Raw genomic sequence first — 72,089 nt, 5'->3', positions numbered from 1 at the left:
CTGGAGGCCTCCATAGGGTCGTGATGGGTCGGACACGACTTCGCAACTAACAACAACAACAGAACATTTCATCTTGACTGGATGAAAAATAGTATGGTTATAAATAATGTAAAACTACTTAGCTCTCTTACACAAAAAGAAGACATGAGAAAAATGAAATTTAAGGGAGGGTTCACATTCATAATCTTCTATAGAATTTAGTAATTAATTAATTGGTGGTTTAATGAAAATCAATGAATCCATGAATATTGCAAGGACCTCGGTACAACTGCTAAGGTTTTCCTTTGTAATGCAGTTCTTACAATATAATTGAACACAACTGTTCAATTATATTGTAAGAACTGCATTACAAAGGAAAACCTTAGCAGTTGTACCAAGGTCCTTGCAATATTTCTGACTTTTTCATTAAGAATTTATTTCACCTTATCAGAGAGGCATAAAAATATTATAAGGCAAGAGGTGAGCAAGTTACAGCTAAGTTCTTACATGTGTCTCATATCCTAATTTCAAAAGCCTAACCTCATTTTCTAATCATTTATTTTATATTAAAGACATTGGATATATTATATATTATTATAGATATATAATATATTAAGGGCATTAGAAATTTTCAAAAGTTTGAAAAGCCACCTGGTGAGTTTATCTTCATTCTTGAGCAAAAGAAAAATGAATGATAAGCTTAAGAATTAAAAACAAATGCAAAAGGCTAAATAAGAATTTAGTTTAGCAAATATATAAATGGACTTGGGAGGGGGAGAGAAAAATTTTGAGCCTTAGGATTTTTGCTAAAAGATTTGGGGGGAAAAATAAAATTAGTACCTAATACCTTCATGAGAATATCATTTTGTTTAGTCTATCAAACTAATAACAAAGATTTGAGCCTTTATGGTTTCAAAAATTAGATACTAGTTTTAGAATTGGAGGGTAAACATTGGATTATAAAGAATGATAGATATTGCTGTGAAATCTGAGTCATTTCAAGACACTTCTGAGGAATGAAGACAGACTTGTAGCTGCAATGGCAGTAATAATGTTTACTTATACAAATATATTATTTACAAAACAAAAAGGAAATTTGTTAAAGAAAATGCTTTGAAAGACTTACAGGATGAAGTGGTGAAACAACCTTATTCAGCTTAAAAAGAAATTGTGGATTACCAAATAAAGACAGCAGTAAAGAGGAAATACAAGCCAAGAGTAACAATTTAAAGGTAAAGATTTTCCCTGTCCAGTCATGTCCAACTCTGGGTGGGGAGGTGCTCATCTCTGTTTCTTAGCCGAGGAAGCCAGCATTTTCCACAAGATGCCATTTAATCCTCTCAATAATTGTATCAGTTACATTAAGCAGAGAGAAAACAAATGGGTTTATTAATACATGGGGAACTGACCCAGCTGAAATTATCCATGTATCTTGTCGAGATATGCCACATGTAAGGAGTAAATTCTGACTTAGCCATGTCACCTGGGGGCGGGGGGGGTAGGGAAACAGTGTAAAAAGATAATTCATCTAGTGCTATTTGCTGTTATTATTCATCCAGAGACCCAGAATGCATAGAGAAATATATGAAGCAGTACAAGTTTTATTGATCACCTACTGAACTGAAAACACTAAATCTTTCCTTTACTTATTCTCTCTCTCTCTCACACACACACACACACACACACACACGTCTATGCATCATCCAATTCAAGGCCTAGCTAGCCAGACTAGGTTTGAAATCCAGACTCATTAATGGAGAAACTCATTATGCATGGTTCCTTGCTCTACATGGTGGCTGCAAATTAATACTATTCTTATTCACTTTATAACTTCCTTCAAGGCTCAGTCAGTCCCAGCTTGGTACTTTTCTATTACTTCTAAGCATTTTTCCACTTGAGTTTCATTGTTATATCCAATTTCCTTAGAAGTATATCTTGTTTTGTTTTCTTGCAGGTCTTTTCATATGGTATTCTTCCAAATGATGGAGAATGAAAATCTTTCAGAACAAAGCATTCTTCTTCTATGATCTCTTTGATTGTGCCTCATGAACTCCATCTTCCATCCTTACCTGGTCATGTTTCATCTGTGTCCATATATTTTTCTATCTTTGCCCAATTCATATAGGAATAAGAGGCAGGCAGGCCGATAGACAGACAGACAGACACAGATATGTATCAGACATCTACAAAACTATATGTGATAATTGCATAATAACACTGGTACAAAAATGATGACATTCACAACCATTCAATGAATTTCAAGACCACAAACCATAATACATTATCTTACTCTCTATCCCATTCACTGGTTTTAATGACGAATAACATAAAACAGAAATGAGCCTGATTGGTTTGTTTTAGGCTTAGTAAAATATTTTAATTTAACCATTATAGATTACTGTCATGTATGAACTAGGCATTACTTATTTCCATTGGTGTTACCAATGCAGCTGAGGTAAGGTAAAGTTCTTTTTTGGCAGAAAAGAGAAAATTAATCTGATTTAGGACAATGGCAAACTTTGCCATATGGGAAATGTTTACCATATTAGTGTTCACAATTGCTGCCTGATTTTTCCTCAGGAATACATTGCCTCAAAGTCAGTCGTGGGATTCAAATATGTGAACAACTGGTTCTCTGTGTGGATGTCGCTTCCAGAAGTCCATTCTGGGCCTGGGCAACAAAAAATTAGCTACCAGTTCTGCCAAAGTGGTGCAAACCGGCTGAATCCCACTACTGCTCAAAGTACTTCATACTTGATCTAGCGATTAAGACATCAGGTTAGAAATGAGTTTGTGAGTTCTAGTCCCATCTTTGGGATAAAAGCCAGCTGGGTGACTTTGAGCCAGTCAATCTCTTTCAGCCCAAGTCACCTCACAGGGTTGTTGTTGTGGAGGAAATAGAAGAGAGGAGCATTAAGGTTGTTTGCCACTTTGAACTGTTTATAAAAATAATAAAGGTGGAATAAAAAAATCTAAACTTTATATCTTATATACTTTATACCTTATATATTAAAACAAACATAAAACAAAAGCAAGTAAACAAGTCCAGATATCCTTGCTGATATTATATTACATAATGGGTTATGTACAGCTACAATATCACTGCAGAAGATAGATAGATAGATAGATATACAAGGAGATGCTAGCTGACATTGTTTTATACACCATGGAAATTCTACAATTTCCACAGTAATCTATCCAATTTTTTATTTTGGTCCCAAACAATACCTATTGTCTATTATGAAAATCAAGTAAATGCTTGAATTGTTCCATTACAATAAGGGAAATCTAAAAATTTGATTGGATCAAGTTCACAATCACAAAATCAAATAACAAAATATTTGCACCAAATCATTTTTCATTCAATGGTTCGGTGATTCCTTCACCCTACCTATCTTAATTTTTTTTTTAAAAAAGGGGGGGGGCTTGCTAATAGAGCAACAACAGGGATGTAAAAGAAATCTGTCCAGTGGAGAAATGGCACACTAATTTGTGACATTAAATAAAAACTGCTACCTTAAAAGACACACTGCTGCATATGACACCATACAACTCCTTGAAATGAAGTTTGCTTTTGAGATGACCTAATAAGACTAAGTGCCTGGCAGCAAGAATAGCTATGGATGCTGAAAGGCCTCATCAGGGAGGCTGGACAGCAGAGAATTGCTGCAATCCATCTTTGTAATGAAAAACAAAATGCAGCACCTTTTCTTGACCAAGCTCTGCTAAACATACCATCTAGGAACTTATGACAGGCTGTAATGGTGAAAAAGCAGAGTTAATACAGGAAAGCCAGGGATGAAAGGGATGAAAGAAAAGCCTGCTGATTGAGACAACATGTTTTATGTCTTGGAGAGTGACAGCTTAATTTATAGGCAAACTGAACGACTAGTTCCCATATATCAGCAGGGCACAACACGCAAAGACATTCAAAGGATCATCTCAAACCATTCAAAGATTTAGTGTTTCTACAACATGGCACAAAATCTGTAAAATAGTAGTAGTAGTAGTAGTAGTAGTAGTCGTAGTAGTAGTAGTAAAGTAGTAAAGTTGGAAGGTACCTTGGAGGTCATCTAGTCCAACCCACTGCTCAGGCAGGAAACCCTATACCATTTCAGACAAATGGCTGTCCAGTCTCTTCTTAAAAACTTCCAGTGCTGGAGCATTCACAGCTTCTGGAGGCAGCTTCTGATTAATTGTTCTAACTGTCAGGAAGTTTCTCCTTAGTTCTAGGTTGCTTCTCTCCTTGGTTAGTTTCCATCCGTTGCTTCTTGTCCTGCCTTCAGGTTCTTTGGAGAATAGCTTGACTCCCTCTTCTTTGTGGCAGGCCCTGTGATATTGGAACATTGCTATCATGTCACCCCTCGTCCTTCTCTTCATTAGACTAGGCACACCCAATTCCAGCAACCGTTCTTTATATGTTTTAACCTCCAGCCCCCTGATCATCTTTGTTTTTTTATTGTTTTATTTATTATTTTATTTTGAAAAACATTTTAATGCATTACTGATCAATTATCTGATTTTGTCTATTATAATATATGGCTGCAAGGAATGATATTTTTTTCAAAGCAACTTCTAATATAGCTTGAACATATGTCAGTCTGACCACTTAGATAATGCAAGCTACAGAGATGACATGATGTCTGCACTGCTTGCCAATTGCTTTATCAGGCACAAATTAAGGTTTTTGACATTGACCTTCAAAGTCCTAAATGCTTTGGTTCATCTGTCTCATTATGAACCTGCTTGCAACAGAGATCCTTCTAAAATGCCCCCATAGCCTGTCTTCTGGCACTTAGCGGAAAGCCTTCCCCTGTGATATACCCTTAAGAGCGGCGTTTCACTTCCATTTCCTCGGTATTTAGAAAATCTGTAGACATAGTGCTTTCAGCAGACTGTTTCTTACATCCTTGTAGTTTTCATGGCAACTGTATCAAAGAGGTTTATTATTACCCTTTTCCAATATGGCTTCTCCACTTATGAATGTTGAAACGGTTTTCCTGCACAGTTGGAGGATTGGACTAAATGATCCTAGAGGTTCCTTTAATTCCACTTATAATATCTGGGAAGAGAGATTACAAGCATACTGTAGATATGATCTTCCCTACTGGTGTTGACTGACCATACATTTGAAGCCTTAACAAGATGGCTAAAGAGTGGAATGTAATGAATCATCCTAGCTGCATGAATACTTTTACTTCTCACCATCCATGCTCTTCTCCAATTCTATTGCTTCAGTGCATTTCAGCCAAAAGTAAAAGATTCATAGGAATGAAAAGGAATTTATTTTGTTTGACAGTAGGTAGTTATGCACAATTCTCTAACGTAATACAGCGTAAGAAAAAAAAATCCAAATCTCCATGAATATCTATTTGAAGCAGAACATTAGAAAGTTATTCTGAGATTTATTCTTTCCTGCCCTTCTTATTTTTGGCAAGCCAAAACATTGCAATATAATGTTGCTTAACATTTCAGTATGTGCAATGAAATCCACTTCCAGCATCACTGAATCATCATGTTATTCAGTTAATATTCAGTTATAACTCTTTGAAAAATTAAAGCATCAGCACTATATTTCTTTCCATAAGAAAACTTTCCATGTTGAGTTCAATATTTATAGAAGTTGCAGCTGCAGACACCAATATTGGCTGTAACTTATATTTATATCTTGCCATTTTAAGAAGTTCAAAATAGTATATGAGAATGAATGAGTATGACTAATTAGTAGGATTAATTCCTATTTATTAAGTTGACTAATAAAAAAAAATGGGGTGGGAAACAAGGGGAAGAATTTTCTTGGTGGAGAATATCTAAGCTCAGGTCATCCAGGCCAATTCACAGCTCTTCTGACTGCATTTCCTTCTTCTATATACTTAGAAGAAATACTGGAAGAATAGAAAAGGTGCACTATAGCTATTTCCTTATAATTTAAGTTTTCAAAAAGCTTTTAAAGTACAGTCCCTTCATATCCAGCCCAATGAGGCCAAGAGGTATAGAAAATCTCATTTGTTGAGGTCAATATTCTGACAATAAAGGCAGAGATCAAATATGGCTTGGCTATGGAAGAGGTAACTCAAGCTATTTCCTCACAATTGATTTATAACACTATCCACCCTTCCTTGAGTCAGCAGAAAACAATGCCCTCATAAAACCAGCTGTCTGCATCATCAGTTCTCATTCTCTCTCTGGTGCATCTACTATAATTCCCTTCCAAATTCTTTTGGCCAAATTTTCAAGTACACTATTTATAAGAATATGTCTCTCTCTCTCTCTCTCTCTCTCTCTCTCTCTCTCTCTCTCTCTCTCTCTCTCTCTCTCTCTCTCTCTCTCTCTCTCTCTCTCTCTCTCTCTCTCTCTCTCTCTCTCTCTCTCTCTCTCCTGTCCACTTTCAGCATGTTGACAGAGAGAGAAAATCATACAACAGCTAGGCACTGCAGCATGAATGGACTCAGCATTGCAGAATTCTACAATTTGAAAACTCAATGCAAACCCCTTGAAGATAATTCATCTATTTTTCCTTCATCTGGGCATCTTGTGAGTTACAAATAATGCTAATGTCAGGGTTCCAACTAATGAAACCCAATAAATCAGAACTCCAAGGATTGAGGTTTCCTCAAAGAACATGTTTATTAGATCTACAATATCAGCACAGTCAAAAGTGAAACCAACTCTAAAACTCTCCTTAGGGATTCAATATAACTAAATGTAATATTTCCCTCTCCTCTGCTATGCCAGGGCTTTTCAGCCTGTGGTGCGTGTACCACCAGTGGTACTTTGGCATGTGGCAGGTGGTATGCGACTGTCCTAGAGAAGTGTAGTGGGGGAGGGAAATGAACTGAAGCAACCCAAGCATGAGGGAGAGGCAGCTATAGCTGCAGGACTGTTGGGACTCAGCAGAAGCCCCAGGAGCACTGGCAGGGCTCCAGCTCATTGGCACTTCCGGAAGCAGTGCAGAGCTGGAGGTGAACTGGACAAAAAAAGGTGGGGAGAGGATATAAAAGGAGGTGGGTTTGGCAGGAAAGTGGGAAAAACAACAGGGAAAGAGAAGGGGATGGAGAAGAAGCTGTGGAAGGAGAGCTCAGCAGGCAGGGAAGAAAAGGAGACAGGGAAGAAGAAGCAACTGTTGCCAGGAGAATGCAATCAGCGCTAATGAAATGAAAAGCTGGGAGACAAGCATGTCGGAAAAGAGGTTGGTTTATTTCAGAAGCCAGTGGGTTCCTGGTCAACTGGCAGCTTGATTGGGTTACCATAAGGATTTTTGTACAATTTTTACAGCGTTTTGTAATTCAGATGCTTCTTTGTGTGCTTTGGTTATTGGAATATTTTAGTCTGTTTCACAAAGGCTAGCAATGAGTCCAAAGTGTTGGTTTCCATAGGTTTAATCCCTTTAAACAAATGAAATTAGTTTTACCCCCTTATCTTGAGTCTGTCTATGGCTTTTAGCAAAGTTTTCTTTGTAGGTAAACAGGCTTAATTTAAGATTATCACTTTTCACAATTGCCAGAACCTGGTTGCTACATTGTTTAAACTGAGACACGCCTGAGGCAGCTTAAAGGGAAAAAATGTAGTCAGTGTTTCTTTATTCTGGGAGGGTTTTGTGAGCCTTTCTTGCTTTGCACTTGATTCCTATGTCTTTAGGGGTACAGTGAAGGGACTGGGGGGGTACATTCTTACTACACTGTGGAATGATTGCTCAGAAGGCAGGGACAAAGAAGAGGACAGGGAGAGAGGAAGAAGGGCTGACCTGCCAGCTGGTAGTGGTGCATATTAATAAATATGGATAAATTCATTATACATTTTTCAGTGCAAAGAGAAAGTGATTCAGCAAAGGAACTGCCATCAAAGAAATTAAAACCAATATTTATTTATTTGTTCTATAGTTTGTAACATTTTATTAGATTGTAGAATAAAATACAAAAGCAAATAGTAGGACACAGTGGGGAGGAAAGGTGGGGGAGTGAGGGGGAGAAGGGAAAAAGAATAGACTTCCTCTGTTGCAGTAGAAGGAAGCTGTTACCATTGCATTCACTTGTTCAGCAGCTCCATTCCTACTCAGATGAAAAGCCAAGCTAAGACTCTGGGTGGATCCAATCAGCTTCATGAAGTCCCTCCAGAATTTTGTTGTGAACTAAACTCCTCAGTGTGATTTGATTCTTTTTGGTGCTCCATGGAGCCAGTAGATATGCTTTAAAAACAGTTTTGCCAGTTTCTGAATGGAAGGAAGACCAGGACAGGCTACAAAGTGAGCCTGCTTTGAGACAAGGTCAATAACAGTCCAAATTATGGTATTTTCAGGGAGCTCTACAATGAAGTCAATTGCAATTTCCTCCCAGGGCTGGGATGGGTCTACTACCTGCTGTAACAGTCCAGGGAGCTTTCCTGGTCTTTTTTTCATGGTGGCACAAATTGCACAGCTGTTAACATAGCTTTCAATGTCTTTTTTCATTCCTGGCCACCAGAACTGCTGTCTTACTAAGTGTAAAGCTTTTAGAAAACCCAAGTGACTGGTTTGCTTGGCATCATGGCTTTACTGCACTGCTTGGACCCTGAGGGTACTTGGAAGGTACAGTTTGGAACCAGGCTAATTCATCTCTATATGTCAACACTTGTCTGCTGTCTTTGAACCAGGGGTCAGATTTCAGTTGAGTTCTAAGTTTTGAGGTTAAGCTTCTGTCAGGGTGGGTGGAATGTTTTTGAGCTTGATGTCTAGTGGTGATTTGAGAGACTTTTTGTGGTGAGGGGATGATAGCATTGACTACCTCCTCACAATGGTTCTTGTATTGTGGCATTCTAGACAAGGCATCAGTTAGGAAGTTCTTCCCTCCCAGAATGTACTTTAGAGAGAAGTTAAAGCAATTGAAATACTGTGTCCATCAAATCTGCTTAGAGGATAACTTCCAAGGGGATCTAAGTGCCTCAAAGTTCTTATAGTCAGTCCATACTTCAAATGGTATCTTACTCCCCTCTAGGAAATGGCGCCAGGTTAGCAATGCCCATCGCACAGCAAATGCTTCCTTCTCCCATACAGCCCATCACCACTCTGTATCAGTGAGTTTCCTGGAGGTGTAAGCACACAGTTGCAGGTCTCCCTTATAATTTTTCTGAAGAAGAACTATACCCATTGCAACATTGCTAGCATCTACTTGAATGATAAACTGCTCCTTGGGGTCAGCCTTTTGAGCTGTTCAAATGCTGCTTGGCATTCCAGCTCTTCACATATTAATGCAACTATCCAAACAAAACAGTTTGTTCTCACTTTATTTTTTTTTATTGAAAAGTTTTAAAATACATTTTATCTTTAACAATCCCCCCTCCCCCTCCCCTACCTATCCCTCCCTACCCCTCCCCCCCTTTCCCCCCTCCCCCCCCCGACTTCCCAGAGCTAAGTACAGGGTATAAAAACAAAGAACAATCATAAACATCCATATGCTACCAACAATAAATTCTTAAATCTATCACTCTCTAGCTCATATAAAATAACTACAAGCAATATTAATATTACATATAAAAAAAAGAAAAAAGAAAAAAGAAAGGAAGACTTATTCAAATGCTAAGTGAAACTTTTTAGTCCCGTATTTCTTCTGAATATATTCAATCCATTTTTCCCACTCCATAATATAACGTTCTTGCGAATGATCTTTCAAATAAGCCGAAATCTTTGCCATTTCTGCCAGGTCAGAAACCTTTAAAGTCCATTCTTCTATAGTCGGCAGTTCCTCCTTCTTCCAATACTGACCTATTAAAAGTCTTGCTGCTGTAACTAAATTTAACATCAACTTAGTGTCCACCACAGTAGCATCTGTAATTATACCCAACAAAAAGAATTGCGGACAAAACTTTATCTTTTGCTTGAAGATCTTCTGCATATTCCACCAAATTTTTATCCAAAAAGCCTTGACCTTTTTACAAGTCCACCATATGTGAAAATATGTTGCATCTTCACCACCACACCTCCAGCATTTTGGCTGATAGTTCGGATACATACTTGCAAGCTTTTTAGGATCTAAATACCATCTATAAAACATTTTATAAAAGTTCTCTCTTAAGTTTTGAGCTTGTGTAAATTTTACGTTCCTCACCCAGATCTTTTCCCACGTATCCATTGTAATAACTTCTTGGATGTTCTGGGCCCATTTTATCATACAGTCTTTAACCAGTTCTGTTTCTGAATCAATTTCTACCAATGCAAGATATATCCGTTTGATATGTGCTGGACCCTGATTTCTAATTTGCTTTATCAAATTTTCATCAGTCATTGCAAAACCAGTTTTCTGATCTTCTTTCCACCTGGCCCGTAATTGAGTATATTGAAACCAGGTTTGAACAATCTTCTCATCTCGCAAGAAATTATACGATTTTAAACACCATATATTCTTTCCAAGCTTAAAATCTCCTTATACGTAGTCACGTCATGTTTGAAACCAACATTTATATTTTCTATTGCGTGTTTTGGAATTGCCCATAATGGTATCTTACAGTCTAACTTGTATCTATACTTCTTCCAAACTCTCAACAATGCCTGTCTTAAAATATGCACTTTAAACACATTATCTACCTTCTTATCATACAACAAATACGCATGCCAGCCAAATAACAAGTCGTGGCCCTCAAGATTTAATAATCTCTCTTGCGTCAAATTAATCCAATCACTTATCCCTGCTAACGCAGCAGCTTCATAATATAATTTAAGATTGGGCATTTTAAGACCACCTCTTTCACGAGTATCCTGCATAATCTTAAGTTTAACTCGTGGCCTTTTCCCTGCCCAAACAAATTTATTGATACCCCGTTGCCATTCTTCCAAATTAGAATCTTTCTTAAGAACCGGTATCATTTGAAATAAGAATAAAAATTTAGGCAGGACATTCATTTTCACTGCTGCGATTCTTCCCAACAAAGACAATTGCAGTTTTTCCCAACTCTCCATTTCTTTTTGAATTTTACCCCATAGTTTTTCATAGTTATTTTTATATAACTTTGTATTAGAGGGTGACAAAAACACCCCCAAATATTTGACCCTTTTAGCAATCTCAAATCCAGTTAATCCTTCTAAAAGAGCCTTTTGCGATACTGTCATATTTTTGGCCAGAATTTTAGTTTTTTGTGCATTAACTTTAAATCCAGAAACCCTCCCATATTGCATTATTATCTCCATCAGGTCCACAACAGAGTTTTCTGGCTGGGTCACTGTAACAACCAGATCGTCTGCGAACGCCCTCAATCTATAATCCTGATCTCTAATTTGAATACCCTTAATTTTTTCCGAGTTCCGAATTTTTATCAATAATATCTCCAATGTTAAAACAAATAATAAAGGTGATAACGGACACCCTTGTCTTGTGCCCTTCTCAATATTACATGCTTCAGTCAAACTATTGTTAACTATTATTCGGGCAGTTTGTTTTTGATATAATGCCCTAATTGGTTGCAAAAATTTATCCCCAAAATTCATTTTATCTAAAACTTTCATCAAAAATTGCCAATTCAATTGATCAAAAGCTTTTTCAGCATCTAAGAAAATTAGCACCGCAGGGATCTGGTTGTTCCTTTCCAAAAACTCTAACACATCAACTATATGCCTCACATTATTTTTCATTTGCCTACCACTAATAAACCCAGTTTGATCCCCATGAATCACCTGTTGCAGAACCCTCATCAATCTGTTAGCCAACACCTTAGCAAATATTTTATAATCTGTATTTAGAAGTGATATCGGTCTATAATTTTTAACTTGAGTAGCATCTTGATCTTCCTTCGGAATCAAAGAGATAAAAGCAGTTCTCCAAGATGGAGGCACCTTTCCCCCTCTCTGAATTGTCTGAAACAGTTCCTTTAACGGCTTTATCAACTCCATTTGTAAATTTTTATAGTAAACCGCAGTCAAACCATCAGTACCTGGCGCTTTACCCAACTTCAATTCCTTAATTGCTATAAGAATTTCTTCTTCTGTTATCAACTGGTTAATCTCCTCTTTTTGTGCTTGCTTTATTATTAAGGAACTGAGAGTACCACTTTAGATTCTCATATGAAAGCTGACATAGGAAAAATCAGAGATGCAAGTAAGCCGGCATTGGTACCAGATGCTTCACTGGCATTAGATGTGGAGTCAAATAGCATCAGGGATGCTTTGAGGAAGAAGATTGGAAAGAAGATTGGAAATGGAGATGATAGCTGGCAGCTAAAATGGGCTTTGTCAACAATTGGTTATTGAAGATGGACTGATGATTTTTGCAAAACCTAATAAGGATAAATTTGCTTGTGGACCAACGTCAAAAAGAATGCCAAAAAAGTATTGTTTGGGCACTTCTACTTAACACAGAAAATAAGTGGTGAATCTGAATGTGGAAAATAGGATCAAAGATATACCTGTTAGATAACTAGTTGCCAGACTGATTGACGAAAAAAATGCTTGCTAGAATAATTTCAGGTGCTTTTTAAATTCTAGATAAAAATAGTTCTATTATTTAGCAATGCATAGAAAGTTGCATACATGCTTGGTATATGTATTTCCTAAGTTTATAGAACTTTCTAGATAATGCAATTTTAAAATAGCTTTGAGCTATACACTAAGAATCCAGACTGGAGGGAAAAAATGCTTGCTTGATATTTTTATGACCAGCTGTGACATGCTATCATTCAAGAATAAGTATATGACTACAACATTTAGTGAGGCTCAAAGGTAGAAAAGTAGCAATTGACTGTTCTGATAAAGCTTGGCTGAATTTGCTACTTACTCACTTTTTTAAAAAAGAAAAGGTGTGGGGAACACCAAAAAGCCTCTGTCTCTTAAGCTGAAATACCTTTGTCACACAGCATCTAATCAAATCTCTTTTTGGAGTTATGCAAGTACAATTATCCAAATCACAGTTCTTCATAGTGAGCTCTGCTCTTCATTCATACTTGTTTGGAAGTCTGGAGAGACACAGGTTTCAAAAATGGGGATGGCTGGGAGGTTACAGGTATAAAGGGAACTCGGAAAACCAAGATCTAATGGAAATAGCAAATGAAATAGCCATAATGGAAGCTGGCCAGCAATCAAAGGAGAGAAGATATGTTGGCACCTCCCAATCCACATTTGATGATATGGATAACAGGTCAGCTCACCTTGCCACCAAGATAAGGTGTGGCAAAAGCATTATATATGTATGTTTGGAGATGGTACCAGAATCAGGGATGAAAAACTGTGCCTTTTTTCTTTCAGGACATAAAGTAAGAATGTTAAAATTATGGGCTGAGGATGTGAGCAAAAAAAGAAACTTCATCCTGGCCAGGCATTTATAGTACTACTATAAACTGAAAAGGGAGGTAGGAACAAAGCTTACATCTTTTCCTCCATCTTTTTTCAGAGAGCTCAATAGTCGAAGTTTGAAGTGAAGCTAGATTATGGAAGGAAAGTCTTGCAGTGGCCAGCATAAACATTATCTTCCCTTTGTTTCCTCCCCTGGCACTTTAAAGGCAGCCTGAAAACTATACCTGGTTTCAAATTATAAAAGGAAAACACTGAGAACACGTGTGGGCATATCTGTGTGCTTTAAGAAAGATTTGTGTTGTGTGGGAGAACAGAAAGGAATAGAGTTATCAGCTTAGCTGGCAAGTGATAGTAAAGGAGGAGTAGGCGTGGTCTTCAACAAACCAGTGGCAGACAAACTGAAAGAGACAAAGCCCAGCAGCTTCAGTGCTTCAGCAACAATGCTGAGAAGTTACAGCCAGCCAGCAGCTGGTAAACCATCTTCCTCTTTTTTACTTCAGCACAAACTGAGAAACTGCCATGCTAGTGCAGAGCCAGCAGCAGAGAGCAACAAGCCAATCAGAAGGTGGCTGAATGGTGGCTAAAGACTTTGGTGAAAGCTCAAGCAACAAAGAATAGACTATTTAGGAAATAGGAAATGCAGGTAGATACAGACATACAGTAGATGGCTTAGGTAAGACAGAAAATAAGTTGTTTTAAAAAAAAACAACAACTAAAAGCCTCCCTGGAGAAAAAATGGAAAATGAAAACAGCCTGTTTGTTGCTGGTTTGTAAACATCTCCCAGAAAAGCCTCCTCACTGAGATGAAGATTTATGTGTGTATGCATGCATATATACAGCCACCCAACTCAAATATGTGATTCTGGGTACAAAAGATAGAAAAACTGTAAATTGCACAAAATAATGTAATACATTAAAACATGCTAAATAATGAAATGGTGAACAGGTAATTTTAAAAGCTAAAATTATGGCTCTGACTTAGAATCATGGAATCCTCATTCAGGCTGATCAAGGTCTTCTACAGGAATAAGAAACCCTGCATTTGTTACCATGAAAGAATCAGCCCCAATGGCTATTTACAATTACGTTTAAATATCTTGATTAAATCTCTTTCCTGCAACAAAAGCATTTTACTAATCCAGCTCTTCTTTGCATTCTGTTCCCAATTCCTCCTCTTCTTGCAGAAGATCTTAGAAAATAGCTTAAAATGGTAGCCCAATGTTAATTTAAAATATTTAGCCCAATATTGTCAATACTCTTGCACACTGCACTAAGCCATTCTTTAACCAGTTGATTGTTCATACATCCTATTAAGCCAAGCCAAACAAATAATGTGTAACCCAGCTATTGACAGGCATAAGTTTCAGACTGTGATTATTTCATCTACCAGAGATTTATCTTTGAACCTTCCGCTTGTAAAATAGATCATCTACCATTGAAATTTCTTTCCCAGTTTTATTTCTGAACCACGTTCTGCACTATGTAGTATAGTGAACTCTAAAAATTTAATCTGTAGTTATTTTGACTACTTTTACAGTATATCCCACCTTTCCTCCAGAACTTCAAGAAGGCATACACAGCATTCTCTCCTCCAATTTTTTCTCAACAAGAACTCTATAGCAGAGCTCCCCAACCTTTTGGGCACCAGGGACTGGTTCCGTGGAGAGAGGTTTTTCCACAGACTGGAGAGTGTGTGGTTTTGTGTGCTGCCTGCATCCCACAGATGGGGCCTTACTTGTTTGTGCGGATGAGTTGCTGGCATGCCACGGCCCAGTATTGGTCCGTGGACCGGAGGTTGGGTAACCCTGCTCTATAGGTTAGGTTCAGAGAATATAACTAACCCAGACAACACACACACAAACAAACCACAAATCAAAGATTTAAATATTTATTCTTTGTTTGAAACATTAGGAATTGCAATAATCAATCACATACATCAGACTACTGTCAAACATCAAAGCAGTTTCTTAAACAAGCCAATTTTATTACAAACATCTGTAATTCCATAAATTAACAAGAAACAGAATTCTTGATTTTACACTTAGTGAACCAGGCAAAACTAGAACCATTAACCTAGTGCAGAAATATTACAGTTTTTGTAATAAAGGCAGGTAGGCATGTATATCCCTGAATTAGTCTTTTCCAACTAGTGTTCAAACTGGTTGGACTGCATAACTTCCAGAATGAACTGGTTAGGGGTGGGGGATAACTATATGCAAAGGATATCATGTGTACCTAGTTATCTGTGGGCGCGCCAGACCTGTGGAACCGCTTGCCGGTTGAGCTCCGGATGGCCCCCGACCTTCGCTCCTTCTGGCGCAATCTGAAAACGTATTTATTTGAGCAATCCGACCTGGTTTGATGGGTTAGGGCAGGGTTTTAATATGTTTTTAATTATTGTTTTAAATTTGGGCATTATATTTAATTCATTTTTTAACTTTTGTATTCTGTTTTTTATATTTATTGCCCTGTACACCGCCCTGAGTCCTTCGGGAGAAGGGCGGTATAAAAATATAATAAATAAAATAAATAAATAATAATAAATCTTTCTGCAATCTTCAGAAAGGAAGATGGTAATCTTAAATTTGCAGCCTTATAATTTACATTAATCTAATAACTTTTAGGCATTCATTTCAATCTTAAATCTATCCTGAGATTGATTGTATTTGTCTGGGAGGTACTAAGGGACAAAAATTTAAGAAACCCATTTTGCTCTTTGTTTTATCATGCAGAAAAAACAAAAAAAAAAACCAAACATTTTGACCCTGTCTACTTTGATGATATGAGTTACTTCATCTGCAACTTTCCAGTCTGTTTGAAAAAAATGACAACAACAAAAAAAGATCCTGTGCATTCTGTCCTTTATATCCTCACGCTACAAGAGAAAAGATAGTAAACATCATCTCAACCTCCAGTTTTGAACACCTGGCCAATATAAGATATCAAAATTTCAATTAAACACAGATTTTGATATTTTAAAATCTTTTTTATTTAGTTGCTAAGCCATTAGTCTTTAATAATGAAAGTTACTTTTTTTGGCCCATAATTCAGAAGAAATGTTTTTTTTTCCTTTCAAACATATGTGCTTTATTTTGATAACCATCAATATCCAATTTACAAAACAGGACAAACGCTATAGTATTATTAGCTTATTAACTGCATGTAAGTATATTTACCATTAGCCAATCTGATCATCTTTTGTCTTAAGCTGAGATATGAACAAGCATTTCACTCACACAAGGAAAAATACTTTTCCTTTTGGTCTTTGCCTAACTGGTAATCAACATCTTACAAACAAGCTAGACTGTTAAAAGTTTGAGATTTAATTCAATATGCTGGCTAGGAAACAATTGTTTTGGTCTGAATAAGATAGAAAAAATATGAGGGCTTATGGTTTAATTATGTCTGGAATAGACAAACAGTCATAATTCTGTTCTGTAAACCAATACATTATCAACTGTAATATCTTGTCTCAGAAGTCTCTTTGAACTAGAAGAGACAGTTTTCTGTATGTCATCTAACAAAGATATTTTGTAACACGATCTAGAGTATAAACACAATTTTATCAGAATCAACTTTCAAAGGAGTATATCCAGTTAGTTTTTATTGAATACCATAAGTTAATGTTGCCTAGAATAAAAAAAAGACACAAAATTGAACTATTTGTTTTAAAAAAGAGGCAACAGTTTTAAGAAGTTACCTATTCTTTCTATAAAGCCAGCAATCCACAACTCTAGCAGAAACAGGAACATATTAGGGTTTCTTCAATGGTAGATAAAAAGGTGAGAAAATGTAAAGCAAGATTCAGGTCTATAATCTGCATAATTTGCAACAGCACTGCAAAAGTTTCTGATTATCAAGTCTTACAATAACAAAGAAAGCAAATCCACAACCACGACCCTTTCTGCCATAGCTTGTCTTAGACTCTTCATCTCTCAGCTTCATTTGTCAAAATATGAACACAAAGTGATGGACGTTGATCAGAATTTAATATACTTCTGTTGAGCAGTTTTAGAATTCTGTGTTAAGATTTTGCTCCAACTATAATAATTCAGTATACCTTTGCAATGGTATATTCAGGACAACTTAGTACATTCTCATAGAGAGCTATTTGCTCTGCCCTATATATTGCCAGTTTGTATTAAGTTTTTCCCCCCACTATTTTGTATTTGGCACCTACCCCGTACACTTCAAAATATTAAATAATAAAATAAACTGAAACTAGTTAACTAATAAAAGTTCAGTAAATAAGCAAATTATTTTAGCCTTCAAAATTAAATGTCACCAAAAAGCATAAAGGGACATTGGTATTTGTAAGTTAAAATATGTGAAATATTGTTTTTCTGCATACTTTTTTATTCATGAAAGCTAGGGCCTTGATATATACATCATCCACAGATACTGGCGTCTGTGCAACTCTTTGGATTATAACATTTCACAATTTTACTGCTCGTAACGTCCTTGTGCAAGAGTACCTTCGAGTGTATACTGACCTACAGACATGAGGTAAAACAAGGTCTCGTGACTTTTCATCACCTATAGGTAGTCCTCGACTTACAACATAAATGAGCCTGGAATTATGGTGGTAAGTCATGGCAGTTGTTACTCGGATCACCATGTGACAGTGCCCAATTTTATGGCCTTCTTTGTGGCAGTTGTTAAGAAAATGCCACGGTTATTAATCAAATCTTCTTTCAGCAGTGGGTGTTTTTTTGCCAGAAACCAGAAGTAAAAGTCGGAAACCGGCAAAAAATACCAAAAAAATTACAGTTACATGACCAACAAATGCTGAAAACCATAAATCCAAGCCAGTTGTCAAGTGCCCAAACTGTGATTAAGTAATACATTTTGGGGCTGGTACAGCCATCAGAACTGCGAAAATAAGTTGTAAGTAGCTCCGGGGAGGTCCATCATAATTTTGAACTTCACTAAGGACACTTTTTTCTCCTTCAATGTATCTAGTCAGGCACAAAGAAGAAAACTACAAAGTTATCTGGGTTACTAACCCAAGATTAATAATAGGCATTTTCAATATATTTGCTATACTGTTATCAATAAGAGGTAGTTTAAAAGAAGGAACTTCACAAATAAGCCAGCCAATCATAAGCTGGCTATTTTTTTCTTCATTAAAATTAGATAAGAGTATTAAGACATTAGAAAACTAGGAGTAAAATCTCATGTCCTAGTAGAAGACATATAAATCCACTGAAATCCTTATTCCCTCATTCCATGCTTCATAATAGATATGAGGCGTTCCATCTGATTGCAAAATGAATTTTACCCCTCCTCCCAAAAAATGGACTTCACACCACCCAGAAATAGTGAAAGCAGAAATTCTACCTAATTGTAACTGCTTAATTTCTATTAATTAAAGAGATAAGACTGGGTCACATTTCCATTTATAGCTTGTACAAAAAAATTTAACATAGATCTGATTTTAAGAAGGAAGAGGAACGATTTGTAGCCAGAAGAACATTGAATATATATTAATATTAGTAGGAAACAATCAAAATAGCATAATTTACTATTAAATTAAGGTTTGACCAGGCATACTTAGAATTGATTATGTATGATGGAAATGTCAGCTGGCCTCAACATGAAAATTGTCAAATTGTGTCAGTTCAAAAGAATGGGTCCCAATAGCTGCCCAACCATTCTCTGGACTTTGTGTGGTGATGTTCTCCCACAGAGGATAGCCATTCAACATGCCAGAGATATTGGATCCCTGTCAAAAAGAAGAAAAAAGTACAAATTTGTATTCAGGAGTCAATGTTATTTTCAGTATAATGATGAAGCACATCATAAGGCAGAAAATAAATCTTTCTAAACTATTTCTAAAATATTTTTGTTTTCCACAAGGCAAATGCTAGATCTTCCATTTTGAGGGAGATCTGCATTGCAAGCTTTCCAGTGAAAATAAATTCACAAAATATATACACTGAATTGAAACCAAAAAACAAAACATGCCCATATTCTATAACCAAAGGTCACCCCTCCCACTGACCTTTATTTGCACCATGCATACTTATCCACAAGTATGACCCTTTCTAAGACTTCTGGAAGTTAAAATGTTAGAACTGGGGAGTGGGAAGGGGACCATTGGAAAATATATCTTACTATTTCAGTTATTTCCAAGTGGATTAATTCCTGTCATTTCTATGTGACAGGAACAAGTTAAATTAAGTAGAGGAAATCCACGTTATTTCCTCTATTCACTTCATTCAGAGGAATAAAACAGAATGCCCCCACTACACACACACACACACACACACACACACGTCCAAAAAGCAACCTTGTTGAACAGTCCAGATTTTAGAAGTGATAGGAAAATACGTAACTACACTGCATCCCAAGGAATGCCTTATAGATTAAAAACTGAACTTAGGAAGAGCAATTCTCAAAAAAATATGTGGATAAACAGGTTTTAACCTGTTGGGATATTCTTGTACTAATCTCTAAGAGGCTATTCTTGAACAAAGGAACTCTCTCAGCATGATACTACTGAATTGCAGCTTGTGAGGTAGTTGAATTTTAATACCTGTGGCTTAATGAGATAGCAGGCTTTTATTCCTCTACAGGAGTTAATCAGCTTACCAGTATTTGGATAGCACTTCAATGCTTACCTTGAGAATCAAAGTGAGTGTATACCATCTGTTTGCTCGCACACCAGATAACCCTTTCATCAAGATTTCATCACCAGCTACAAAAGAATAACATTTTTAAATGCTTTCTCTATTTAGAAAGTGAACTGAAATGATGCGCCACACAAACTCTAAATCTGAACAAAATTAAATAAAACTAAAGGCATGAAAGAATACAGTACAATTAGTGTATTATATTCAAATTCAGTGATAAATCTAAAAATAAGCTAAGTATAAAAGATAGTTATCAATATTGTAATTTGCAGCCATCCAAGAGGGGCCAACATCTCTGCCCTGCCCCGACCCCCCCACCTGTTCGACTCCGGCGGCGTCTCCAAGCGACCAACGGAGGCGCCGCGGACCAGCTGGGTGGCGGAGGCAGTGGCATCGTCGGCAACGGCGGCGGCGAGAACCCCGGGGGGCCCTAGCCTGTCATCTCCCCACGGGCCTGAACACCGACGGGGGCAGTGGCGATGGGGCACCTCTAACCCGCCCCTGAGCCGCTGCAACTGCTGCAGCCATCCGGAGTGGGGACGGCGCTTCCACCCTCGGCTCCCTATTATACCTCCCTGGGCAACAGCGACACCTGGGATGATCAGGAAAGACCCCGCGGATCAATTGGATCAGCTAGGCGGCGGAAGAGGCAGCCGCAGCAACCGCCCTGAGCAGGACCGGAGTCGTTACCCTGCCTCGACCTCCTGGCCTGCTCCTGAACAACGGCGTCGTCTCCCTGGGATCAAGGAGATGCCGCAGACCGGCTATGCGGACCCGATCGACCACCACCGAGGGGCCTTTGACGGCGGCGCTAAGCTTCTCCAGGCCCCGGTCAACCAACTCACCGAAAACCCCTCGACGGCAGCACCACTAGATGCGGCGTGGCGTCCCCGGCCCGCACCCTAGGTGCCGACGGTATCTCCGTGCCGATCAACACCCTAAAGACGCCAGGATGCAGCTGACCATTGGAGATGACCGCGACTAGACCACCGAGGCCATCAGCATCTGGCCTCCACCAGCTCCGAACCCCCTGCCCTCCCTCGCCCCACAGGACATGATGGGCCTGGGTGTAAGCCACGGTGGCAGAGTGGCCTGTCCTACACCTGCAGCCCCATAGAGGTGAGAGCTCTATGGGGTATGCTTCACCCAGAGTGGGTCCTGGACCACCCCCAGAAGCAGAATCACAACCCATCGTGAGAGGATGGGGAGTGGCCTGCTTCTGGGGTTCACCCAACCAAGTGGCAGTGGTTGGATGACGGTCCAGATACCCACCTACCCGACTAGACCCTCCTTCCAATGCTCCACCCAGGGGACCGCCTTCCCAATGCTCCCCAATGCTCCCTATGCTTCTTCAATATTCTAGCATAGATCTACTCGCCCTCAGGAGTTCCCCCTTCTCCTGGGTTCGTCCTGCCTTCAATATATCAAACCTCGATGACGGGCCCGACCATTGGGCCTCTGAGAGATGGCCAGGCAGGGTCAGGGGCCTCCATCACAAGACCAACAAGAGGCCCCTGGTTAAGTTTCTTGTTAAGTTTTTTGTCGGGTTAGGGAGGGGGGCGGGAAAAGAGTATGGCTGCTCGGGGAAGGCAGGCCTTCCGGCTACCATAACGCAGGCCAGGCCTACGACCATCCGCGATGGTGAGAAACGAGGACCAGTCGCCGACAATACCCAATGGCGTACTGACGAACATCCTATTCCCAGGATGGTGGGGAACGGCAGAAGGTGCACAAACAGAGGGCCGTATCGTCACCGGGAGTGTCATCTCCGCTCTGTACAAGCGGTGAGACGCTCCGACCCTCTGTACTTCCCCGGAGGACCCGGGAGCGAAGGTGTGCAGCCTCCTATGCTAAGGCTGGTCTACCTGAATGCCAGGTCCGTAGCTAACAAGGCTCACCTTGTTCATGACCTAGTGGAGAGCGAGCACGCGGACCTGGCTTGCATCACGGAAACCTGGCTGGGCCCAGAGGGTGGTGTCCCTCTGGTTGACCTCTGCCCGCCAGGTTTCCAGGTGCTGCACCAGCCTCGGACCCATGGGAGGGGCGGGGGAGTGGCAGTTATCATCAGGGAATCCCTTAACCCGCGAGAGACCACCGTCCCTCAGATGGTCGGGTGTGAGTCTCTCCTACTGAGATACGGCCCGGGGGCGCAGTTGGGCCTGCTGCTGGCATACCTACCACCTAATCGTGCAGCGGCAGCCCTGCCCGAGCTACTCGATGTCCTCTCAGGGTTGGTGGTTGAATTCCCAAAACTCATGGTCTTGGGCGACTTTAACCTACTGTCCCTGGGAGGATCGTCTGATCTGGCTCGGGAGTTCATGGCTTCCATGGCGGCCATGGACCTGTCGCAAATAATTTCTGGACCGACTCATGAGAGAGGCCACACCCCAGACTTGGTGTTCTTGTCTGGACGGTGGTGCGATGATATCGGTGGGGGTGCCACGACTGTTACGCCCCTGTCATGGACCGATCATCACCTCCTGCGGCTAGACTTCCCCTTTGCCACCCCCCGCCGTGGGTGCGCGGTGCCAACCAGATGGTACCGCCCTAGGCGCCTAATGGACCCTGATAGGTTCCAGGCAGCGCTTGGGGACGCACATGCACTCCCTGCTCACAGCTCGGCGGATGCCTTAGTGGAAGCCTGGGAAAAGGCAGCCACGGAGGCTCTGGACCGAGTTGTACCCTTGCGGCCTCTGACCCGGCGCAGATCCCAGCGAGCCCCATGGTTCACCGTGGAGCTCCGGGAGATGAAGCGTCGGAGACGGGGCCTAGAGAGCCGTTGGAGATCCAGTCGATCCGAATCCGACCGATTGCGATTAAGAATCCTCACCAGGTCTTATCTCGCTGCGATAAGGGTGGCAAAATCCAACTACTTTTCCACCCTCATCGCGTCCGCAGATAATCGCCCGGCTGCCTTGTTCAGGGTGACTCGCTCCCTACTGAACCAAGAGGTGAGGGAGGAACCCTTGCAGGGTCGAGCCGAGGAATTCGGTCAATATCTGCTGGATAAAATTGCTCGGATTCGAACCGGCCTGGACTCCAACTGGGCTGAGCTGGAAGAACAAGGCATGGACAGTCTTGTCGACGTCATCTGGGAGGAATTTGATCCTGTGACTCCTAAGGAAGTGGACAGGATTATGAGGAGGTTGAGCTCCTCCACATGCTTACTGGACCCGTGCCCTTCCTGGCTGGCTTATGCAGCTCGAGAGGGGACACGAGGCTGGTTCCTGGCGGTCATCTCCGCTTCTCTGAGTGAGGGTCACTTCCCCACCGCCTTGAAGGAGGCGGTGGTGAGACCTCTCCTCAAGAAGCCCACCTTGGACCCATCCTCATTGAATAACTTTCGTCCAGTCTCCAATCTTCGCTTCCTTGCGAAGGTTGTTGAGAGCGTGGTGGCGCACCAACTTCCTCAGATCCTGGATGAAGCGGTTTATCTAGACCCGTACCAATCGGGCTTCAGGCCGGGCTACAGCACGGAGACGGCATTGGTCGCTCTGATAAATGATCTCTGGAGAGCCCGGGACAGGGGCCATTCCTCTGTCCTAGTCTTATTAGACCTCTCGGCGGCTTTCGATACCATCGACCATGGTATCTTGCTGTGGCGCCTCAGGGGACTGGGAGTGGGAGGCACGGTTCTGCGTTGGTTCTCCTCCTTTCTCCAGGGTCGCTCGCAGTCGGTGCTGGCAGGGGGACAGAGGTCGACCCCGAGGCCTCTCGCTTGCGGAGTCCCTCAGGGGTCGGTTCTCTCGCCTCTCCTGTTCAACATCTACATGAAACCGCTGGGCGAGATCATTCGCAGCTTTGGAGTAGGGTACCATCAGTATGCTGATGACACCCAGCTTTTCATCTCAACTCCAAACAACATCAGTGATGCCCTCGACGTGATGTCCCGCTGCCTGAAAGCGGTCCGGGAATGGATGGGGAGGAACAGGCTTCAACTGAACCCGGACAAGACTGAATGGCTGTACGTACCGGCAAGCCAGGATACTCAGAACATCCCATCCCTTAACATCGGGGACAAGTTACTACCCCCTGTTGATAGGGCCCGCAACCTGGGTGTCCTCCTAGACTCGCAGCTCTCCCTGGAAGATCACATAGGAGCTGTGACCAAGGGGGCCTTCTCCCGGGTTAGACTAGTTCGCCAATTACGGCCTTATCTGGACCTGGATGCCTTACGTACAGTCACCCATGCCCTTGTGACCTCTCGCCTAGACTACTGTAACGCTCTCTACATGGGGCTGCCCTTGAGATCCACTCGGAAGCTTCAACTGGTGCAAAGTGCAGCGGCACGGACACTCTTGGGAGCCTCCCGATACTCCCATATCACACCTCTCCTCCGTGCGCTGCACTGGCTTCCAGTTGCCTTCCGTGTGAAGTTCAAGGTGCTAACAATGACATACAAAGCCCTACATGGCATGGGTCCGGACTACCTACGGGAGCACCTTCTGCCAATGTCAGCACCCCACCGTCCTGTGCGCTCCCACAGAGAGGGCCTCCTCAGGGTGCCACCGCTCAAGGAATGTCGGCTGGTGGCCCCCAGGGGGAGGGCATTCTCAGTGGGTGCGCCAGCCCTCTGGAACAGCTTGCCAACCGAAATCCGGATGGCCCCCGACCTCCGCACCTTCCGGCGCGACTTAAAAACTCACCTGTTCCAGCAGTCCGGCCTGGCCTGATAGCTCTAATTGGGGTCCCAGTTTGTTTTTACTATTGTTTTTTTCACTATTGTTCAATCTGTATACCTACCTTATTCTGTACACCGCCCCGAGTCCCTCGGGAGAAGGGCGGTTTATAAAAACAAATAAATAAATAAATAAAATAAATAAATAAATTTATTTGGAGTTGTATAGCTAATGGCAAGGACTGTGAAGCTGTAAACCAGATAAGACTGCTCAACTAGACTGAATGTCACAGTAGCTATTTGGAATCCTATACATCACATTTTGAATTCATTTTCAGCTTTGAATATTGGGGGAGGGAGGGGGAAAATGCTCCAATTTTTACCTTTTTACCTGCTTCCTAACATCTGGAAATACTAGGTTGGGTAAGATTCTGAAATAGATAACACGAAAGATTTGCAGGGCACTTATCAAGTCTCTAAGAAGAGAGGGCAATTCACCTGTCCAACACCTTCCCCCAGCATGCTGCAAAAGTTAAAAAGTAAGAAAGAACTCACCAAGATCTCCTGTGACTCGGTATGTGCCATCAGGAAAAACCCAGAAGAAAATTCCTTTGGCTAATGTAACATATATGCCACCTTTGCTAATTCTTCCTGCAATGAATGCTCCTCCTTTATTTGATTCTATATAAATATCACAGGTTATTATGAAATTTACCCTGTAAGAATAAATGGAAGATGGTTAAATTTGGGGCTGATTTTTTTTTTAGGAATTGTCTTAATGTTTGAGTAGTTTTTTCTCTGGCCTATTTTGAAATCAGAATTTGTAACAACAGAAGGAGGAGAGAGAAAGTGATCCAGTTCATAATTATGTCAGGGGAGTGATATTTTCTTCCTGTTTCTCTCCTAAATCTCTAAGTGCTCAAGTTTATTCCATATAAGACTTCCCAAATAGGAACTGCTTCATCTTAGTGCCTATGGAGATTCTTAGTCATCCAGGTCACAGTTATCCCAAAGATGCTTTTTCACAAAGCAACTGGACTTTCTTGTTTTTCTTTGAAGACATTTCACTTCTCATCCAAGAAGCTTCTTCAGCTCTGACTGGCTAGCGGGGAATGGAAAGATCACCCTCCAGTCTTCAAAAAAAACAAGAAATCCAGTTGCCTCATGAAAAAGCATCTTTGGGATGCTTCATCTTAGATTAGTTTTAGCAAAGATAAAGTAGGACTCATTGTAAATAAGATTAACAATTTTTAAAAAGCCAGACAAAATCCACCTTCAAAACTGCCTGATACCTTATACGATTTAAAAATTATGTTCCCTACAAAGGCAACACTTCACAATACTTTAGGATTTTTTTTAAGTTTAATTTGGGACGCATTCAATACTATCTAGTACTATTGAACATGCTATCTGTATTATACAATTACAGAAATACCTAGAAACACCTCTGTAAATACCTCTAAGAGGGACAGAGATGTAATTATCATTCTCTTTAGGAGAACTGAACCTAAAAGGATAATCAACAATATTACACAATGTTCCATTTCTCTGGCTTCTATGCTTCTAGCTATATGGGCCTCCATTTTATTCCCAGATGCATTCTTTTCTAGTTTGGTATAAGTTAAGGAAAAAACAATATCAACGATGAGATCAAGGGAAAGAATAGGAAAGAGAATAAGCAATTATCAGAATGTTATTTATAAGTTTATTTATAAAGCATTTTGTAAATTCATTTTTAAAATTGAAGGGCACACAGTCTCTTAAAACTAAGTAAGTTTAGATATAAGATAAGATAAGATAAGATAAGATAAGATAAGATAAGATAAGATAAGATAAGATAAGATAAGATAAGATAAGATAAGATAAGATAAGATAAGATAAGATAATAATGTTTATTGTCATTTTTACAGAAATTTTGTTTCCAGTATTCAACAGATCAAATAATTAATACTCTGAAGAATAAGTCATATCCTTGTAACAAGTCTGCTTTCAAGAATACTACTAGGATAATTTTTGACATAGGAAATATGTTCAGTTCTCTTTTACCAATGGCTTCTATTCATCAACTTCTCATTACACAGAAGGAGGCACTAGGCAATCTTGGATTAAACATTATGTAGCACAAGGTTTACATAAACATGACAACACCTCAGATTCAACAGACATGGCATATGGGTCTCATCTACAAAGGAGTTCCATCTGATGGTACCCAGTAGGAGAGCCTTTTCTGATGTGACAGAATAGATTGGCTACAATCTTGTTGGCCTTTAAGAAGTCCCTGAAGACATTGCTATAATGTCAGGCCTTGATTAAGGTTGATAGTTAATTGGTAAAAAAAAGTTCTTTGTTTTAATTATTTTATTTCTATGAGTTTGCCTTTGCTATTTTAACTCGTGAGATGCCATAATCACATAAGTGAAATGGGAAGCTACCTAAAATGAATGAAATAAAATTAAAATAAAGAATAATCACAAGAAGTAAGTTTTCAACAAAAGATTCTCTGCAACTATAGGTTCACTGCTATATCCATGTTTCATTGTAAACTTTGGACTAAACTGAAAATACAGTACAATACCACATGCACTACATACCACTTATGGCTGCCTATAATGCTGATTGTGTTTTTTGCATCAATAACCCAGGTTATAGGTCTCTGAGTCACCACTTGTCGGAGTGTAAAGACATGTTCCCCTGGATCAGAAGCATTAATAAAATATTCAAACACTCCTGTTTGATCAGTAAAGTATGGTGCTTCACTGAAAGGTGGGTTGCCTATTTGAAGAACATAAATTTTATTATTTCAATCCCTCACAGTCATATTATACAACAGTAGCAATTTCATGGTCTCCCAAAACTCCACATTATAATTGTTTATCATCACATGTACTGAAAAACTCATTTTTACTGTCTTAACTGGTCATCTCTTCAATGTTATCGAGCTAAATGAAAAAAGGCCACCAAGAAGAGTCAACTAAAATCTGTATGTGGCTGGGAAGTCTAGTGGGCTCAGATCTCAGTATTCATGGTTTTTTGTGATTTACATCAAATTTCAAAATTAAAAGGCTGCAGAAAAAAGTTCAATGAACAAGTACATGGACTGCCCAATCTGCAGCTATAATCACCAAGCAGAGCTAAACCTATCATGGATGATTTAATTTGGATTTTTGTTCAAACAGGGGATTAGACTTAAGGATATCAATAGATTCTCCCAATTGATTTCTATGTTTACTATAATAGGTTCCTGTTCATCTATTATTGGGAATACTAGAGAACTTATACTGTCGATAGGGCCCTATCTTTGACAAAAAATGATTGACAGCCTAGAATCATCAAATAAGGAATTCCCTCAAAATAGCTTTATGTTGACTTACAGATATTGAAATCATCCTTGTAAGTGGATGGAAAAGGTTGAGATGGAGGAGGTTCTGAGAAAGAACTTTTATGGCCAGTTGTTAGAGTTGTCAAAGTATAGATCTCATCCAAGCCCAGGTCTAGCATCAATATTCCTTCAGAGATCTGCATAGCAAAAAGGAGAACAAGTGATCAAGTAGTAGCAGGGTACTGGAAAGGATTCATTCTTGGAGCACTGACAAGAATCAGAGTCAATTTGGTCTAAGGCTTAAGGCACCAAGCTAGAGACCAAAGACAGTGAGTTCTAGTCCCATCTTAGATATGAAAGCCAGCTGAGTGACTTTGGGCCAGTCACTCTCTCTCTGCCTAATTTACCTCAGAGAGTTGTTGTCTTGGGTAAACAAGGTGGAAGAAGGATATATGCAGAGAGCTCTAAAGAAAAGAGTTTAGCTACAAACTATTATTCCAAGTGTTTTACTATGTTAGCCATGCAGTATTCCCAAATCAAGAATTTACTGGGAGAGTGTAAGGAGTTAAAGGCCAACTAAATTTTTGGCTTTATACACCACTCAGAGTACATTGGAGTTAGGCACCTGTAATCAATTTAAAATAAATAGGCCTTACTGTTTTATCATGAGGCATCAAACATATGTATGAAACAGGAGCGCAAAAAAGTATGAAATCACATGCAACACAGGGGTATCAATGGAAGCTAGAAGTCTCCATCTGATTCAACTCAAACTGCATGTTTTTCTTCATCTGGAGATGGAGCTATAGCTATAGCACAATAGCATGCTATATGATTGAAACAATACTACAGCTCTGGGTAAGAGAGGAATTTAGAGCGCTCATATTTCTTCTCTAAATTCTAGCTGCCTCATTAAAAGCAGAAATATGTTGCCTGCTGTGACAAGATACATGCATTTCAGACATGGAAACTTCATAACACTTCTACTTAAACAGCATTATTATTTTTGTTTCAGAGGCAGCTTTGTAGAAGTAGCATCTGGGCAAATGCTCTTCCTTTGTATACCTTTAGTTCTTCAGATAGACTCTTAAAGGAAATATCCATCAACTATCATAGTCATATTAACCTTTTAACTTATGGTGCACTCACATTTTTAGGCCCAAGTGACTGAAATAACGTAGAGTTGGCAGTAGAAAAATCAAGCTTGGTATACCACATCTGAAGAGATTTCAACTTGCTCTGGAGGGGAAAAAATACCTTCAATTTTCTTTATAGTGTCTCAAATCTTTTTTAACTGCCAAAGAAGTCCACTGTTTTCCTCAAAATCTTTCTCAAACTTTACCACCAGCCCAGCAGTTTTCATGCTATAGCTCCCAAAATTCCCAACCAGAGAGAAAGATGATATAGCATGACGTTAAGTAATCATTCTAAAGAGTTAAATTAATTTCTGCATAGATGGAGCAATCCTAAATAAGAGGAATTGCCCCCTGTAATACAGGCCTAAATTATCTCTCCAGGACATTTTTGTTAACACCAAGTCCTCTCAGAGGCTACAGATCCAGCAGATCCAAGTTAGCTTCTGCAGTGTCATTCGTCTAGAATTTCACATTTCAATGTCTACAGAACTTTCTATATATACATATATACATACAGAAGAGAACCTTTATTTCATCAAATCCCCTCTAAGCAGCAGGTTTGCAGCGTTGCATTCAAAACAGAATATAATAATTTATTTCAGAAATGTGGCAGAATGAGAATATGATTATTTCAACATTAGCATCATTGTATGGATGTTCGCAAATCAGACAAACTAATGCAAGTTTTAGCACAAATAGTGGTTTCAAATGAAAGAAAAGAAGCAGATAAAGATTCTTTCAATGAAGTTATCCAAACTAGAATTTTGAAGAATGAACTCCCTTTAACTTCTCTGTTGAACAGAAAAAAGAATACACTCAGAAGACATATGCTATGAGGTGCTAATGGGGTCTGAAATATTTGACTAGTTTGCATCTATTGAATAAATAGGATTCTATTATTTTAATCTTTGGGCAATTATCAGATTAGGCAAGAGCACTAAGCAATATATAAATCCCTAATTTGTCTATGAAAATAGATATATTTTATCGTAACTTTTAAAACTCTAAATCCTTTGATCACCTGTCTTTTAAAGTTACAGATACTCAACAATTTCCTTGGAAAATGTAATTTATGGTACATGCTATCATTCAGCACAAATGTCCAGATATAGAATACTTGAACTCACAAGATATATTAGATGGTCTTCAACCTAGATGGTCTTCAAAGGAAATTAATTAAAAGCATGGAGAAGGCTAATAATGTCCACTAGTCAGGATGACTGTGTATTCATTTCAGCATCAGGGTTATTGTGTCTCTACTAATTACTAAATACAACATGAGCAATAAGACGCCACTTTACTCATATTCTCTTTGTGGGCTACCCACTGGTATCTTTTTAGCCACTGTGAGCCACTGGATACGATTAAATTGGCCTTTGGTCTAGCCACCACAGTTCTACTATGGTGGCTTAGCTGGAAGGCAGTAGCACAGCAGAAAATTAAAACAAAACACTACACTAGGAAGTCAAAATGACAATAATCTAAACAACTTTTTAGACTACTGAAATTACATATTTTTTTAATTTTTTCAGTGTTATAATTCATTTTTTATGATGAATTGAATCTATTCCATATGAAATTGCATTCTCTAGTCTTGACTCTCTCTTGATACAAAGCTGATTCAAAGTCTTCAAAGTTGATAAATTTCATAAAACCAACATTCTTAGTTTGGAATTGAACTACTCTTCCATGTACAAATGATCATCCCTTTTGATACAATCCAAGCACAATATATCCATAGTTGTTCAGACTGAACATTTCCACATTTCCATATTTTTGAAAGATAAGGATTAAAGTTATCAATGTATTGTTAAATTAATTGCCTTTATAAAGATAGGATTCACCATGGTTATAATATTTGACCAATAAGGAACTATATATTTACCAACATTCCTTCAAATTTATTGCTAATGCAACATATTAATAGGGCCAAACAATTTTTTTCAAAAAAAATCTTTGAATAGCCCTTAAAGCTGGGGCAAAGTAGTAAACTGCATAGATAACAAATATTTTAACGGTATTTATTGCTATTTAAAATACTTTTTCAGAATCTCAGAAATTTGAAAAAGATTATTACTTATCAATAGATTAAGAGTATTATGAGCTCATGACTTTTAAAAAATGCATTGCTATCCATTTTAAAAGAAAAGAAAAACTTACACTATAATTATAATTACTATAATTGTCAAGATAAATAACACTCAAGCTGAGACCACAGTGATATTTATTCAATATTGTTTCAATTCCAATGCATGACCGAGGTTAATAAATAAACCTCATAATACTGTTTAAAATCAGAAAAACAAAAACTATTATCATTGTACTTCAAAATAAAATAAAATCTGGTTCGTATATCATCAATTCTGCTGCTATTGGTTCCACTTAAATAGTTTAAAACCAATTAATGTTAATGGTTACTTTTTTAATGGATGGAACAAATATCCAGAGTTTCCCTGTTCAAGTTAAGTCTTTCTTGGAAATCTGAGTTGTAGCAAACCAGATCACAGGCAACCAAAACACTGCAGCACCATGAATCTGGACTGCACCATATTTCTTTGTTCAACCAATAAGACTGGGTACATAAGAATAGGATTTGTCCCTCAATTAGTTATATCTAACATTCAATTAGTCACTTCAAAAATGCCAATCATTCTAATTGCTATGGATAAACAAGACAAACCGTTGCCTGATCTTGTTCTGATCATCTATTCTCTAAGGTACCCGACAGAGTGATTGAGGTACAGTTCAATTACTTACAAAGGATCCTTTCAAGTGGAAAACTGCTTTTTGGGGTGACACAACGTAGGGAGGAAGTGGTGGCCTGATGCACTCTGAGTGGTTATGTGTCTAAAAATAAAGAATAAGTTGCACAGATCAAACATCACCTCAAAATGCCATTCCTTTTATTTCTATCAGCCAGACTGTATGTGACATTACTTATTTAGATAAAGAGTGTCACCCACATAAAAGTATAATTAGTAAGTTCTATATAATCCTGAGGCTCATAAAAGTACAAAAAACAATATTTTTTTAAAAAAACTTTTTTTAAAAAGGAGGGGTGAAAAGAAAAGGAGGAGAGAGAAATCTCAAGAATGTCTCAATGAGAACTGTGTTTGGTGACCATACTGACGACAGGGATAAAGGGCAAGAAGAGAAGATTCCCCCCCTCCTCTCTCTCTCTCTCTCTGTCTGTCTGTCTGTCTCTCTCTGTCTTTGTCTCTCTCCTAAGGACAGTGTTCTCAAGAGGGAGTAAGATATAATGCAATATTCTGCAATAATAATTCTGCATGCAACTTATATCCAGGATATCCCCATCAACTGCGGTAGTGTCTGAGAGTGGGGAGGTCCTGGGAACTAGGCTATCCCATCTGACATGCCAAACCAGGAAGTGGAAAATACAACAGTAACACACGGCAGAAAAGAAAGTGCCCCACACATAATCAGCAGAAACAGACCAGTTTTGCACTGCTGGATCCTTAGAGCATAACGGAAGACCTTAAGATGTAAGACTTAGAAATTGTTAAAGAATATAAAAAAGCAATTGTGATAGACAAAACAAAGCATAAGCTCCTTATTGTCTACTCAGTCTCTGAAAAAACTCGTTACAAACATGTGGTTCAATATACTATAAATTTGTTTAATACATAAATGAGTAATTTGGTTTTAGCATTGCATGTCAAAATGTTAAAAGCCCTTTATGCACTTCTCGCTCAGTCTTAGGGACTATGTTAGACCAGCTAGTGAAAAACACTAGTACAATGCTCCTCATAGAGAAACATTTATTTTCAAAATATATCAGCAGGTGGCAGCATTTGACTGACTTTGTGAGGATTCAAAAACTTAACAGTGTTATTGCTTGGATGGGAGAGTATCAGAGACTACTAGGGTTATAGACTATACTAAAGTCAGGGGGGAAAACCTTGAAACAAGGCAACAGAAATTCGTCTTCATATTGTTTCCATGAAAACTCTATGGATGCATTCATGAAATTAACAGGAGCCAAGAGCAACTCAAAGACACTGTACTTCCATAGCTTTTGTACTGTTATGCTTCCATAAAGTTTAGTGTTTGAAATCAACTCTACATTATACTTTGCCAAATAACATTACCATTGTTTCAATGATGATGGTCAGATTGCCTAGCCCATCAGTCAGAGCCACAAAGCTTCCACCTTTTTCCAGATGCCCATCTACTTTCAGGTAATACCAGCCTGGTTGTGTGAACTGTGTTGTATGTGCTGTTAAAACAAAAAAAGAGCATTGAAATCTGCTTCAATGGGGGGAAAAGATAATAAAGTCAACACAAAATGCCATGAAGAAAGAAGATAGCTCAACTGCCCTACAAGCAAGCAGTCATTTTTCTCTGACTGTAGTACCTATACATAGTTACAACTCAAACAAAGGTCCAGGAATAACTTTGAATAGCTATGAGCTCTGCCGTGCAGGGCCACCCAAGACGGACAGGTCATAGCAGAGAGTTCTGACAAAACGTGATCCACTGGAGAAGGAAATGGCAACCCACTCCAGTATCTTTGCCATGAAAACCCTATGGACAGTACCAAAAGGCAAAAAGATATGACGCTGGAAGATGAGCCCCTCAGGTCGGAAGGTGTCCAATATGCTACTGGGGAAGAGCAGAGGGCTAGTACTAATAGCGCCAGAAAGAATGAAGCGACTGGGCCACAGCCGAAAGGACGCTCAGCTGTGGATGTGTCTGGTGGTGAAAGGAAAGTCCGATGCTGTAAAGATTTTTTATCCATAGGAACCTGGAATGTAAGATCCATGAATCAAGGAAAGCTGGACGTGGTCAAACAAGAGATGACAAGACTGAACATCGACATCTTAGGTATCACCGAACTAAAATGGACAGGAATGGGTGAATTTAATTCAGATGACCATCAGGTATACTACTGCGGGCAAGAATCCCTCAGAAGAAATGGAGTAGCCTTCATAGTCAATAAAAGAGTAGGAAAAGCAATACTGGGATACAATCCTCAAAATGACAGAATGATCTCAGTTCGAATCCAAGGCAAACCATTCAATATCACAGTAGTCCAAGTCTATGCCCCAACCACCGGTGCTGAAGAGGATGAAATTGACCGGTTCTATGAAGCCCTACAGCACCTTATAGAATTAACACCAAAAAATGATGTCCTTATCATCATGGGGGATTGGAATGCTAAAGTAGGAAGCCAAAAGATAACCAGAGTAACAGGCAAGTTTGGCCTTGGAGTACAAAATGAAGCAGGGCACAGGCTGATAGAATTTTGTCAAGAGAATACGATGGTCATAGCAAACACTCTTTTACAACAACCCAAGAGACGGCTCTACACGTGGACATCACCAGACGGTCAACACAGAAATCAGATTGACTATATGCTCTGCAGCCAAAGATGGAGAAGCTCTATACAGTCAGTAAAAACAAGACCAGGAGCTGACTGTGGCTCAGACTATGAGCTTCTCATTGCAAAGTTTAGGCTTAAACTGAAGAAAGTAGGGAAAAGCACTAGGCCACTCAGGTATGAATTAAATCATATCCCTGTTGAATATACAGTAGAGGTGACAAATAGATTTAAGGAATTAGATCTGATAGACAGAGTGCCTGAAGAACTATGGACAGAGGTTCGCAACATTGTAAAACAGGTAGCAACCAAAACCATCCCAAAGAAAAAGAAATGCAAGAAAGCAAAATGGGTGTCTGAGGAAGCTTTGCAAATAGCTGAGGAAAGGAGGGAAGCGAAAGACAAGGGGGAAAAAAGAAAGATACGCCCAATTGAATGCAGAATTCCAGAGAATAGCTAGAAGAGATAAGAATGCCTTCTTAAATGAACAGTGCAAAGAAACAGAAGAAAACAAATAGAATAGGGAGGACCAGAGATCTTTTCGAAAAAATTGGAGAGATGAAGGGAACGTTTCATGCAAAAATTGGCATGATAAAGGACCAAAATGGCAGGGACCTAACAGAGGCAGAAGAGATTAAGAAGAGGTGGCAAAATTACACAGAAGAACTATACCAGAATGAGCTTAATGTCCCTGATAATCATAATGAGGTGGTCACTGACCTCGAGCCAGACATCCTAGAATGTGAAGTGAAGTGGGCCTTAGAAAAGCTGAGCAACAACAAAGCTAGTGGAGGTGACAGTATTCCAGCTGAGCTATTCAAAATCTTAAAAGACGATGCAGTAAAAGTGCTACATTCAATTTGCCAGCAAATTTGGAAAACTCAACAGTGGCCACAGGATTGGAAAAGATCAGTTTACATTCCAATTCCAAAGACAATTCCAAAGACAGACAGTGCCAAAGAATGTTCAAACTATCGCACCATTGCACTCATTTCTCATGCTAGTAAAGTTATGCTTAAAATCCTACAAGCTAGACTCTAGCAGTATGTGGATCGAGAACTACCAGAAGTACAGGCAGGATTTCGAAGAGGCAGAGGAACTAGAGATCAAATTGCCAACATACGCTGCATCATGGAGAAAGCTAGAGAGTTCCAGAAAAATATCAACAACCTAAGATATGCAGATACCACTCTAATGGCAGAAAGTGAAGAAGAACTAAAGAGCCTCTTGTTGCGGGTGAAGAAGGAGAGTGCAAAATTTGGGTTGAAACTTAACATTAAGAAAACCAAGATCATGGCATCTGGCCCTCTCAATTCCTGGCAAATAGATGGGGAAGAAATGGAGGTAGTGACAGATTTTATTTTCCTTGGCTCCAAGATCACTGCACATGGGGATTGTAGCCAAGAAATTAAAAGACGCTTGCTCCTTGGGAGGAAAGCCATGGCATGGCAAATCTAGACAGCACACTAAAAAGCAGAGACATCACCCTGTCAACAAAAGTGTGTATAGTCAAGGCTATGGTCTTCCCAGTTGCAATGTATGGCAGTGAAAGCTGGACCATAAAAAAGGCTGAGCGCCAAAGAATTGAGGCCTTTGAACTATGGTGCTGGAGAAGACTCCTGCGAGTCCCTTGGACTGCAAGGCAAGGCGATCAAACCGGTCAGTCTTAGAGGAGATCAACTCTGACTGCTCTTTAGAAGGCCAGATCCTGAAGCTAAAACTCAAATACTTTGGCCACCTAATGAGAAGGAAGGACTCACTGGAGAAGAGCCTAATACTGGGAAAGGTTGAGGGCAACAGAAGAAGGGGACGACAGAGAATGAGTTAGTTGGCTGGAGTTACTGAAGCAGTAGGTGTGAGCTTAAATGGACTCCAGAAGATGGTAGAGGACAGGAAGGCCTGGAGGAACGTTGTCCATAGGGTCGCGATGGGTCGGACAGGACTTCGCAGCTAACAACAACAACAAAATAGTTTGAATTCAAAACCTGAGTCAATTTTGATAAGACAAAATGTCTGAAATATTTTCAAATCAACAGTAGTCCTATGAAGTTACCCCATCATGCAAAATCTTGCACATATGTTGAAACAAAACTGTTTTAATCCATGCACGTTCTCTTATAATATTTAGTAAGAAGCTACATGTTATTCATTTAGAAAGATTTGTATTCTAGTGTATTCCAACAAGTATTACGATTTAAAAGAGCTCAACATGCATTTAAAGCAGCTCAACATGCATTTAATAACTGGAAAAGTTTATGTCTAACTTTAAAAACGTACCTGTGGCCCATATGGGAGAATTCACAGAGTAATGCCCACTCCATGGTTCTTGTGCTGTCATTAAACCACACCTTCCAAAGGGTAATTTTTCATAGTAACTAGCCACCAAATTCCAAGCAATAGTGCTAAGAATGAACAATAAGAAAAAGAAAGGAAAATTATTAATTATATTCCACTATTCCTAAACCAAAATCTTCAGAGGCATCTTACAGGAAATAGCAGCATCCATTAATAAAATCTCAATAAATAAATATATGAATGGAGAAATGGTTACCAAAGGTGAAAATATTGACACAGACTAAGCTTAGAGAGGTATTTATCTGCCTTTCACTCACTTCTGACACTTTTCACTTGATGGTAATAGTGCAAAAAATTGAAAGGAGAGGGCTTCACAAAGGTTTATATAATTAAGTGGTTAAGCAAATGTCCACCTATTTAATTCAACCCAAGAGCTACTATAACAGGGTGTCAAACTGCCGACCCAGGGGCTGGTTTCATCATACCGAAGCCGCGCCCACTCCATTGCTGGCAATGCAAAAAGAGTCGTGATACGTCATGACACGTCACGTGATGTGGCAAGTTTGACACCTATGTACTATAGGTTGATCAATCAAACACAATGTAAGTATTTACCAAGTCATATAGTAAGAAACTCTTTTACAGGGGGAATATCTGCAGAATAAATGTTCTTCTTATGAACACTTCAGCTTTGGGGGGGGGGGGGAAACAGTTGGTCCAAGTTTCATGCGCATAATTATTTCATTTGTTAAAAATTGATCCAATGTCACTGCCAAAAGAATTAAGCAAGATTTTCACAATATTATAGATACACATACATATTGTCATGAAATACATTTTTATATCACCAGGTATATCGACACATACGCAGTCATGTTCCCATTTACATAATTTTGATTCAGGATTCTAGCCCAGCAACCAGCGCCAACTTCATTGTTGAAAGTACTGTAGTCTTCAGAAGACCAGAGTTTCTTTAGAGTTAATTGAGCTTTTTTCACTGTTTCTGTTCCTGGGTAGTGAGCCCTAGACAGGAAAAAATATATACATTTTAATTCCAATGTACATGCATTTGATTAAATAACATTCTACAAAAGTTTGTAAGGCATGATGTCTTTTCTAATAATGATATTCCTCAGGGCTTCAATTTTTGACGATTATATGGAAAATTGGGAATCTCAACTAGTTTTAAATAACTCATAGCTGTTTCAAGGGCAGTCCAGCAATCTCTTTTACATTTACAGCAATAGTAAATCCGTGACATAGAAAATAAAACTGTGCATCCATAAATTCAGGAATAACATTTAAAGGCTACAATTTACAATGTGAATGATTAGCATTTATCCAGCATTTTAAAACTCAGACATTTTTGAAAAAAACCTGAAGAATAAATCAGCATAATAATCCCTGGATTGCAGTTGGCAAGTCTTAGCCTCAGGGCTTTTTGTTGTTGTTTTTTATGGCTGTCCAGTAGGATCAAAGGAAAGACAGAATTTTTAGAAAGGATTTCAGGGTTTCACTTATTTACCAATATAGCAGGATTCTCTCATTATTATTGAGAAGAATTTAGAGACCTAAATGTCTCAGTGCTTTTGATTTATGTATCTTAAAACATGATTCTAGATCCTTTTGAAATGTAGAGATGCAAAATAACTTAGATCTCTATCTTCATTTAAGAACTAATATACTCTGGTACAGAAATCTCTGCTATGGACAGTCTTGTCAATCTAACCTAAATCCTTCCAATAAAACACAAGAGACTTAATATCTACCTCTTAAAAAGTTATGTTTAAAGCTCTTTTAAAAATTGGGGCCAGCAAACATTAGAGATAACTGTGACTAGGACTTTTTATTGGTTCATATGTTTTGATGGGGAAAAAAATCAGAGCAGACCACTTTAGAATTTTCTTCCTTTTTTCAACAAATACACAATTACTTTCATCTTCCAGCCACACTCCTGCTTACACTATGCAAGCAAAGAGCATCTCCTGTCCTTCTCGTTTTTGCTGCTGACTTAATGTCTTAAGATTAAAAAGACCTTGTAGCTTAATCTTTTTTCTGTATCCCACCTTCGACTATTTAGAATTAATAGAAAGCTTAAAGATGCTGGCCAGCAGTTTCCCTTTGTCAATCTTGCTGGCAGCTGTTCTTTTTCTCTCTCATGTTGGTAGAGCCATTTTTCTTTCATCATCTTCAGTCTTCTCAGTGATCATCTGTAGTCTCTCCTCCTCCTCGCCAACTTTGGCAGGTCTTCCCTAGATTTCTCCTCCTTTGCTTCAAGAGGATTTAAACTCTCCTCAAACCAGCACAACAGAACCAAAAAAGCTTTAGCAATGTGCAGTACCTAGCCCATTTTAGGTTTACCAGACATGTGTTTTCCTAAAACCAACAGCCAATCTTCAACAGCCGGAACTGTCCTCCATCATCTTAGATGCCAGTCATTACACATCTCCATGAAGTTCTGTGCCAGATCTTCTTCCCAGAGTTCATCTGATGATTTTTAATCTTTCACTTTTAATGTCAGCAGAATAGCTCTTCCTTTTTCTTTGGAAATCTTTTTCTATGGGAAACTAAATCATCCCTATTCTTATCTAATAGCTAGAAGAAGCACTTGGTTGTTTTCTATGTAGATATCTAAATAGCCAGCAGGAAACCAGGACTGAATGCAAACTATTATGATAACCATGTACGAAAGACAGGTGAAGCAACTCTTACTCACTGGAGAGCCACTGAGGTGCTACCTCAGCATATGTCTATGGAGATTCTCACTCATCCAGGTCATGGTTGCCCCAAAGGTGCTTTTCAAAAGGCAACTGGAGTTTGTTTTTTGCTTGAAGATGTTTTGCTTCTCATCCAAATAGCTTCTTTAGTTCTGACTGAATGGTGGAGAATGGAAAGATTTATGTTTTTTCCAGTGATATGATAAATCCTTCCGTTCCGCACCATTCAATCAGAACTGAAGAAGCTACTTGGATGAGAAACAAAATGTCTTCAAAGGAAAAAAAACAAAGAAAGTCCAGTTGCCTGTTGAAGAGCACCTTTGGGACTACCTCAACATATCATCTGAGTTGAAACTATATAATTGAAACTACATCTCCCATAAGATCTAGGCAACATGGCCTACAATTGTTGATTACAGAAGATATAGTCCAAATATCTGGGAGACACAAGGTTTCCCATCTCTTTTATATGGCAAGAAATCTGTTTCTATCTAAAATCAATAACCCGAACTGGGAAAACTCTTTCCACATTTCTCAACACACAACTGTGACCACAGTTGTACAAATGTACCAACAAACAATGAAACTATTTGGGGAAGAGTAATTTTGAGCAAAAATAGGCAAAAAGATGTCTCCAGTTTTCTGTTCTAATCCCTTCTTCGAATATTATACGTATGTTAAATCTCATGAATTCAGGTAAGCCTTACTTAATCTCCATTCATTCAGTGATTCTGAAATTATGATGGCACCGTATGAAGGTCCTCTTAAGTTCCAGCTGTTGCAGCATGCCTGTGGTTATGTGAACAAAATTCAGGCATTTGGCAACCAGCTCGCACTTACGACTGATCACAGCATCTTCACAGTCCTTAGAGTCCTGCTATTTCCTGCTGAATAACCTACGGGCAACTGGGACTATCTGGATTGCTGTTACTAAGCAATGTGATCACTTAATGCTGCACATTACAACCACATCACTTACGTGATGGCAATCCCAGTCCCAATTGTCATAGTAACTCCACACTATCTGCGTAAGAATCTCAAGGGAATAAGCAGCCTGAGCATTGCAGTGAAACAGAAGACATAAAAAGGAAACAAAAGCATTCCCTTCCTATGCAATATTGCCAGTTTCTGACAACTGTACTCAATGCCCTATGGACAAAAGCACAAGAAATCAAACATATTTGCATATGTCATTTGACACTTTGGAAGCTCACGAGTCTAAAGATTGCAACTACTTAATATTCCAGGGGGAAAAAATTTCCCGCCCCCCAAAGGTGCTGCCTATCAGAAATGACTGTGAGGGGTTATGAGGAAAGAATCAGCTTTGAAAAGATGCCCTACCCAATAATACTGACTGCTTCATGGAGCTCAGAATCAGTGAGCATGTAAAAGGATATTGGTTCCCAGAGGTAATCGCTGGCTATGATCTGCACTCGTTGAAGGTCTTGCTTATCCAAAGCGTACCTTAAAATCTTTTAAAATAAAGAGACAAGAAAAGTAGCATTTTATTAATTTTTATTTTATTTATTAAATTTTTATGCCACCCATCTCTCTGCCAAGCAACTTTTTTCCCATCACTTGTAAGAAATAAATATTTAAAAAGCCAAAAATGTGCAATTTATTTTGCCGATGTCTAGATAGAAAGTAGGCATTTCTCTCTCTCTATGACAGGTGCATAAATGTGAACAGCAATAGCACTTAGACTTATATACTGTACTGCTTCACAGTGATTTAAGCCCTCACTAAGTGACTTATATACTGTACTGCTTCACAGTGATTTAAGCCCTCACTAAGTGACTTATATACTGTACTGCTTCACAGTGATTTAAGCCCTCACTAAGTGACTTATATACTGTACTGCTTTACAGTGATTTAAGCCCTCACTAAGTGACTTATATACTGTACTGCTTCACAGTGATTTAAGCCCTCTGGTTTACAGAGTCAGCATATTGCCCCTAACAATCTGGATCCTCATTTTATGAATCTCGGAAGGATGGAAGCCTGAGTCAACCTTGAACCAGTCAGAATCGAACTGCCGAACTGCTGGCAGTCAGCAGTCAGCAGAATTAGCCAACAATACTGCATTCTAACCACTGCGCCACCACAGCTCTTGAAGTTACAAAACCTATAACCATTTGTCTGCCAAGGGGGAAAATAGAGCAAGATGCCATTCTCTTCAGTAAATTGCTTCATTTCTAAACAGACAAAGTTCATAACAGTGAGATAGGTGGCATATAAATTAAATAAATAAGAAAGCTTCCATGGACACTCTGGGGAAACAAAGAGACAACATAACCAACATTCCCAAACATAACCAAGGAGTATCTCCTGCAGCAAGATTTAATAAGTCTTTTTTAGGCAAATACCTGTCATTGCAGATGCCAGAATAAGAACATGTTGAAGAATAAACAAATCAGGGCAAGATCCAATGTCTGCTCATTCAACAGAATGTTCTCTCTTCCTTCCCACTGTGGTCTGCCCACCCCAAATTTATCCCAGAAGTTTCTTCCAACTCAGAGAACAGATGCTAACGAAGCACATGGAGACAGAGGAAGAGAAAATAATTTCTCTCTTCCAGTGATGGATTTGAGATTATCGGCAGGATTGCAATTTGAGCCAACCTTATAACGTGCACATAGACTGTGACAAATGAATCTGAGACTTGATAAACACTGAAATATCGGAATCAAATGAGATAATGTCAAGAAAAGGTACGCAACACTCTAAAAAACAGAGCAGCTAAGGTAACAGGGGAACAGGTAAATTCTAGAAACTTTTAATACCCTACTGCGTTTTGTAACTTTTAGAAAAGAAAATGTTTTCTGAAAGGTGGAAAAAATATTTTTTTTCTACATAGTAAAATGATGCTATAAATCCAATCAACAGTATTTACAAAAACTGGAATTTTAAATGATAAGATTTTCAATAGAGTGTGTGTGTGTGTGTGAGTGTGCGTGTGCGTGCGCGTGTGCGTGTGGTAAATGAGCACCAAATAAGTGTAGTACCTTTCTTAACTCTCTTATTAATCTACTATGGTTTAAACAGTTAAACAGAGTAAGTCAAATTATACCTTCATTTCATCTAATCAGTTAACCATTTTTCATTCTACATTAGTAGTAACATGATATTGAACATCTAGTGCATAAGTTCAGGATAATGCTGGATCTGAACTCTACAATAACCTCATTATCATTTCACACCCAGGGAAAATGTTATACAGTACTTCAGTGTTAAGTGATGACAAGCTTGATGGTAAAAATTTCAAATATCAATGAGTTTTTGCTTACTTATTTCAGTATTATTATTTTGAAGCTCTAAAGTGATACTGCATCTGATATTCACCCATTTCTTCTCAGAAATACATAATCAGTATGAAATGGTGGTCTTGATGAGAAGCCAAGCCAGCTATCTAAACTGCCAATTTTAACTTTCCTCAGATGGAGTGTCATCAGAGGACTCCACATTTGGGAAGATCAGAAGAAAGACAGGCACCCTGACATTTATAAGTGGTGGTTATCAGCCGCATGAATTTTGGGGTGGGGGGAAGAGACAACTATCAGCCAGAATAATTCTAACAGCTGTAAATGGCAATGATAGCAATGACACTTGGGAGACTGATCATGACAGAGGTGGTATCAGCTTTAGAAGCATATCTGAAATTTCTATTTTCTATTTCTATTCTTAAGAAAGAACAGAAAATCAAACTACAAAGCTTATGATCCACAGCAATCTTTAGCATTAGTATAAATGCATAAGTATAAACTTTCATTTATAAATTTTCAAATTTTCAGGTATAGATATTGCGGTTATTATTTAACAAACTGCCACCATTTCTCAAAAAGCTCATTTTTAATAGAAATCAAACACTGTTCCACTTTAGATGTCTTAAAATTTATCCACTGTGCAATGGCCCTAAACTCCAATGGTTTAGGTTAGGTTAGGTTTAGGTTAGTCAATGAGTTATTTAATGTGGCACATCTAGCTTATCACTACACAACTCATTAGATAGCCATAAAATCAAAGCACTGAGAATATAGAGAATAAGATTAGATGATACAGATTAGCAAATCAGACATGAAAATTATCATTAATAATCTCCAGGCAATGTGTTCTCTTTTAAATGCATAACGTACAGCACAATCCTGCATCTCTGGTATTCAAAGCAACTATGATATAGATCAAAAAGCAAAATGAATATATTAAAAATACCACCACAAACAGATCAGCAACATAAAACAAAAAATTGAGTCTTTTCATTGCTGAAACAGCCAAGCAATCACAAGAAACTTCCTCAGAGTTCCTATTGGTTCCTTATATAATCAATAATGTTTTAACATTTCACACAATCCTATATATACAAGTATATTAACAACTCTTAGATTTTATGCCACCAATTTTCAAAATTTTCCCCTAAAGATCAGCAGTGAAAGTACTGAGAATTCTGTATAGATATGAAGCCTTAGGTTCTTTGGGTACCCATTGGAAAGAAAGTTACTATTTAAGAAGCATCTGTAAAACAAAAGCCACCTAGTTACAGAAGATAGCAGAAGGATGTTGGTATCCTATTAAGCTGCAGCAAATAGTCAGCTGGAAGTAAAACTAGGTGTAGGACCGGAAAGAAATGATACTATAGCCCATGCTTAAGAAAAGCAGGATAATCAAGCATGTGTCCAAATTCTAATTAATAGAAAGCTTTACATATAATAGAGGAATCACTGTTCCTCTGTATTTCCACACTTACCCTACTATCTCAACTGCATCATATAGATAAGGATCGACTAGCATTTGACTGGCAATGTCCCAATTTCCATCCGCAGCAATGATGCCAAGGGTCTTTAAACCCACTTTGTCCAAAGTTTTGCGAAGTACCTTGGCAACAGATAATATTATTTGAAGTATAATTTTCATCAACTAAGGAGCATGACATTATCTTAAAGGAACAAATAAGGACACAGCAATCAAGTTCTACAATGAATTGTTAAAAAGCTAAAATAATATATGCTGTTGGCTTGCCCAGATTCCATAGTCCTCAATAGGAATTGTGCACTTTTTGGTGATAATCAATTAATAAGAAGCAATGATGCTTGTATGACACTGGCTACTTAATACAAAGATCACAGCCAAACAAAGGGGCAGTGATTCCAAGACACATCTGAAGAAATTTAGGTAGCCCATGGGATTAAAACATATTGATCTACTAGCCCAAATTTATTTTATAAATAATCAACTTATAAAATAAAAAATGCGCTACATAAACTACCTTAAAGGGTACCCAGATGGCATCAGTATCAATGACATCTAACCAGGGCTCATTTTTATTTCAGAATTGGAGCACTGACCATTTAATATGAATTTAATACTTAACCTGACCATTAAGAAGTACATCTTGAACTCAAGAATTTGAGAATTCTTTTAAGTATCCTGTATCTTCCTTTAAAATAAAAGATACAGTAAATCACTATCAGTGTTCTACACAGAAGTTCCCCAGAAATATTAAGAAGTTCCCCTCCCTCCCAAATGCGTTTGAGCCTTATCTAGTCTTTCCCAGGTGAAAGCCTGGGGAGATTCTTGTGGAATAGGCATAGGGTTTGGTTGATTGTGCCTAACATCACTTTTCTAAAATTTCCTAAACTTAACAAAGAAAACAAGAATAACCATGACACCTTAAAAATTCTACATACTTATCAGTTAATTTTGCAAAATTTTGTATATTAAAGATTTTAAAATCAAGTTACTGTTGAATCTCTTGGAGATATGGTATAGGAGTTTGAACATTTTATTTATTTTTAATACCAACATTTATATGCTACGTCCTCAAACTCCAAAGACCCAAACTCACATGATGTGATATTTTCTTACTTTTTCCCTATTTTGCTCTGAAAGTAAAAGCACTGTCAACATGACTTTTGAGCAATTAATTCCCTGTCAAGAGCACACATGTTCAATTGGCTACATCCCCAGATGTACAGAGACAGGAAGATGACCTTGACAGAGATACACCAGATCTGTTACTAAAGCAACAAGAAGAAAAACATGGCTTAAATCTAAAACAAGTAGAAAATATAGGTAGTCCTCAGTTACCAACTGCAATTGACAATTATCCACTGGCAGCTCTGTTACTAAGCAGAGTAGTTGTTAACCACAATGTCACACGACCGCACCAAATTGCAATCATTATGTGAATCACTGCAGGTTGTTAAACATAATGACATGTGACCACAACTTGAGACTTACTGGTGGCTTTCCCGTTGACTTTGCTTGTTGGAAGCTGGCTGCGAAGGTCATGTGACTGAGGAACACTGTGACCATCGTAAATGCATTCTGGTTGCCAAGCAACTGAATTGCAATCACAGGACTGCAAGGATGCTACAATGGCCACAACTTTAAGGACCAGTTATGTCTCATTTTTCCATACCCTTGCAAATTTGAACATCATTGAATGAGCGATCAATAAGCAAGGACTAGCTCTATGCATAAGTGGCTCAGACACACACACCTCCATAATTCACATGGAAATTCACAAGGGAGGAGGCACAATCACACTTGCAGGATTTTGTTATTATTGTGATTCTCACAAGCAGTCTATCTTCCTGTAGAGTTGAAGCTTGCTCTAGTCTATTTGGTGGGGTTTCACCAATGTCTAAAATCTATCAAAGTATCTTTTTTTTTCGCCCAGGTGCAAAATTGTAAAAATCCTGTAATGTACAATACTGAAAAGATAAATTTGTTATTTATAAAAATAATAAAGGCAGGATACAAAATTCATGAATTACTGAAGTTGACTGTTGATATATGTTGTTTATCTTATTTAGACAAACAAACCTTTTAAAAAAATGAAATTGGGGGGAAGGTCTTTGGGAGGAAGCTATGACACAAGTGTTCAAGGTCCCCTTAATGTAGTATTAACAATTTAGATTTTATTTATTTGATTATAAATGGGATAGGTCCATGTCCTCAAATAACCTGGCCGCAAGCCATACAGCACTTTAAAGGTGATAACCAACACCTTGAATTGATCCTGGAAAAAAAGTTCAGGCAGCAGCAGTATGGCACAGGCAAAACAATGGCGTACCCCAACTGCACACATCACTGCATTCTGGAGAAATTGAAGTTTCCAGGTGATCTTCAAGCCTAATCCCATGTAGAGTGCACTGACTAGGGCAGAAATGACAATGAGGAAAGCCTCCCAGTCCAGGTATGGATGCAACTGGTGCCCAAAATGAATCTGTGCAAAGCTCCCCCACCCCAGCCATGGCTGCCATCTGCTCCACAAGCAAAAGCCGTAAGTCCAGCAGGACCCCCCCCCCAGGCTGTATACCAACTCTGTCCGGGAAATGAAAAACTTGTAGTGAAAGTTACAATTGTGATCACACAATCATAGGACATTGCAACCATCATAAGTATGAGTCAACTGACAAGCACCTGGATTGTGATCCTATTACCAAGTGGATTGTGTGCCAGCCAGAACTTCAAGGACTGGTCATCATCACCACTGCAAATTCAAACTGCAGCTGAACAAGTGGGTGATAACTGAGGTCTAGCTGTATATGGAAATATAACTAAGGTTCCAAATTTACACTACCCATCCCTGAATGGCTTTCGGCAATGCAAGTCTGCCTTGACTCCAATTAAAAATTGTTCTAAAATAAAAGGCCCTTTAACAGAGAAAGAAGAATTTATTGTCAGTTCTAGATGTACCTGTGGTGGGACCTACAAGATGTTTTGTATACCAGAAGTTTGAAAAAATATGAGCTCATGAAAGAAACATTTACACCACAACAAGCACCTTAAATTGCATTCATAAAACAAATGGCAACCAGTATAGCTTGTTCAACACAGGTGACCCAGAAAATGCCATTGTACACACTTGCTGCCACATTCTACAGCCAACTGCAATTTAAATTACTAAAAAATTAAATACGGTAACTAATCTCTCCCACACATTTCAACTTACAGAGATCTCCCCTTAGGAATTAGGCAAGTGCCTATAGCCTTCAGGCCCAGTCACTTACTATCAAATATTCATCTCTTTTACATATTCCATAGCCTTACATTTTAAGTCTTATCTAAATTTGCCAAAAATTGATGATCTCTAGCAAGTTAGATATGTATGCTAAACTGCATATTTTCAAAAGCAAATAATGAATTCAACTCCATAGTAGAAACATATGCATATTTAAATGTACAAGTGTTATAAAACTGAAATTGTATCTAATCAAAATAGGAAATCTTTTTTAAAAAACCTAATCATTTTTTCAAGATTAAGTTCTGTAACGTCCTTCAAGCCATGCAATCGGTTATGTAATACATGAATATTATAAAGAAATAATTATTATGCCTTCTTTTCTAGATTCTAGATTCTGTATCTAGATTCTAGATAAAAGTTCCTAGATTCATCAGTCACTGAAGGCCCCAGCCCTATACACAGCTAAGAGTGCTTAATGTCAACTTGGATAATATACCACCTAGGTTTTTTCTGAAGAGGGAGAATCCAGCTACAATTGTTTATGGGCTCATAGCCTTATCCATCAATCATTCCAAGGTATTCAGCATAAAACTGTTCTTATGCTTGGTCCACAATCTGCAGCTGTCTCGTGGAGCAACTAAGATGGCTAAGTTCCTGCATGGCTGCTAGTTAGCTACTAAGCCCAGATCACATTTCTAGCTTATGACATTCTGGGTCCTAAACAACTTGGGATCAGAATACTACCTTTTGAGGCAGTAGTATGATGAGCAGACACTAGTGAAGGCACTCAAATGGAGAATACTTCAGCTCAAATGTCACATAAAATGAACATCATTACATTTTTCTTCCAATGTCCAGTCAGTATTATATGCACAAAATGGCTCAGATGTTATTAGTGAATAGGAAAGCATGCAAATGTAAAGCAGATACATAAGTAATATTTTTAGTACACATTAATTCATGCAAATGGTTATTAGTTGTTTACCTAAACTGAGGTAACTCTACTTCTTACTCTGCTGCATAATTTTTGTTCCACATTAAAGCAAGAACAAGACTCCTACTTGTTTAAATAAGTTAAGGATAGTAGTTGACATACCTTGATATATTTGCTGTTAAAAGATCGTTCATTCCAAATCTTAAATAAAAAAGGGAAGTTTAAAAGTGTTATAATGCTGCTTAAAAACCAGTAATAAAATCTAATTACCATCAAAACTAGAACAAGAATTACAAGAAAATCCCACTAAATTCAGTTCCCAACCCCAAAGCACAATAACTTGAGTTGCAACCCTAACAATTAGAGAATGAAGCATAAATGGAACAGTTGAATATCTCAGACAACAGTGTTTCTTTAAAGTCTGCATAACTAGGTCAGTGTTTCTCAAACCTGACAACTTTAAGAGAAGTGGACTTTTAACTGCCAGAATTCCTCAGACAGCATCTTGCTAGGGAATTCTTAAGAGTTGAAATCCCTACTTCTTAAGGTCACCAAGATCAGACAATACTTCTCTAAGTCATTCACAACACATTAAAAAATATGTTCTCTTTAAGTTTAGCACCAGATGCCCTGTCCTCTGTTCCAGTGAGAGACAAGGTCTTCTTATCAGGAATATCCTGCCAGTGAAGATCCTCTTTGTTTAACATGCCTTTTTACTATTTTCCAAAATATAATTAACTACTCTTAAACATGCCATCACTTATTTCTTAGATAATAATTGATGTTGCATTGTTATTATTACATCTTTTTTAAACACTGATTTTTGAATTTTATATTATATTCTGCTCTGGGTTGTAACTTTGTTCTCAAACCAAGAACTCAAGCTTAAAGTAAAAAAATCAAAACTGACTGTTGCCATAGACATTCATACGGCAGCATATAAAGTCTCAAAAGTAGGCACACATTGTCTACAAAAATGTCAAATTAAATTCCACTCTAGAGTCTCTAACACATTGTCTAACTCCAAAGGGAACACCAGGTGTTTTTTTTATCATTTGTGATTGGCAAATAATTAGTGGATAACCTGCCAGCCCATTATATATCCAGAGGAACCTTTCTCTAATTCAAAGGCTCATTTTCAGATATTACAAAAAATCCAAGTTTAGCATATCATGAACAAATCTAGACTAGTTTCAAACTTATGCCATATATCTATGTACTGTATGTATGTATGTACATACTCCTCAGGTGCCAGACCAAACATTCTCCCAACTCAACCCAACCCTAACCCAAGCTTAGAGGAAGAGCAAGGTCTTCATGGCCTTGGGGAACAATTAATCCATGGAATAGCTTGCCTTCAGAAGTTGTAGGTGCTTCAACACTGGAGGTTTTGAAGAAAAGACTGAACAGCCACCTGTCTGAAATGGTAAAGGGTCTCCTGCTTGAGCAGGGGGTTAGACTAGAACACCTCAAGGTCCCTTCCAGCTCTATGTTGATTGACTGAAAGCTGAAAGGGTAGGGATTCCTTAAATCTAGATGGGAGGCTTCTCTAGACGGTTGGGGTGAAGGAAGGCCTCTAAGGTCCCATCATGTGACAATATTTAAGGGAGGTGATCTTGAGTGCGGACAACTTATCTAACTTAGAAGCATGGACAAATATTGTCCCACAAGTAACCCGATACTGTGCTCCATAGGCCTCTCATGGTTTTAGCAGAAGGACATGGATTATCTGGCCTTCTCCACTTGGCAAAGTGATATGTTTCAAATCCAGTCTGTATGTAGACTAATTAAACAGCTCAGAATTACTTCAGATAGTGAGATAGGCAGCATATAAATTTAACAATAAACAAACAAACATCTGTGAAATTTTAAAAGGCTACTTTGAATCAATCAGTTGCATATAATCTACATAATTCTAAGCATTCAAAAAAAGAACATGACTTACTGACATGAAGATTCTTCTCTGCAATTATTATAAAGTAAACAAAGCCATTTTTTACTTTTGGACAAAATGCATATTAGTATAAGTCCAAATTCACTTTACTAGTTCAATTGCCTTTTATATTAACTTTTATTTTACCTTCCCAATTATGTCCTTTGACCAAATCACCCACAAATAAATTGCTTAATGCAAAAAGAAGGGGATTTAAAAAAACACTTGGTAAACATACCTATATTATAAGCCATGTGGTGCAAGTTTTATTTCATTTTTAATAAAAAACAGAATGTGAGAAAAACTCTTCTACTAACCCCAATGTAATCAATGTCCAAATCATGATATTTTTTAGCACCTATAATCCAGGAGACAATATAATAAGCGGTGACATCTGGGTACTCATAAGGCCAATTCGTACCCCTGCCAATCCATCCTGGAAAAGCCCAGGGCAAGCCTGCAAGGGGAAGCATAAACAAACAAACAAACACAATGGAAAATTATGCGTAACCCGTCAACTTCACAGAGCCAAAATGGTTTTTTTTAAATGTCGATAATGTGGGGGGAAAGACTTGAAGTACTAAATGGTTAGAGTTATTGTAGAAAGAATGTAATTTATCCACATGTTCTAGGACCCATAGATTCTATACATTTTTACTTCCTCTTTCTATAATGCTAGTGTTATAGTTTACATTATTAATAACAGGATAATTCACTGAAATGGAAGAATGAGTGGTAAAAATAACTGCTAACAAGAGCTGGATAGAACAATGAAGAGAATTAAAGAACAAGCTGATAAATAGGAGGGTATTTTTCCAAACCTCAAAGCCCTGCTTACATTTGTTGAAAACTGCCATATTGTGCTTAAAAAGCGTCATAAACATTACTCCTGCCTTTATCTTATTTATAAAAGCCCTGAAAACCATTGTTTCTCCCAGGCCATGGGATAATTGAATGGTGGGGTCCTTTAGAGAGGTCTTGTCTACATGGGAGCATTTTGGTTCTTCTGTATAACTAGCACCTTCTGTTAATTGTTGTCTTTATCTTTTCTTTTCAATATTGTGAACCATCCAGAGTAATTTTTTAATTGGGAAGCCTTATCAATTCTATAGACAAACAAACAAACATGACCTGTGTAATGAGGCCCCACCTACTTTGTGGTTCCTCATTCCTCTCATGTGCCCCTTGGCAATGAGTTGATTAGAAATCAGGGAAATGAAGATGAGCTAGAAACAGAGAAAGAATGAAAGAGGTCAGATGGTAGACAAAATAGCTGAAGAACGGGATCAGACACATAGAGTTTATAAGCAAAAGACTGGTGATGAAAACAGTTGATTAAGAAAAGAATCTACAGATTGCATAGTCACCTCTATTTGCCAGCAGAACAGGTACTGCTAATAAGTGTCCACAGATCTGCCTGAGAGACAGAAGATCAGAGGGAAATGCAAGGGGACAGTGAGAAGGATATGAACAGAAAGCACCACGGCACTAATAAAGGTTAATTCAGTTGATGCCGGATGTAATTCAATGATGAAGTTATTAAAAATATTTTTCTTTGTTAGATGATTACTTGTGTTGGTAGACAGTTTTAACTTCCTGAATTCCAGTCTGAGTGTATTTAAGACTGGCATATCTATGTATACATATTACTTCTTAAACTTTTTTCATTCAGACTCCTTCCCTCTTTCATATATTATGGCATTTTCCAAAAGAGCTTTTGTTTGTATGGGTTATATAGGTGGTCCTTGTTTAACAGCCATTTGTTCAGTAATTGTGACAGTGCTGAATGAATGGTACTTACACCCGGTCGTCAAAGTTACATTCATTGCACCATCCCACAGTCATGTGACCAAAAATGGACACCTGGCACATTTAGGATCACAGGGTGCACTTCAACTCCCTCTCCACCTATCTCTCCTCCTCTGGTCTTTCGGCCACCTGCATGACACTGCCCCTCCACCAGGCATGCCTCATGAGCAGCAAGAGGAAGAAAATGGCGAAGGGCAGCTGGGATGGGAGGTGCTGCGAAGGAGCAAGGCGATAGGCAGGGTGATGGGGATAGCATCGCAATGGAGGCCACAGTGGCAGGGCAACAGGGGTAGTGGAGTGCAGGGCAGCAGAGTGCAGGACAGCCAAAAGGGCAGAGATGGGGACAGACAGGCAGGTGAGCAGAGTTGAAGTGTTCCATGAAATTATAAAAGTGGGTGTGCTGATGAGCACCCAAATTTTAGTCACATGACTGCAGGGTGGTGCAACTGCCATATCTTCAAGGACTGGATATAAGTACCATTTGTTCAGTGCCTTCATAATTGAAGTTTGTTTTGAGCTGGAAGGGATAAGTGATGAGTAATGAACCAAGCCGGGCTCTGAGTCACAACAGCCAAGGAAATATCAGTCAGGCTGAAGTATGTAGGTTAAGCAGAAGAACCACAATGGAAGCAAGTCCAGACAGAATCTCCTTACTTACAAGTAGTCCTTGCTTAACAACCCTATTTGGGACCAAAATTTCTGCTGCTAAGCAATACAGTTGTTAGACAAAACATCACATGACTGCACTGCTTAGCAGTTTTAGTAGTACTGGTTGCAGTTGTTAGGCCAGTACCATGCCACAGTAGGACCTCAGGCTTCTCCTGCCCTGCTGTGCTTGCTTGCACTTCATCTATCTTCTCCATTTCTGCTCTTTAAGCCACCCTGCACCCTGCCACCACTACCACCCTGCACTCCACTACCCATGCCAAGATTGAGGTGTATTAGAAGCCTCACACCCCTTCATGGATTACTGCCTTGTCGTGGCGAAGGGGCTTGCATAATTCAATGAAACTATGAGCTATGCCGTGCAGGGCCACCCAAGACGGAAAGGTCATAGCAGAGAGTTCTGACAAAATGTGATCCACTGGAGAAGGAAATGGCAACCCACTCCAGTATCTTTGCCATGAAAACCCTATGAACAGTACCAAAAGGCAAAACAATATGACGCTGGAAGATGAGCCCCTCAGGTCGGAAGGCGTCCAATATGCTACTGGGGAAAAGCAGAGGGCTAGTACTAGTAGCGCCAGAAAGAATGAAGCGACTGGGCCAAAGCCGAAAGGACGCTCAGCTGTGGATGTGTCTGGTGGTGAAAGGAAAGTCTGATGCTGTAAAGATTTTTTATCCATAGGAACCTGGAATGTAAGATCCATGAACCAAGGAAAGCTGGACGTGGTCAAACAAGAGATGACAACACTGAACATAGACCTCTTAGGTATCAGTGAACTAAAATGGACAGGAATGGGTGAATTTAATTCAGATGACCATCAGGTATAATACTGTGGGCAAGAATCCCTCAGAAGAAATGGAGTAGCCTTCATAGTTAATAAAAGAGAAGGAAAAGCAATACTGGGATACAATCCTCAAAATGACAGAATGATCTCAGTTCGAATCCAAGGCAAAACATTCAATATCACAGTAGTCCAAGTCTATGCCCCAACCACCAGTGCTGAAGAGGATGAAATTGACCGGTTCTATGAAGCCCTACAGCACCTTATAGAACTAACACCAAAAAATGATGTCCTTATCATCATGGGGGATTGGAATGCTAAAGTAGGAAGCCAAAAGATAACCAGAGTAACAGGCAAGTTTGGCCTTGGAGTACAAAATGAAGCAGGGCACAGGCTGATAGAATTCTGTCAAGAGAATACGATTGTCATAGCAAACACTCTTTTCCAACAACCCAAGAAACGGCTCTACACGTGGACATCACCAGACGGTCAACACAGAAATCAGATTGACTATATGCTGTGCAGCCAAAGATGGAGAAGCTCTATACAGTCAGTAAAAACAAGACCAGGAGCTGACTGTGCCTCAGACCATGAGCTTCTCATTGCAAAGTTTAGGCTTAAACTGAAGAAAGTAGGGAAAAGCACTAGGCCACTCAGGTATGAATTAAATCATATCCCTGTTGAATATACAGTAGAGGTGACAAATAGATTTAAGGAATTAGATCTGATAGACAGAGTGCCTGAAGAACTATGGACAGAGGTTCGCAACATTATACGTAGAAGAGGTAGCAACCAAAACCATCCCAAAGAAAAAGAAATGCAAGAAAGCAAAATGGGTGTCTGAGGAAGCTTTGCAAATAGCTGAGGAAAGGAGGGAAGCGAAAGGCAAGGGAGAAAGAGAAAGATACGCCCAATTGAATGCATAATTCCAGAGAATAGCTAGAAGAGATAAGAATGCCTTTTTAAATGAACAGTGCAAAGAAATAGAAGAAAACAATAGAATAGGGAGGACCAGAGGTCTTTTCAAGAAGATTGGAGAGATGAAGGGAACGTTTAATGCAAAAATGGGCACGATAAAGGACCAAAATGGCAGGGACCTAACAGAGGCAGAAGAGATTAAAAAGAGGTGGCAAAATTACACAGAAGAAGTATACAAGAATGAGCTTAACGTCCCTGATAATCACAATGAGGTGGTCACTGACCTCGAGCCAGACATCCTAGAATGTGAAGTGAAGTGGGCCTTAGAGAATCTGAGCAATAACAAAGCTAGTGGAGGTGACAGTATTCCAGCTGAGCTATTCAAAATCTTAAAGGACAATGCAGTAAAAGTGCTACACCCAATTTGCCAGCAAATTTGGAAAACTCAACAGTGGCCACAGGATTGGAAAAGACCAGTTTACATTCCAATCCCTTTTTAAACCTGTTTCTGTTCCTACACTTTGCCAGCTAGGATGCAAAAACAGCAACTAGGAATTAGGTTTAATCTGAAATTCTGGTTAGTACCAAAAACATTATTTATAATTTATAAGCTGGATATTTCACTTGGCATTAAGAGATTATAATTAAAAATGAATCACCGAGCTGTTTTCAAATTATACTATCAAGGTACAAAAGCATCATATCTCAAAGGCCTGCAGTTCTTACCAATCAATTTAATGAAAGGATTTCTCTTTTTAGCTTCTTTCATCAGCCACCATTCATAGCCACGGAAATAATTTTCATCATTTTCATAATGCATGTGGGAGGGTTCAGTGCCATCTAGGAAAGGAAAACAAAACTTATCTTTGTATTTCATTAAATGCAAGACCTTCAACTATTTTTACTCCAGTGTATTTCAATAAAACATATGAATCGTTATTTGTGCAATGAAACTGAATATGAAAACATTATTCAATTTTAGCCCACAAGATAATGTCAAGGGCAAAAGCATTAATACAGATAAATGTCTACATCACATTCACCTTTGTAATATTCATTTTAAAAGCATAATTGTTTGACTAACTAGTAATAACAAATTACAAAGCACTTGCTCAGCAAAAAACAATTGTGTGTTAAGAACACTCTTTTCTTTTAGAGATAAGTTTCAAAATGGAACTTTAAAAATGGAACAACTGTAAGCATGATACCAAATTTCAGATTGGATTTAGAGTTTTCTTCTATAAAGAGTCACTTATGGGCAGGTGATGCACCCTAACTGGCAAGCAGCCAGATCTTTATATTGTCCTTCAGTTACAGTATTTACCATTGGTAGTTTCTAAGTCCTTTTAATATGATTGCTTTACCACAGGCTAAATTTGTTTTTCCATTTTCCAAGTGCCCGAAATAAACTTGTTATAAGGAGGAACCTCATAATTCTAATAGTTGGCACCATATTTACTTGCTGGAGGGTTTTTTTACAGAGAAATTGGCCCTATTTTGTTCAATTAGTGAAGTTAATACAATCTTATATGGAGGGAAGTAGGGAAAATGCATGTTATATCATGCAAAACTCAAATGAGCAAGTTTTCAAGTATCACTTAGAACTAAAGACCTATTAATATATTATCCAATATAACCCAGCTCCGGCACTATGGAACCAACTGCCGGTTGAGCTCCGGATGGCATCGGACCTTCGCTCCTTCCGCCGCGGGCTGAAGACCCACCTCTTTGAAATAGCTGGTCTGGCCTGATGGGGAGGGGTTTTTTTAACGGGTTTTTTACTATTTTATTGTCATTGTATTTTAATTGGGCATTGGTTTAATTTCTTTTTAATTTTTGTATTGTTATTTATTTATATATGCCCTGTTAACCGCCCTGAGTCCTTCGGGAGAAGGGCGGTATAGAAATTGAATAAACCTAACCTAACCATATTGGGATATTACAGGATTTCTCATGCGTGCCTCCTAGAATATATGCAAGAAAGGAATGCAGGAGTGGATTATAAAGAAACAATTCATTTGCAGAACATGAAATATCAGCACAATTGCCCCAAGGGATCCCATTCACTGATGCTACAAACTTTTCCTGCAACATCCAAATTCAAATACCTGTAGACTGTGCATCACCACCAATCTCTACTTTGAGGAGCTGTAAGGAAGCACCAAAATTTGGCTTGAAACAAGAGAATGAGAAAGAAAAGGTGTTAATGCTTCTGTTTGGTAAACAACATTCCACTGTTATCACAACCATTTAAATAGGTTTTCTCCTAATTAACATGAACTCTGTCTCTTCATGAAAAAAGAAAATAGAATAATAGAATAGAAAATAGAATAATTACATTATTTCCTCCCTCCCCACATTTTATGCAAGTTATAACACTCTACATTGGCTTTCCTTCCTTCCTTCCTTCCTTCCTTCCTTCCTTCCTTCCTTCCTTCCTTCCTTCCTTCCTTCCTTCCTTCCTTCCTTCCCTTCCCTTCCCTTCCCTTCCCATCAGGGTTAACTTTCTTAAAACGTTCCATTTATTTCTCAAAACATTCTATTGTTTCAGATGGTTCAGCTAGGCATATCAACTCACTAAGTAAGATTCACACATCCTGGTGAATTAATTCACATGGAATGCTAAGATCTAACTATGATTTACATATCCCAATACCCAGGTCCATATTTCAACTGCAAAACTCCAAAAGACTATTACATGGAAGCAAAGAGTTAGCATTCATAATTTTGCTAGCTTCTAGGATATTGCCTGAATTTCTGTAGCTCACAAATGGTATATCAACATACTATAGCTTAGTACAGTGATGGTGAACTAAGACATATAAGTCAAAGGTAACACGCCACAGTATTTTGGTGGACACACCAGCATTTACAAACATGCAACATCAATTCTTCTCAAAAGCATGCCCCATTCTTGAACAAAAGTTTGCGACTGCAGAGGTCACTCAAGAATGGTATGTGTTCTCTTGTGCTCTCTAGAATGTACAAGAGGGTTATACTCTTCCACCCCCTTCATACTCTCTACTTTTTGAGTGGCAGCAGCACCAGGACTGAAGATAAGGTCTGGGTATCTACTTCAATTCTAGCATTGGCGCTGTCACTGAATGCCATTGTTTAGAGTGACTTAGATGGGAGGAAGATAGGGAAATATTTCGTGTGTGTGTGTGTGTGTGTGTGTGTGTACGCACGCGCACATGTGCGTGCGTGCGTGCGTGCCATGCCAGCAAAGTCGAGTTAGGCATTTTCCAAAATTTGGATATGCTGAGCTAAAAGGTTTTCTATCACTGGTTTAAGTACAATGTGAATCTAATCTCTGCTTCTATTCACATTTTCTTTCTGGACTTCTTCAGAAAGTTCAACAGACTAGGTTTGATTTTTCCACAGGTAGTCCCTGCTTAATGACAGTAGTTGGGACTGGAATTCTGATTGCTAAGCAATGTGGTCATAATGCACAACATTAGCAACGGTGGCCCCTGATGTCATTAGGTAAAAACTGTGAGTCATTAAGCCTATAGGCAGGTAAGTAATTGCTACTGGGTAGGGGAAGGTACATTTTATTTTATTTGTTTATTTATTTATCAAATTTATGTAGCCACCCATCTCACCAAAAGTGACTCTGGGTGCCGCAAAACAGTGAGATAAACAACAATACAACAACCACAGATATAAAATGTTTCCCATTAATATCATAAAAAACAAAGGTACATAACCATAGGCGATGAGAGGAATGAAAATGGCAAGCACAACAAAAGAGCCTCTTAGCAAATCTCCAGCATCCTGGGAGCTCCAGACAACATAACTAGGTCTTGAGGACCTTTCAGAATAACAAAAGGGATGGAACTAAACTAATTTCCAGAGGAAAGATGTTCCATAAGACAGGCGCTACAGCAGAGATGGGATGTCTCCTAAAACCTGCTAAACATAGCCAATGAGTCCTGCAACATGTCCTCTCAGCCAAATCTAATGGGGCGGGCTGAGAAGAAAAAGTACTGAATCATGTGGGATCCCATGAGGCCAAGGTCAGGACCTCTCCTTTCCAAGCATCATCAACTGGAATCAACCCAGGAGGTAAAATTGCATGGATGCCCACAGCAGCTTGTGAGTAATTTGGGGGCTGGGGTGATTGCTATTGGATGCTTTTGAGCACCTTGTGATCTTCCCCCATTAATTTTGCTTGTGGGAAACCAGCAACAAAGATCACAAATGGGGTTCACTTGACTGCAAGTCACTGTAACTGTCTTAAGTGTGAGCCAATTGCCAAGTGTCCAGATCTCAACCATGTGACCATGGGGGTGGTAATGATGGCTTCAAGGACTATCCCACTTGTTCAGCACTATTGCAACTTCAAACGGTCACTGAACTGTGGTTGGTAAGTGAGGACTATCTATACATCATCCAACACAATTGGAGAAAAACAAACACTAGCGTTAAATGAACTTCCAAGAAAAAAGTCATAAGATTAAGAAAAAAGCCAGCCAATACACATAAGGGCGACAAACCAGGAAACTGATATTTATGAATTACATACTTGCATAATTTAATATAATGATATAAGAATGTAAAGTTGCTTAATTTCTGAGATGGTTACAGGATCATGTGGGCATAATAGACATTACTGGCTATACACCAGATGCATCCTTCAGATAACCAGTTTTACATCATTTGGGAGCTCACTGCCAAGCAACACCAGAATGATTAAAGAAATTCTGAAAATATTTTATAAAACTTGTTAGAAGAAAAACAGTTCTGCCTTCTCCAGTCATTAGTATTTTTCTTCTCAAGTGCTTCCAAAAATATACCTCATTGCTCAACCAGGTTTTATACCCACCATATTATTTTCATTCAAAGTAAGTAGCAATATATAAAATGTAGAAGAGGAATACATTGTAAGGGGAATAAATGAAAGAGAAAGAGAAAGGGAAGGAAAATCCACATTCTCTGTAATTTTATCATTTTACCATGCATCTTCATACTTTCCATTAATAATCCTTTTAATTTTGTTCCAAACAGCTTCCACATCCTTTTTACGTCTAGTTTCATTTGTTTTCTATTGGGAAATTAATCTAACTACTAACAACTTTTGGATAAGGTACTTGTATTTTCTCTTCCTTCAGTCATTCAATTTTCCTTCTAATTTCTTTTACTTTCAATTCCTTCAATGTCTACTTGCTCCCATTATCACCTCTTGATATAGCAAAAGTTGCTCTGTCCAATATTCCGAACATCTCAAGAGTTTTGAATCTTTCATTAATTCTCTCAAACTTTCATCCCAATCATGTTTTTAGATCTATATTCATTCTTTTGTACATGTAAATATGAAGAGATGTGGTTGAAGTATTTTAAACAGATATTTTATAAGCAGATTTATAAGCAAATTTTTATTCTTCTCATTCATTATTGGGTCTCTGAATCATTTTGGTGGTTAAAATTCTGGCCTAAAAGACTAATTCAAAGGCATCTCTCTCTCTCTCTCTCTCTCTCTCTCTCTCTCTCTCTCTCTCTCTCTCTCTCTCTCTCTCTCTCTCTCTCTCTCCCTCCCTCCCTCCCTCCCTCCCTCCCTCCCTCCCTAATCTATCTATCTATCTATCTATACACACAAACACTGTATTTGTATGTAATACACACAGAGACACACACATACATTCAGCCATAGTTACAACTTTGCACTAATTCCAAAAGGCACAGTAACAGGGTGAATAAGTAGCATAAAGGCAGCTGCAATTATATTTCATATCTCAATTAACAAGAGAAATTAATACCATAGTAAAATACTGAATGCACAGGGAAGGACCTGACATGTGAAACTTTTTTCATATTTCTACCACTCTCATTTGCATCACAGCATTTCTGTTAATACTTTTAAGGAAAACAAAGTTCTACCTTAAAGTCAATCTAAGGCAATAATTACCTTAAAAAGATAATCTAAAATCTGAGATCGATAGGGTTCTGGGTAATTCACCAAAAGGCGTGAGGTAGCCTAGAAAAAAATTAGAAAGAAAATTGTTTTGAATTAATATACATAATGCTACTGATCAGACATATTTTTATGATAATCATATTTCATGCCCCTTTTCCCATGGTTCTTTCATTATTCATAATCTTCATAAAATCTTCTCCTAGCTTCTGCATATGTCCTCGGCAAATACCTAATTTAAAAGATAGCAGCTAGCCAACCGTGGCTGATCCCAAAATATTAAGTAGGATCAAACGTGGAGAGCAACAAAAAAAATCTCAGATCTCTGTGGATTTGACAAGGAATTCTGGAAACAAAATTCAAAGAAGGCAGTAACAAATTTCTTCCAATTTCTTGCCAAAGAAAATCAAAGGGATTTGTCCAAGAAATAAGAAAGTATTAGAAACAAGGCTTTAACTTGAGTGTCTTTATTTTACCTAATAATATCTTACTTTTACCCCACTTATCAGTTTGTATTATCTTCCTATACTTTATGACTCACAATGACATGATATACCCTTGCTTGTCCACTCTTGACACTAATCACTTCTTTCTCCTGCCTCCATATGGAAATAACCTGTGTCCTAGTTATTAGAAAACCAGCGTACAAAGCTTCACCCACTGAAATCCAAATAGCAAAAAGTCACCTCCAGCTTCTAAAAAAAAAGGATGTTTGTTTGCTTGTTTCTCTCTCTCCTCTGCCCCCACTGATCAAAGCCGGAGCATATATCTTAATTTTAAGTACATTGTGCATCACACTTGCCCAATTACGTCTGTTTCTTTACCCCTACCTGATTAAATCGCTACTCAACTTAGGACAATAACATCTGTTAGGTATTATAAGTTCTGTAGGGAAACCCTGTTCGCAAAGCAAGCATCCTCATTGGAAAAATAAAATATAAAAATGCCATGCAAGTTATAACAACTTTCCCTGGAAGCTATTTATTATTTATGTACAGTATTATATGCATCTAATATAGGAACAATAAACTGAGTTAATATGTACGTATAATATACGAACTAAACGAAGTAACAACCACGCTCAGATCCCCTTAGAGGCATTTCCTCTAAAATGAATCTTGCCATCTCAGGTCTCTTTTCAGGAAACTCCTGAGTGCCGAACGGGTTCTCTATTTTGCCTTTGGGATCTGAGCGCGGTTGCTGCAGTACTTCATCCCCAAGGTAAGCAGAGGACACGGGACTACGGTGATCAGCGGTGTTCCCACAAGGAAGCGACCCGATTCGCAGGTTCATTCTGGGCAGATTTCCGTCGGGGCAGATTTCCGTCAGGCTGAAAAGGCTCCCCGATTCCGTGCCAACCCCAACGCCACCCCCAACGGAGCACAGTTTGTCCGACCCACTCCCAGCCCGCCCAGTGGGCTCAGTTCACCCACCCCGCCGCCGCTAACGGCTCCGATGCCATCGAATTGCTGCCCCAGCCCGACGGCATCATCCAGCCAGTAATCGTCGCTCTGCCAGGCAGCCGCTCTGCAGCCCAGCAGCCAGACCAAGGACCAAACCCGCATCCCGGCAGGTCGAAGGAAGGAACTGCCACGCTCAGGAGGACGAGAGACGGAGACCCGACCGCATCTCCTCTCTCGGAGGAAATCCGCGAGAGCTCGGCTGCAGCGTCGCTCCAGCTACCAGCACGATCATGTGACACGCGATCACCTGACCAGGCGGGCAACTGGAGAGCGAGGAAAGATAAGGGAGCGAAGTCTTTGAGTGGTGGTGCAGCAGCTCCCTCCCTCGCCTCAGCGGTGACGTAACCTCGGAAATCATGCCTTTCGAGTTGACGTGTGGGGCTTGTGTCCAGCGGAGATCGGGATCCTGACGATTTAGACCAGGGGTAGGCAACCTCGGCTCTTTTATGACTCATGGACTTCAACTCCCAGAATTCCTGAGTCAGCATAGCATAGCTGACTCAGGAATTCTGGGAGTTGAAGTCCATGAGTCAGAAAAGAGCCGAGGTTGCCTACCCCCTGATTTAGACCGTTGCGTATCAGTGGCACTGTAACGCCCTTGGGGAGTTTAAAGATTGAAGTGCCTTGCAGTGACTTTAACAGGAAATTACAATCGTTATTATTCGTAATATAGTAGGAAAAACATGCAGAGCATGGCTTCTGGAATTGGTTCCACCCCTCTAACCACAGGAAGATTTTGGGTGTAACGACGTACAAGAGGGAGCCGGTCCCGTGTGTGTGCGCTCTTTCTTCCATGCGTTGGACGATTCTGCGCCCTCTTTCTTTCTCTTCCTCCTTCCCTCCTTCCACCGAATGTAGTCCTCTTCCATTTTGTTTGGGGAGGGTTATGCTGCTGATGTTTCCTTTCCAAATTTGGCAGACCTATATTGCGTCTATTTTACTATAATAGTAGTACTTAATCAGATTGATACACATACTGAGATCTCATTATTTATATCCTTCAGCTTCATAATGCTGAGTCGCTTTGCCAACCATTTTGAGTTGGTTTGTCTTCCACAGGTCAGGAGATCACAGCAGTAGTAACTTTAAGCTTCTGAGCAGGACACAATGTCAATCACACAAGTTTAACATTTTATCCTGTTTGATGCATGGGTATGCCTTAATCCTGTGGTAAGTGGCTGATTATCTGGCTATGGTTATGTAGTGGTTACATCTCATTTCTGTAGAAGCCGTGGACCTATTAGAACAATCTTCCCAAAACATCTGTTGATCAAATTGGTCTTCAGGAGGACTTGGGCAGGTTGGTGGTTAATTCTATTAATAATATGTTAATGCCCTAAAATAGGGGACTTGCTAAGGCTATTCATATAATCGCTTCTAATTTCTGTCATGCTTCACAAATGACTCCTTGGTGTACAAATGTAGGGAGCTGAAAAAACAAGTTAGAGGGCTAAAGAGTAGGTGGAAGATGACTCAGATCAGGAAGATAGAACATAAAATCTACTTGAGCAGCAGAAAAGCAATATACTGCATTGGTAAGCTCAGTGCTTGCTGGGCTATTCAGGCTGTCCTCATTTCAATTTCCAACACTTAATCATAGAATCTTTTTGCTTTGTTGTTTTGGGGTTTGATTTAGTTCAGGGGTAGGCAATCTCGGCTCTTTTATGACTCATGGACTTCAATTCCTAGAATTCCTGAATCAGCTGTGCTGGCTCAGGAATTCTGGCAGTTGAAGTCCATGAGTCATAAAAGAGCCGAGGTTGCCTACCCCTGGTTTAGTTTGTTTTCTTGATGATAAAATCTCAAGCTTATTCAAGCTTGCATAAATGCCAGCATTAATGCAGATTCTACTATGTTCTGTAGGTGTCTAATAATGATTCCTGTATGATTAGAATGCATAATTTCTATGTGTGGTATCTGAAAATGTGGACAGGATGTTGGGAGTGGTACCTTAACCAGCCATTCTCTTAATTCTTGGTTTGTAATTTCTAGCCAGGGGTTATTAAAAATGTTATGGTTTGTATCATCAGAACTACTCTCTGGAATGTGGAATGCCTCCTTACTTAAAAGAGATAAGAATCTCCTATCTTAGAATGCATCCTGATGAATTACGTTTAGAGAATGACAGAAAAAAATGGAAGAAATTCCAGAAGGGTTCTATAAGAAGAAAACATAGATGTATACTGTAATGTATTGAGCTTGTTTTGTTAAGCGAACACCACATGGGTAATTGCTGGAAGGCTGTTTGAGCAGGGAAGCTGGCTAACGGCTCCCAGCGCCTCAGACAACCCGTCTCCAGCGCCGCTATTGGTTGCCTCTAGGGCGGCAATTTGTTGCTTTAAACCTATTGGCCGCCGCCTAAAGGCCAGGGTATAAATTGTTGCATTCGCAGCCCTGTTTCCCAGTTCAGATCCTGCAAGCAATAAACAATGATCTTTGCTGAACTCACTCACCTCATCTTCATCATTAAGCAATGAACTGAGTACATAACACTGGCAACGAAGGTGGGATCCTGCTCCTTCAACCAAGCTGAAAGTCACTAGGGGAGAGGCAGCGCACGCCTGGTGGAAAAAGCAATTTTCCCCCCCTACGGCCGGCTAGCAGAGCCATGCTAGCGGCCACACACCCAGAGGACCAGTCCCTGGGCAACGGAGGAGCAGGATTCGACGACACCGAGCACCAGCCGCGAAGACCAGCTGAAATGGCCAAAGTCAGAAAGCTGGAGGAATTCAACACTAAGCAGCCAGAAGAGTGGTCCTCGTACCTGTCCAGGGTTGAGAACTACCTTCGAGTGAACCAGGTCGCCGAGGATGGACTGAAGGCTGCCACGCTTCTCTGTGTGTGCAGCCCAGCAACATTCGACATAGCAGAGAACCTGTTTGCGCCAACACCTTTGGAGTCCATATCCTTTGCGGACTTAAAGAAGAAGCTAGGAGACCATTTTCAGCCCAAGCTGTTGATAATCGCTTGGCGCTATGCTTTCAAGCAAAGAATACAGCAACCAGGTGAAACCGCATCTGAGTACATCATGGCCTTGAGGCAGTCCGCACGCCTGTGCCAGTTCTCTGACGTCGAGGAGAGACTACGAGACTGACTTGTCTGTGGCCTCCGCAACTGAGAGCTTCAGCAGAAAATCTTCACCAAAGAGATTCTATCATTTTTTAGTTGCACAGAAGGAAATCATGGCGAACGAAGCCACCGGCGGGGCCCTATGAGCCATGAGGCCTGCCAAAACTGCACAATGTGAAGAAGCCATCCACCACGAGGACGCCGAACACACAGCAGACCCTGAAGATGACACAGAAGTCTACAAGCTACACAGACAAATCGACCAACAGCGTCACAACAACAAGCAACATGAAGCCACTTACAAGGCAGATCCCTTCCTTAGATGTCCAGGTTGTGGCGGCCGCCACCAATGTTTGGACTGTATGTTCCGGACAGCCATGTGCCAGGCCTTCGGGAAGACAGGCCACATTGCGTCCCTCTGCAGAAGTTGCCAGAGGGACCGGCCATCGAATCACCAGTCGAAAGATCCGACCAGGAGAGGTACCAGGGCCCCGGGACAGTACAGCATGGGTTTTTGCTCTAGCCACAGAAGGATTTGCCGTACAGGGGCTCACCGTCCAATTAAGCCCAAGTATAGACTTCAGGTGGAGCTGCAAGGGGTCCCCTGCAAAATGGAGCTGGACACAGGCTCCGCTGTTTCTGTTATTTCCCTTGAAACATTTAATTTTGTTTGTAGTCGCAGTAAGAGATGGGCCAAGCTGAGGCCTTCTGACATTGTACTAACTGATTTCCAGAATGCCTTGCAGGGTGGCACCATTTTTGCGAAATTAGATTTGGCTCAGGCCTATCAGCAACTTCCTGTTGATTTAATTTAATTTAATTTATTAATATTTCTATACCGCCCTTCTCCCGAAGGACTCAGGGCGGTGTACAGGGCAAGAATAAAAACACAGAATTACAAAAGTTAAAAAGTAATTAAATACATGCCCACTAAAAAACAATTAATACATAGTAAAAACCCCAATAAAATGACAGTAAAAACCCCACCAATCCCCCCTCAGGCCAGGCCGGCTTGTTCGAACAAGTATGTTTTTAGATCGCGGCGAAAGGATCGAAGATCGGGCGCCGTCCGGAGCTCAACTGGTAACTGGTTCCATAGTTCCGGGGCGCCCACAGAGAAGGATCTCCCCCTGGGGGCCACCAATCTACATTCTCTGACCGGTGGCACCCTGAGGAGGCCCTCTCTGTGGGAACGCACAGGGCGGAGGGAAGTTGATGCTGGCAGCAGGTGTTCCCTAAGGTACTCTGGACCCCTGCCATGTAGGGCTTTAAACACCATTACTAGTACCTTGAATCTCACCCGGAAGACAACTGGTAACCAATGCAGCTCACGGAGCAGAGGTGTAACATGGGAGTATTGGGAGACTCCCAACACAACTCTCACGGCTGCATTCTGTACCAGTTGGAGCCTCCAGGTGGTCCTCAAGGGAAGCCCCATGTAGAGAGCGTTGCAGTAGTCTAGACGAGAGGTCACGAGCGCGTGAGTGACCGTGCATAAATCATCCCGGCTTAGATAGGGCCGCAACTGGCGCACCAGGCGAACCTGGGCGAAAGCCCCCCTAGTCACAGCCACTATGTGATCTTCCAAGGTGAGCCGTGAATCTAGGAGGACTCCCAAGTTGCGAGCCCTATCTACGGGGGGTAATAGTTCACCCCCCATAGAAAGAGATGGAATATCCGAGTAGACCCGGGATGAAGGTATGCAAAGCCACTCAGTCTTGTCGGGGTTGAGTTGAAGTCTGTTCCTCCCCATCCAGACCCGAACCGCCTCCAGGCAACGGGACATCACGTTGAGGGCATCACTGGGGTGGTTTGGGGTCGAAAGAAAAAGCTGGGTATCATGGCCACAGCTCAGACAATTGTAACCCACAGGGGGTGTTTAAAATAAAGTGCCTGCAATTTGGGGTCAGTGTGGCCCCGGGAATTTTTCAGGGCATTATGGAACATACACTCAAGGGCATTCCGGGGGTTTGCCCCTATTTTGATGACATGCTCATCGCCGGTGAATCCACTGAGGTGCTAGCTCAAAGCCATCCTGCAAAGGCTACGAGAAGCAGGCCTCAAGCTTTAAAAGAATAAGTGCAGTATTGGAGTCCCTTCAGCTGAATTCTTGGGGTTTCGCATTGATGCTAATGGCATCCACCCTGCTGAGTCTAAAGTAAAAGCCCTTCAGATGGCACCTAGCCCTAAAACGAAAGGAGAGCCGCAGGCATTCCTGGGCCTCCTAAATTTTTACCACATGTTCCTTCATAACAAGGCCGCAGTGGCAGAGCCGCTAGACAGGCTCCTGGATAAAAATGGTACATGGAAGTGGACTAGTGTTCACGAAAAGAGTTTCCAGGAATTGAAGGGACTTCTGTCGGTCAGTTCCACTATCACTCATTTCAAAGAGTCCAAGCCAGTTTGCTTAGCATGTGACGCATCCCCATATGGGGTGGGTGCAGTCTTAAGTCACTTAGAGAAAGATGGAACTCAAGTTCCAATTGCTTTTTATTCAAGGACACTGTCGTCTGCTGACCGTAATCTTGCTCAAATTGACAATGAGGCATTGGCCATAGTAGCTGCAGTTAAAAAATTCCACAACTACTTATACAGCAGGGACTTCACGGTCTTCACAGACCATAAACCACTATTGGGGTTATTCACTACAGACAAACAGACACCCCACATATTATCCCCTAGAATGCTTAGATGGTCCATTTTTTTATCGGCTTATACATTTAAGCTAATTCACAAACCTGGCAAGGATATGGGCCATGCAGATGGCCTGAGCAGGCTTCCACTGCTACAAGTTGAACCAGATCTGGCCCCAGCAGCCCGCGTTTTGGTTATTCAGGACTTGCCAGAGTTTCCCCTCCACGCAGGGGACATAGCTGCAGAAATGACAGCAGACAAGACACTAAGTAGAGTGCTATCGTGGGTACACACAGGGTGGCTGGATAAAAGCCTAGGTCCTGAGTTTCAGAGCTATTTTACAAAGAGACATGAGCTATAAGCTCACAAGGGTTGTATTCTTTGGGGGAACAGGGTCATAGTTCCTACCTCACTAAGAGACAGGGTTTTGCAATCACTGCATGAAGGCCATCCAGGTATTGTTCGCATGAAAGCTTTGGCTAGAAGCTATTTATGGTGGCCAGGATTAGATAAAGCCATTGAGGCCCAGGTGCATGGGTGTTATACATGCCAGCAATCAAGGCCTGAAATGCCTCATGCTCCAGTTCACAGGTGAGAGGAGACTCACACTCCCTGGTCTAGGATTCACATAGACTTCGCTGGGCCCTTTCAGGGACAGCTCTTTCTTATAGTGGTCGACAGCCACTCTAAATGGCTAGAAGTTATACCAATTGCAAATGTGACTAATGCTAGGAACATCCAGGTGCTTAGGAAACTTTTTGCCATTCATGGGCTGCTGGGCGTCGTAGTGTCCGATAACAGGGCCCAATTTACTGCGGCAGAATTTCAGGCATTCCTGAGAGCAAACCTCATTAGGCATGCAACATCGGTCACAGGTGCGAAGGGTGTGGGCGGCGGGCTCCCCTCCCTGGGGCCAGAGCCAGTGCAGCTGGTGCTGTGGGAGCAGCAGAGCCCACTCTATATGGCAGGGCTGCACAATGTGGGCAGCGGAGGCATATATCTTATGATTTTAAAAATATATTTTTTCTATTGTAAGTTTCCCCAAACCTCGCCATGTGGATTGCATACAAATTGAAGGGAAAAGAATTCAGACCCGGGTCGATAGAGTTGTCCTGAACCAGCAGGGCAGCCTGGTCTCCAAAAGAACTCTGGAGAGCACACTGCCCCCTGAACTTTTATTCACCTCCAATATTACAAAAACTACATCAGTCTCACACAAACAGGATACACAGAAATAATTGGATACTCAGGTGCTTATGAGATCACACAAAAACAAGATAGCATAAGATGTATGTGAAGTCTTTATCATAGCGTTTCCCAAACCTCCCACATGCCAGGCCCCCCTCCCAGCCAGGAGAGTGTGCTCTACACTGAAGCTACAGAGAGGCCCAACTAGGGAGGAACGGAAAGGCTGAAAGGTGAAAAACCAAATTCTTGGGAGACCAAATTCTGGCCGTTCCCACATGTCCCCTTTTTTTGTGTAATGACAGAAGCAGAATGTTTGAGATAAGCTTGCATAACATGTAAATCTTTGGCATTGAAGGTAGAGGTGTGAGATCGTTTAACAAAAAGCGAACGGCACAATGCCAGCAAAGAGGGAATACATTGGATACAACAACACAAACTAATCAATATAATTATAGTTAAAATACCATAAACAAATAAATGCTTAAGCCAAGCAAAATCCGGTAGCCAAGATGTAAGCCACTGCCAAATACCCCATCCTTTATCCTGACGAATTTGGTGAACTAATGTGTGCAAAGCAGATATATGGTTACGAATGGCATTGGAATTATCAGTTATATTAAAACAGCACATTTCTTCCACTGCTTCACATCCTGTATTATGTAAAAGCATGAGATAATCTATAGCAGCCCTATTTTCTAAAATAGCATGGTGTAACTCCTTCTGTTCATCATTTAACTGTGCAATAGCAAAGAAAGTATGATTCAAGGCTTTAGCCACAAGACATGCAAGAGAATTAATATTTCTGCTATTTTTAGCAGCCAAAGCACGAGGAACAAACAAAGCCAGGGCTAAAATTTCCTCCTTGTTGAAAAGACGTGTGGAAGAGTTACAGGTGGAGTCTAACTCATCGCCACTGTACGCACGCCTTTTACGATTGACCGGAGATGCTTGCCTGACGGTTTTACTGTCAGGCATGATGAGCGCTAGACGGCTCAAACAACAGAAGGTTGGACTGGACAGATTGGCCGGAATATAATTAAATGTTCTCTGTCCACATGAAAAAAACCATCCACTGGGAAGAGGAATGTGACCTAGAGTGAAGGATACATTAACAATCTGAACACAATTAGTCAAAGCTGAATCACCAAAATTATAACAGTTATGGGTACAATTAATGATTCTAGCACAAGTGATATTCTCGTGGTGAATAACATTTGGAGTAATAATAGAAAAAGCATTCTTCTTAAGTTTATAAGTGGGAGAGCCCCAAGAATACATAGTATCATAAGTAGTAGATATATTAAAATTGGCAAAAAGAGTATAATCTTGAATAACAGTAGCTGGAGCACAGACAGGAACAATGCAAAAGCTAATAACTTCGTGAGCAGAAGCAGACATTTTTAAGCAAAAATTTCTCTGACCAGAAATGTTGGCCAGTTGTAGCCACAAATTGAATTGTCCTCTATTTGCTAAAACTTCGTGAATTCCTACAGATGAAAAAATTTAAAAAAAACCCAAAAAAAACACAGCAACAGTCCAAGTGCTGAATTGGTTAAGTTGAGTGATAAATGCCGACAGGAATAGTTCTGGAGTCGGCTCTAGCTGTGCGATAGTAAGGTCACCAAGGGCATCTGCGCTGAGTGTTTTTAACATTCCCCATGTTACTGGTGGCTGAGTTCCTGCTGGCCGCGAAGGTCTTTTACGCCTTCGTGGTATTTCACCCATCAGGTTTGAGTTCAATGTCAGGGTTGGATTGAACTCTGGGAGTGGACTGCTCAGCCTCTTGTGCCAGCTCATGTTTGGCTCGGAATGGCTTCACACACCTGGCAGGCACCCACACTGGTCCTGTAGGAGTAAGAATAGATGCAAAACCCCTTCCCCAAGTAATCAATTCAGCTGGTCCCTTCCAGGTTGGTTCGGGCAGCTCCTTATATAGCACTTGTGGTCGCTCCAGGGGGAGCTCCTTCCTAAAATGTCTCTCTGCAGGAGTATAAGCTTGATTAGTGATAGTTAAATGATTCAAAGTAAACAACAATACTGGAATTAAGGTTTTAAGATCTGAGGGAGTAATTCCCCTTTCTTTGAATGTTTAAACAACAAAGCTTTAAATGTACCATGTGCACGTTCCACTATAGCTTGGCCTGAGCTATTGTATGGAATGCCATGTCGGAGAGAAATATCCCAAGTTCTGCAAAATTGAGAAAAAGCATTAGAAGTATATGCAGGAGCATTGTCAGTCTTTAAAACAAGTGGTCGTCCCATGACAGCCATGGCAGCGAGAAGATGCTGAATAACATGAGAGGCAGTTTCGCTGCGAAGGGGGGTAACCCACACATCTGTTCCTCTTGGATTAACAGCATCAAAGGGAAAAGAGAGGGGGGAAGAGGAGCAAGAAGGACAGGCTGAGATAATATCACCAGCCTGAGAAAGTGGAATGTTAAAGGTAGCACAAAGAGATTTAGCATTCTGGTGAAAATAGGAATGGTTAGTCAAAGGGTAAGCCTCCTTAAGAAAATGGAAAACCACATCGGTTCTATGGTTGCCATCAGGAATAGTATCAGAAAAACCTGTATGAGAGCGAATGTGAGCAACAAAAAATGGAATAGTTCGGTCACGCAAAAGAGTTTGAAAAGTAAGGAATAAAGAAAGTAAATTACGATCCAAAAGTGGAGACAGGTAAGCAAATGCCATATGATTAAAAAGATTATAAATATATTGTGAGTCTACAATAAGATTAAAAGGAATTGAATCATGCAATTGAAAGGCTAAAATCACAGCAGAAAGTTCAGCACGCTGGGCTGAGGTTTGAGAAGCTGTGAACCTAGCTTGCCACTTGCCATCAACTTGCCAAACAACCACCCCACGGTACGAGATCCATCTGTAAATAGCCATCAACTTGCCAAACAACCACCCCACGGTACGAGATCCATCTGTAAATAATGTAATAGCATTAGGAAGAGGGGTAAAAACCTGTGCAGATTGAAAAACAAAAGGCAATTCCTGTAATAAAGTCAAATGTTGGTCCTTGGGGGGATTAAATAATACAGCTCCCACATAATCTACAAAAGCAATCGCAAAAGCATTAGACATTTGCATAAAGAAATCATGCTGATCCTTGGTGCAAGGCAAGTGAAAGACTAAAGGATGAAAGCCAGAATATAACACCTTAACGGAAAATACATTTTTAGCTGATGTGTGTAGCAAATACAACCATTCTACAATGCAGATAGATTTAAGCGTTTCAGGAAAAAATAAGATAGTAGTTGGCTGCAAAGGAGTATGAAAAAGGGCTGCTGACATTAATCCTAAAACAGGGGCTCTGTTAACCATAACTTTGCGAAGGGCAGAATTGATTTGATGAAGGCAATGCCGCATTGCCAGGGAGACTGGAATCTGCGCGTCAGGGGTTAAATGACCTTGCAAGGCAATAAAAAGTGGACGCAACAAAGCAGTAGTTAACCCTAAAAATGGTCTAGCCCAATTAAGATGACCCCAAAATTTTTGCAATTGTACCAGAGTGAAAT

The 72,089-nt window shown here is 39.8% G+C and overlaps 1 protein-coding gene across 2 annotated transcripts; it reads right to left on the bottom strand.

Annotated features, from left to right (window-relative positions):
- Positions 1-15,108: 15,108 nt before the first annotated feature.
- Positions 15,109-61,882, bottom strand: GALC (galactosylceramidase). Of its 2 annotated transcripts, none has more exons than XM_081315292.1 (17): positions 61,645-61,882; positions 60,206-60,274; positions 56,406-56,469; positions 55,024-55,137; positions 50,440-50,579; positions 48,352-48,390; positions 44,031-44,158; positions 37,440-37,595; positions 36,555-36,679; positions 33,046-33,173; positions 31,694-31,783; positions 28,950-29,039; positions 27,853-27,997; positions 27,073-27,253; positions 25,037-25,197; positions 19,852-19,928; positions 15,109-18,953 (listed from the first exon to the last, which is right to left on the bottom strand). In XM_081315292.1, exons 1-17 carry the CDS (start codon positions 61,774-61,776, stop codon positions 18,810-18,812), a joined length of 1,983 nt encoding a protein of 660 aa, XP_081171418.1. In that variant the 5' UTR covers positions 61,777-61,882; the 3' UTR covers positions 15,109-18,809. The 2 variants fall into 2 exon arrangements, with proteins under 2 accessions (XP_081171418.1, XP_081171417.1); XM_081315291.1 differs by lacking the exon at positions 44,031-44,158 and adding an exon at positions 40,631-40,761.
- Between the last annotated feature and the right edge of the window lie 10,207 nt (positions 61,883-72,089).

This window comes from Vipera berus (genome assembly GCF_964194415.1).
Source record: "Vipera berus genome assembly, chromosome: 1".
NCBI lineage: Eukaryota > Metazoa > Chordata > Lepidosauria > Squamata > Viperidae > Vipera > Vipera berus.
This window is presented reverse-complemented; position numbering and strand designations above follow the sequence as displayed.

Excerpts from the sequence above, each read along its gene's own strand:
- GALC (XM_081315291.1), bottom strand. The coding sequence starts at position 61,776 with ATGCGGGTTTGGTCCTTGGTCTGGCTGCTGGGCTGCAGAGCGGCTGCC. Across the intron at positions 56,470-60,205 it reads TTTTAGATTATCTTTTTAAG|CCAAATTTTGGTGCTTCCTT; the intron begins GTAATTATTGCC and ends TCTTGTTTCAAG. Across the intron at positions 40,762-48,351 it reads TTAACAGCAAATATATCAAG|ATTTTAAGGTACGCTTTGGA; the intron begins GTATGTCAACTA and ends TTATTTTAAAAG.